This window comes from Rhinolophus hipposideros (genome assembly GCF_964194185.1).
Source record: "Rhinolophus hipposideros genome assembly, chromosome: 5".
NCBI classification, from domain to species: Eukaryota; Metazoa; Chordata; class Mammalia; order Chiroptera; family Rhinolophidae; genus Rhinolophus; species Rhinolophus hipposideros.
The window spans coordinates 83,244,590-83,316,678 of NC_138051.1; the positions used below are offsets into that span (position 1 = coordinate 83,244,590).

At 36.2% G+C, this 72,089-nt stretch overlaps 1 protein-coding gene across 1 annotated transcript; it reads right to left on the reverse strand.

The window, feature by feature from the left end:
- Positions 1–35,843: 35,843 nt before the first annotated feature.
- DIO2 (iodothyronine deiodinase 2) lies at positions 35,844–48,551 on the reverse strand. Its single transcript, XM_081049860.1, has 3 exons — positions 48,495–48,551; positions 47,683–48,011; positions 35,844–39,153 (listed from the first exon to the last, which is right to left on the reverse strand). Exons 2-3 carry the CDS (start codon positions 47,902–47,904, stop codon positions 38,575–38,577), a joined length of 801 nt encoding a protein of 266 aa, XP_080905986.1. The 5' UTR covers positions 47,905–48,011; positions 48,495–48,551; the 3' UTR covers positions 35,844–38,574.
- Between the last annotated feature and the right edge of the window lie 23,538 nt (positions 48,552–72,089).

Sequence of the window (72,089 nt, forward strand, 5' to 3'; positions counted from 1 at the left end):
GTCCTGCAGTTGAGAAGTATATAATTTTTTTAAAGGAAATTTCTATACCAAAATTAGGCTTTTGCCTCCTTCTTATCTTTTTTTTCTTCCCATTGCAAAAATGCGATATGTTACTTGTAGAACTTTAAATATAGATAGTTTAAGGGGAAAAAATTTACCTGCAATCCTCTTAATATTTCTGATAGTGTTTTTTTCTTTGGTCTTTTAAATTTCCCATATACTTTGAAAATTCTTTTCTGTGTAAGATGTGAAAAAAAATGTTATTTTTGGAGATTTGTTCCATTTTAAAAACCAAACAAAAATTCTAAAACACACCCTATGTCTTTACAAGATCTGATTTTAAATTGTGACTGTACTTTTTGTGGGAAAATATATATAAATGGTGAACATATGCTAAATTCTCTCCAAAATTCCATTAATTTAGCTAGCTTAAATAGAAAACAAACTTGTGTTGTATTATGCTATTTTTAGTCATTGTTTTATAATTAACTCTGCAATGATAGCATTATGTTTTATAGTGGAATGGAAGATAAAATTGGCTGAAAACATTTTCTTTTTTAAATGGAAAGCAAGTTTTACTTTTTAAAGTTAATTTTAAAAGTAATATATGGTCATCATTAAAATTTAAATAGTCAGAAAGATATAATAGGATTGTATTATTCAAGACATAATATAATAGCTTCTTGGTATCCTTCCAAATTTTTCTATTCATTTATAAACTTTCTTAATCAAACAATTTTGTGTTATTATAAATTATCTGCAACTTATTCTTTTCATATAACAGACTGTTTTAACCACATCTGCGTGTTGGCATATATACAGAGGATGCCCAAAAAATGTATACACATTTTAAGAAAGGAAAACTGTATTAAATTTGTAATACTCAATATACACCGATAACAAAAAAATGAATACAAGTCACATTTGACTTCTGCGATTACAAGAGATGCTCAAAGTCATTATCATCAGTGTCCAGATACTTCTGATTACGGCGAACTACTGCTTGAGCAACGTTGACCAAAGTGTCCACTTGTATACGTTTTTTTGGCATACCTATATATAGGTATGCCTATATATATACCTATATATAGGTATATATATATGAAGTAGAAAGTCCTGCAGTTGCGAAGTGTGTATATATAATATATATATATTAGATGGATGGATGGATGGATGGATAGGTGGGTGGATGGATGGATGGATGGATGAAAGAATGGAAGATGATAGATATCTGTCTTCTTTTTAACCACTGTAAGAGTAGTCTGCGGTATGGTTGGGCTGAAATATGTTTAAGTAGCCTCCAACTAATTGACATGTAGGATGTTTTGGGGTTTTTATATTTTAACCATATGGATTATTTGATTGTTTTTGTTGTAGTTCATTTTAAATCCAAACTGCAAATCTTTTTTTCTTTTAAAAAGATAATTTTATTTTATTATAGTCATTATTATAACAGGAAAGTTGGGTTCTAAAACCATTTTTGTTATATGTATTTTTAAAATTTCTTTGTTTTCTACACATTGTTATGTGGTACTTTATCTACCTTGTTTCTGTTTTTATTCTTCCTTATGGTAGTTTTCTTAGTGATTGTATCTATAATTTAATATTGAGTATTAAAGCTCTGTTTCTTTACTTTCTTCCACTTTAGGCAATATTTATGCTATGTAATATCTCCAGATATGAAATATGACAGCATTTCCCCACCTACACTCTTCCCCCCTCTCCTTTCCTATACTGTCATGTATCTATGCACCAAATTTTGATTTTACATTGTCAAGGTTTTCAACATTTACATTCAGTCTGTCATCGTATTTCTACTGTTGTTCAAACCATATTTAAATTGATTCTATGTTCTTTGACAATGCTTTCAGGCACAGCTTCTTTTTTTCTGAATTCTTTATTTGATGTATCTCTTGGGAGGCTGAATTTATTCATCAAGGAAATTTTTGCATTTGTGTTTTTGTTTTTTCTTCTATCCAAGGGTTCATGAGTGCTATATTTTGTGATTCATTTCTTGCTTGAAAATGCCATTCTGTGGCATTTATGCTAAACCAGTATCTTGGATAGGTATAGAATTTTGTATGTATATTTAGTCTTAGAACTCTGCAGTGCCAATGGGGAAGCTCTGAGACCACATGACACTTAAAGGTGAACTGCTTCTTCTGTCTCTATGTCTGTAGAGCTCATCTCCCACCCTGACATCCTAGAAATTCTTGTTTCCTTTATTTATGGAGATTTTTCTTCTATTTTATCTTTGAATATACTTCCATTTCTATGTGTTCTATACCTCACATACACTAATTATATGATTGCTCAGTCTCCTTTTTCTTTCATATCTATCAGCTCTCTAATTATATTTTCTTTCGTGACATCTTCAAGCTGGAATGTCATGTCACCGACATGATACTTTTGAAGTTCAAAATGTTTTGAAGAATACCCATCCCATTTTTTGCTGCTGTTTTTAATATAGTTTCTATTTATGCAACGGTGTTATTTATTCTTTAACCTCTTTACCGAGATTTGCCAGAGCCCCTTCTATCTCCTAATATTGTTTTATCAATATTTTTTTAAATTAAAAGAATTTAGTGAGATAAAAGTGATTAAAACATGAGTCTCTTAATCACTTTATCTAATTAATTTTTTTTCCCAAAATATCTCTTTGTGTCTCTAATTCTCTGAGAGTATAGAGAAGTATTTGGCTGAAATTCATAAGGAAGAGAATTTAAACCATGTGTAATTACCCTATAATCTGCATATTTCACTTATTATAAGATGGACATTTTCTAACATTTTAACATCTCCAAAATGGGATAATGCCTCACAATTGGTGGCGTGTCATCATTTAGTGAGCAGCATATTTTATTTCTTAGTGGTGTATGAAATGATGGTTCATCATAGTTTTGATACCATCTTAGATTTAATGAAATATAGTATGCTATATTTTCTTCCAGATAGATATATGTACTATTTTAAACCACAATTGGATCATGTTTATATAATTCTGTGGCCAACATTAAATGAAATGCAACCATACGAACTCCTTGCAGAATAAAATAAATATCATGTTCCCTTAAATATGTTGCACAATTTTATAAACGGATGATCTAAACACCTACATAACTTAGAATAAAGAGAAGAAAGGTATCTGTGTCAAAATCCACATGCCACTCAACTTCTCTAACTCTCACTTTTGCTTCCCTATGAAATAAACTTATTAATAATACCTGCCACCTAGGGAAACCAGGATAATTCAATGAAGTGCTGGCTTCAATGCAGCATGTTAAATACTCAGGAAATGTGAGCCATCAGCATTGCTGTTACTACTTGCAGTATCCTTAGTGATGATCCTTCAGAAAATGGTCCCTTTGCATTTACTTCAAAAGACAGATGGCTATTTCCATTCTATTAACTCGGCCTGCTTGTCTCATGCCAGACACTAGCTAGGCACTGGGGACTACAAGGACGGCCACAATGCTTGCCCACGACCCACTGGGAACCAGATTACTTTCAGGATCTCATTCATTTATTTTAGTTGAATAGACTGATTTTCTCTGAACATTCACTGTTCTTCACCGAGCACAGGTCAGGTCTCTTTCATGCACTCTATACTCTCATGTAATACTTGCTATTCTCTTCAAACACCCTTTGTCACCCTGCAAGTCTTTTATAGTTTCTTCTTCATCTGTAGTGCTCTTCCCCTTTTCTATCTCTCCTAACCCAAAGGTTATTTTAGAGTTAAGAAAGAGGTTCCTTATCATTTACATTCTGTTCAAATGAAAAAAAAAAAAAAGAGGAACAAGAACTGGAAAAGAAACCTGTTCATACAGGGTATTGGGCAATGCCATTCACATGCAACTCTCCTCGCATCCTTCCCAAAACCAGCTACTCTGACGTCACTGCTCCTTCCTCTATACTCCCCAGGGCATTATTTGCAATGCTTCTTATCACATTTTGCATCATAGTATTTGTGTGCAAGTCTTAATGTGGCCTAGATTTTGAGGTCCTTGAGGGAAGAAATGTTATTTGTCTTTGTCTCCATAGGCACATGCTTAGTAACTGGTTTTTGAATTGAATTACTTTAGTCACCTGACTCTTAAGACCATTATCAGTGTTATTTATCCTTGAAGTAAATCACTCCACCCACTTATTTGAAAATAAAAACAATCAATGTCTGACATTTTCATATATACATTAATTATATGGACAGTTTTCCAAGGCTTTCAATAAAAAACAGCCATTTCTTTTGTGTTTCTTTCCAGGTCTCATTCTCAGAGGCAAACACCTGCAAACATTTCCACTTCCTTTAGCTGTTTCTTCCTACTATTTGCTTCTTCATATTTCACAGCATGTGTACAGTGTTCTTTCTTAACTTGTCCCATGTTAGTAGATGGAAGATTTTTACATGCCTTCCCTTCCTGCACACATATTTTGCCTCCTTCCAAACTCTCAATATAGTTCAATTTAATTCTTCTGTGGGTCCTTTCCTCTCTTGTTCCAGCCCAAACTGTCCATCTTCAGGTCTGTTTCACAGCTGCCATCCAGGGACCTTTCCTCATCATCATGTTCGCTATTCCTTTTAGTCCTCTTCTGTGTTGGTTTCCATGTTTCCTGGATTCCAGATTCTTATATTTTTTTATTTTATGCCTTATTTTAGTGCATCATACCTTCTAGAGTTTTTCAAGAAATACTTTATCAGAAATACTATTGACTCTTTTGGGGAAAAGTGATTGGAAGTTTGACTTAGAGTAGAATTCTAGATTAGAAATGATTATCCTTCAAAATTTGGAAAGCGTCGCCTCCCTTAAGAGAACTTGATAAATGCAGGGAAAAGGTCTCTAGCATTATGTGAAAGGTGAAATATCACTTGTCTGTGAGATGCAAGACACAAAATCAGAGAAGGTAATTGGTGAGGAGAGATTACAATGGGCGGGAGGGGGGAACGGGGCTAAATCGAAAGCCAGGCAGATTTTCCAAATCATTGATTCAAACATGACAGAACACAGTAGGAAAGCCTGCTGAGAGCAAAAGGATTGAAAGTAGAGACTGTTATGTGGAGCCAGACAAAACGTCCTGGGACAACAAAAAAATGAAAATAAAAAATATACTATCTGCAGCCACTCCTGACTTGGTGCCAGCAGCTAGCTGAGAGGGAGCCTCCACAGGGGCTGACCAAAATCTTGACAGCTGGACACTCTCCTACCCCAATTTCATTTTCTTAGATGAGGATTGCTGAGCTCTCATGAATTCCTATATGACCCTGAAACATGCAATCACAACAGGGAGCAAAGCCATTCGCGTTTGCTTACAATTGAGGATCTTTTCAGTCCAACTCCCAAGGCCAAGAACAAAATGGTTCAAGTGCTCTTTCAAATGGTCCTGTTGAAGAGGGCCCTTTAGTTCTCCATCATTAGGCAGCTGTTATCTCTGAAATGGGAATGTTAGGGATGTTGGCCAGGCCAGCAGCAAACTAGCTGACTACTGAGAAGCCTGAACAGCCACAAAATTCAGAATTCTGTGAGGACACAAAATTCCATCGGAAGTAACACCAGCAGGTGAGTGTACAGTGATGCCGAGTCTTCCCCTGTGCACTGCCCCAAGCTGCTGGAAAGTTTCTCTTCGGTGTTTGTGCTAATGCACTTCTTGGGCTTTCATGGTAGCCGTGATAGACCTTCAAGGTCATTCCCTAAATGGTGCCTTAATATGTCCTTCCCATACACCACGTAACAGTGTTTCCTAGTCATGGACACCAGATAATATTAACAGGCGAAGACTACCACCTATTGCTATTAAGTAAAGCATATGCGGATTTCTTGCTTCTTTTAAAACAGATGCGCTACCTATCTGTTCTGAGAAATGAAAACTCTTCTCACATGCAAATCCCTCACTTACAGCTTTTTCTTAGAAATAATACCTATTTGAGCTTTGGCTATTTATGATGCTCAAAAAGCATTGAGGAAAGAAATGCATCCTTTTGTATCTCAAGCAAGGTAAAGGAAAACCTAGAGAAAGGTCATAAAAGGGAAGAGAACACTCTCCTTCCACCCCACCCCTCCCTTCACTCCCCCTTTGCTAAAAAAGGGACAGGTTTCTCCTACACACTTTGATTTACAAAGTGTGATCCACTTGGCAGCAGCTGGCAGATCGTTGGAGATCTCACTAGACATTCAGAATCTCAGGCCCCATCCCTCCTCAACCGGCATCTTCATGTTTAACAAGATCCCTACGTGGTTCACATAAACACTAACACTTCAGAAGCACTGCCTAGAAGGACATTGCATACTATTAGGAGGGACAGTCTGTTGATGTTTTATTACTGGCGATGTTACCTTTAATCATTTGGATAAGGTGTTGTCTGCTGGGTTTTTCCACTATAATGTTACTTATTTTCCCTTTGGAGTTAATAAGCGTTTCATCCTGAGATATTTTGAAACTACATTACATGTTCTATTTCTCTTCATATTTTTGCCCACTAATTTTAACATCCACTGACAATGCTTGACTGTAACAATTACTACTATGGTATCTACCAAATGATGATTTAAAAAAAATGTTAATAGACTATTTTTGAACAAATTTAAAACACACATATATTGTACACCTAGTCTCCCTTATTGCTAACATCTTACATTAATATATTTGTTGTAGTTAATCAGCCAATATGTGTCCCTTATTAGCTAAAGTCCAAAGTTTATTCAGATTTCTTTAGTTGTACCTGCTGTCCTTTTCTATTCCAGACTCCCACCCAGATGTCCCATTACATTCAGTTGCCATGTCTCCCTAGGCTTCTCTTGGTTTGACAGCTTCTCAGACATTTATTTTCCACCACGCCTTCCTCACTTATTCATTAGAATTCAACCTAAAGACCTGTCTTCTTTCTACCACTTAATTATTTATGTCTGTATGGACTCGTGGATATTATGTTATGCTGTGTATTTCAAGCCATTATTATCATTATCTATTTGATTACATAGATTGTCTTAGATATATCATTTAGAATTCCTTTAAGTTGACTCCTTGACATGCTCCCATCAGCTATTGGTCACTTCCTTACATGCCAGCTTCATAAAATATTCTAGGCTCACCATGAATGTTCCTGACCCCAGTCCTTGAATTAGACATTTCTCTGAGGAATCTGGATCCTGTAACTGGTGAATGGTATTAAGAAACCAAATTCTTGGACATGAGTGTTTTTTGCTACTGGGTTGTCATTACCTTTAAGCACTCTCAGTGGCAGAACTGGAAATATATGGATATATTCTAACCCATCGATACATAAACACCAATATCTATTTCCATGTCTATTAAAACCAGGAGCTCATACTGATACCTCTGATTCCAGTTCAATGATACAGCATTCTCTCTGGCCTTCCCCTTTCACTTATTTGCAAGTTCTTTTTTCTGACAATAAGAAACCTGGCTTTCATTATCATGCCATTATATTCAGTCCTAGAATACAAATAAAAAAGTTGCAGTGGAGGGTCTTGTCTTGTTGGGGGTCCACACCACTTAATGAACTGTGTGGATGTCTGACCACTGTGCTGTACACCTGAAGCTGAAGCTGAATAGTATGGAATGTCAACTATAATTAAATGTGTATATATGTGGTCACAGAGGTGGAGTGCTGCGTGGGGAGTAGAGCCTGTAGAATTGTGGCAGCTATGTACGGTGTTGGAAGGGCGGTAGATTGGGGGAAGGGGGTTGTCTCTTTGTGCAGGGTGTAGATATCTAGCTGTTGCATTGTTTTGTGCATCTGAAACTAATGAAAAAAGAAGTTGCAGAATTGCTAATCCATATCTCTTTGAACAACAAATTCACCAACTAAGGCACAGATTTGTTTACAGTTCTTTCTATGTCTAACTTTACAGTATTCAGTTGCAATACTGTTTACCAAGATTTTACTTAGCTCTTTCCTTCCCCATCCTCTTTCTTGTATGTGGCTCATTTGTAAGACACTGAGATTCATTTGTTTTTGTTTATCTTCCATTTTGGGTCCTTGAGCAATGGAAATGTTTTGACTATTGTAGTTGCCTGTCATCAACAAAGAGTTAAAAGCGGAGCAGGTAATAGTTCAGTATTCATTGACGTAAAATATTTCGTAGAGAACAAGGGATATTAAACTCTTTGATCAGTATATGATTATCAATATTTTAAAATACCCATCTCAATAGAATCCAAAGAAACAAAATATGATCTAGTCCAGGAAAAAAGAGGCATTCCTGATTTAGGCGTGCTCTAAAACAATGGTGTACCTTCTTTCTAAAATTTAACAGAATTTTAAACCAGAATTCATAAATCCAAATAAAACTTGTGGGTGGGGGGAGGAAGACATGAAAAATCAGTAGTCATTGATGAGAAAACATTAGCTACTTGTTAAAATAAGACCATGGAGTCAAAAACAGTGTGATAGAAAATCCTCAAGCTGCTTATTATTCTATATAGCAGCCAACGTACAAATAAGTAAAATGTTAATAATTTATAAGAGTAAAATACACATCTCTTTGGTCTGAATATCTAAGTCGCTGTAATATTCTGCATTTTTTAGCAGATTCAAGGCAGAGATTCAGGATTCTAAGCCTTATCAAAGTATTAATAGACTTGTCTTCCTTTCCCCTCAGGGAAGATAGAAAAACCATCCTTAACTCAGGGGTCCAATAGACAAAGCACCAAACTTCAGTATGACCCCCTTGGGTCTTATCCAATGCCTTTCTCTATCCTTTCCTACTTGCTCCTAAATCCCAAATAAATCTCTCTCCCCTGAGAAAAAATATGGCACCTGGTCTCTCTCACTTCCCATGGACTGGGAGAAGATGGTTAAATAATGCTCTTTAAAAAAATTAAACAAACATTTGTAAAGACTTTTTTTTTTTTGTAAAGACATTTTAATGTTGATTTTAGTTGTTTCTGAAGGAGCCCAATTGCTTAACAGCCCTTATCACAACTTGGTTTGTCCTTTTTCAATTTCTATTATGTGAGCTAACCCAGCATATTCAATGGTTAATACCATTCCAAAATTTTAATGGCTTAAAACAATATATTTTTTTTATTTCACTCACAGGTTCCGTAGTTGTTGTGTCGCTCCATTAGATGGCTTTTGTTTGAGCAGCAGTGACTCAGGGACTCAGGTATCTTTCATCTCACTCACCACTTCTCTTTTGTGCTTGGAGCTTTCACCACAAAGAGATACAACGCGAAAAGAAAATGGAGTATTGCAGAGGGGACGGATACATGGGTCAGGTCTGGAAGTGGTATATATCACTTCTGCCCACATTTAATTGGAAGAACCCAGTCACATGGTCATGGCCAGCAGTAGGGAAGATGGGAAATGAGTGCAGCTGCATACCCATAAGAGAGGAGCAATGGTTTGTTAACAGCCAACCTGCCTCTACCATAGCAAATAAACTCCCATCTAATAGATTCCCATTTTTGCTCGAACTCATTTGATTTGACATGTTAGCACTTGCAACCCAGGGTACAGACTAATATAGATATTAGGTGTAATAATATAAGTTTGGACAAGAACAAGTCCTGAATCCCCCAGGTGAGCATTCAGGTAATTGCAATATAGATTTCATGGTTTGTTTTTGTTGTAAAAAACAAAAAAGAACAAAGACTCAGAACATAAAGTAAGAGATGAAAGAGATGGTAAACATGCTTTGAAAAGGGTCACAATATCTAGCAACATATTAAGGAACTGTCATTTTGTTAAGAGTTAAACTTTTTCTCTAACCAGTGACACGCATTGTTGTCTTAAGGAGGGATTGATCTATCTCTTTCTAGCAAGGTCTAAACTTAGGAATTCCGCGATTTTATAAACTCTCCCTACTTATTCTCCACAGGTCTCTTCATAGACGGATGGTTCTTAGATTTGGCCATGCATCAAAATAGGATAGGTATCCAGGCCAAAACCTCAGGCATCATCAATCTAGGTTAGAGCCTGTATGTTTGCATTTATTTACTGCCACAGGTGATTCTGATTCACAACTAATTTGGAGGACCACTGTCACAGGGTATAGGAATAGACATGAATTTGATCTTAGTAACAACCATATATTTTCTGTAGTTCCCCAAGTTAAATTTGAAATTTAAATCATTACAATATTGAGTTATAAGGACCACATGGGAGATATCCAAACATCTGTACAAGAGTAATTTTCATAAAATAGATGGCAGGCACTTTGAATTTACGGATGTCCTTGGCTGTCATGGGCTATGCAAGTTTCATGGGGCAAAGTTGTTTGACATGGACCCTGGTGAGTATGTAGAATCTGATAAGAAGAAGGCAAGAGAAGCCATTTCAGACAGGTGGAAGTGGAAGAACATAGCCACAGCTGGGAAAGAAGCAGGCAGAGTTAAGTGATAATAAGCAGACCCAGTGTGGCTGGAGAGGAAACAACAAAGGGAAAATACAAAGCAGCATAGCTAAATGTTAAACTATGCACTCTGAGCTCAAAGTGCTATGGAAATTCCAAAAAAGAGTCATTTGAATAGAACAGCCAAAAAGACTTCATGAAGAAAGCAGAGCTTGAGCTGGGTCATGAAGGACAAGTAGGATTCTATTAATGAGAGGAAAGGGGAAAATTATTTTTTTGACGTTTCTGAAACCCAGATGATGAAATGAAATATCACATGACTGTTTATTCCATTTATCACTTAGATGTACTAAGGTCTCATGTATACAGTTTAACACTATTGCAAATTTTACTAGTTGTTTAAATGTCTATATACCACATAGGGCTTGAGTCAGCTTTCAGGAAATACATGCAATACAAAAATACAATATTTTTTAAAACTAAAATCAGGAAAAAAATACAAATAAAAACAGTCATTAAAGAAAGAGGGAAGAGCCAGACACAAATGTATAAGCACGTAAGCACACGCATATATATGTAATATGATTGATTTATGTTAGCCAAAATTTTTGTCTCAGAACTTTGTGGAAATTAAAACAGAAACATATTCAGTCACACAAGTCTCAATGTCCATAAAAACATTCAAGAAATACTAATTTTTCATAGGAAAGAAAATTCATCCTCTACCTAGCAGTGGAAGAAATGTGTTAACTGCATTTTACATTTTACATGTCCTCACCAAAGGAGTTTTATATGTGCTCTTTAGTGGAACCACAGAAGAGAAGCCAATCATAGAAGTTGCCCACTCGGTAGAACCATTACAGCCTCCTTGGTGAACTTTATGACACATCAATCGCCCACCCATGGAGAGCCAAAGCAAACTTGATTTTCAAACGATTTTCCCTATTGTAAGCCCTAAAATTCTAGAGGAACAAGAATTATCAAAATTGTGTGTTTCTAATGTGTCTGTACAAGGTTGGTTTAGCCGCTTTGATTTAATTAACAAATCAATTCAATCAATTAAAAATTTGATTCCATGAAAAACAGTCGATCAAAATTCAGGAATATGAAAATGAATGAGCCCACTAAGATCCTACATTTTTATCTATTCACACAGCTGTATGGGCCATGCAGACACAACAACTTTCTTTTCCTTTCTTCCTTCCTTCCTTCCTTCCTTCCTTCCTTCCTTCCTTCCTTCCTTCCTTCCTTCTTCCTTCCTTCCTTCCTTCCTTCCTTCCTTCCTCCTTCCTTTCTTCCTTCCTTCCTTCCTTCCTTCCTTCCTTCCTTCCTTCCTTCCTTCCTTCCTCCTTCCTTCCTTCCTTCCTTCCTTCCTTCCTTCCTTCCTTCCTCTCTCTCTCTCTCTCTCTCTCTCTCTCTCTCTCTCTCTCTCTCTCTTCCTTCCTCTCTCCCTTCCTCCCTTTCTTCATTTTTTCTTTCTTTCTTTTTTTGTTTTAATACAGGTCTGAGTATTCCTGGGAGGTGGATAATTATCTGATGATAATGATTTACATCTGCATAATGTTTTCAGAACTTCTTCACGAGTATAACCATCTTGTCAGGTTATATTTGCACTTATGAAACAGTAGGTTCAATGACTTGACCAAAGTCTAAAATCTAGTTATTAATAGAAGAGAGGAAGTATGGTGTGTTATACAAAGAGCTTTAGAGTCCTGGTAAACAAGCGTTTGTTATCCAAATTCTGCATTTACTAGTTAGGTGGTGTGGGGGTCCAGAACAAGCCACCCCAAGATGTGTCTCAGTGGCATGCAGATTACCTTGAGCTAAAGGCAAATTTAGCCACAGGCTCAAGAGAAACTTCTGCCCCTCCCTTTAACTACTTAGAAGAGTTTGAATTAGGGGCCTTGCCCATAAGAGATGTCTTCTTTTGACCTATTCTAGGAGTATACAGAAGGACAAAGTTCTATTTACTAAACATCTGTTCTTATCATCCTGCAATGACTCTTTGAAGCCCCCAAGGTATGTTACCTCACTACTAGCTCAAAATGTCTTATATACCTAGATCCCCCTTTCTCTGAATCTCTCCTGTATGTGGGGTCTCTGATTCTGTCATGTATGTGGGGTTCCCATATATATGTGGCTATTTTTCTCTTGCTAATCTGTCTCATGTCGACCAGCCAAAAGAATCTCGAGGGTTGAGGAAAGTTTGTTTCTCTTCAACAGTGGTAAATCTACCTGATTCCAAATTCTTGCCTCCACATTCCCAGATTTGGTCTCCAAATTTGGCCCCTCCAGATTTAGTGTTAATTTTCACTCTCATTTGAAATTTAGTCCTTGGTTCTATTCTTACTGTTTTTGACTGAGCCAATTCTTGTGGTCTCAGCATCTTTTGTTGTCTTGGATGAGAATCTTTGTCTAGCTGCAGCAATACAGAACTTAAGCACTAGCTGGCCTCTTGGCTAGGCCATCCCCAACTAGCCCCAAAGCATACACACACAACACAGGCAACTCCCACAGGCAGTAAGGACTACAATAGGACTGGTATCACACGGTAGCACATAGAGGAGGGCTTGGAGAACAAGGAGGATTAAGCTTCATATACATAATATACACTGATACACACCAAAGAAAATGCAGATCCTTTAACCTAGAATAACAATGTGTTTAGATGAGTTTCAAGTGAGATTCTAGAAGTAGAGTTCCATAAGCAAATACAATTGCAAAATCCTCTCCACTTTTGCTTACTTCTTCAAATTATTAATAAACAAATCATTTTTCGCCAGAGGAAGGTACATATTTAAAATCATGCTATCAATTGCCCTGCATAAATAGAACCATGTGGAATTCAGCCTCTTATTTCAGTATTGCAGTCCTACTTTTACCTTTCAATCCACAAACATCAGATTTAGGGTATCTGTAATTAAAGTGCTGTCAATGAATAAATAGGCTGAGTGCCACTGGATGGTAGCAGGGACAATTAAAACAAAGTTATTTGGTGTCCTATTTATCTGTCATATGGGCTAATTTATAAGCTTCTTACAAGAAGTAATTTAATGGCTTTTTAATAGAAGGAGGCTTGATAAAATACATGCAGATGGTATTGTGGGTAATGACCCAGGCTACACTGATTTTAATAATGACTTGTCTTATCTATTTACCTGTACTCAAATAAAGGCTGAAGTTGCATATATGCACATACTTGCAGACACATTTTCTTCTGGTGGACTAGGCCAACTAAAAGTCTTCAGTAGAAAGAATGTAAACACACTTAAATAATCAAGATATATAAGTCTCAAGAAGTGAGCAAAACTGTAGAAAACAGCAACAATAGTAATACTAATAATAGATGACGAGGAGGACACAACACAAACAAAAACTACTTAGTATTTCCATTCTGACTTGCCTTGGCTATCCATCAAGACATGTATGGCATTTTCCTGAGTACACGACTTGACTCCCCCTAGCACATTTCACAGAGATCCTGAGTTATCCACTGCCAAAGAGGATGCCTAGAAATAGCTTATATCCTTCAAATAGCCCTTGGCATCCATACACAACACACGCAACTCTCATAGGCAGTCAAGATAGCATGTGGCTTCCACTGATTATTTCTTGGTCCTTATTGTCTCAAATACAGATGTGGCTGCTCCAGTTGGATAGCTTCCCTTGACCTTGCGGGAATAAAAGTATAATTGGGAACTTTCCTTAGAGAAAAAGACCAGGTCAACTGCATCCTAAGCACTGTTTTAAGTATCGGTAGTGTACAAGGGACAGAAGTCTGGGGGCATGCCAGGGCGTCCGTCAGGAGCATAAGAGGGAAAATCCACCATGATTGGCTCCCGTGGCCATCCTAGTCTATGGGACCAAGGAGCTTCAAGGACCTCTTCTCTGTTAAGCCTCAGACAGAGCTGAGTCAGTTGTGGGCACCGTTTATGACTGGTCTCGATGACTGAAAATAGTAGCTCATTATGTCAGAAACGTTGAGCTCGCCTCTGACCTCTGCTCCTGGTGCCCCAGACAGTTCTACTTGCCTCTGGCCAGGATGAGATGGTCCATGAGCTCATTTTTGTGCAACGTTTCTATGGAACAGAGACAGAGTCCACTGGGGCTAATATGTGAAGGACATTTCAGGGACCTGTGTTTTTAAGAGAGCTGGAAAAAACATTAGTAAGCACTGAGAAGAATAACCTGTGGACTTTTTAAATAAAATTAAAAATGAGAATTTTCCCAGGAAAACTTGACTTGAACATACTTTCTACGGGTGGAGCAGCAGACACCGGCACTGACCTTGCTGGCTAGCTTTGAATAAAATCAGGAAACAAGCAAAGCTTGTCATCTGAACTCCTGCTAAGCACCCTTTCTCTGTAGTCTCATCCTCTCCCTTGTGACCCATTCTAAGTTTGCCCTCCTGGAGGGAAGACCACCCTGAAAATTACAAGCTGGTTTTCTAAGGTGTCCAATACAGGAGCCAGTAACCACATGTGTCTACTGAGCATTCAAAATGTAGTTAGCCTGAATTGAAATATGCTATAGAGTATAAAATACATAACAGATTCCAAGGATTTAGTACAAAAAGAGAATGTAAAACATCACCTATATGTGGTTATAGTGATTACATGCTGAAATGAAAATATTTTGGATATGTTAGGTTAAATAAAATATATTATTCAAATTATATTATTTCCCCTTACCCTTTTTTTTAAAATATATGGTTACTACAAATTATAAGATTACATTTGTGGCTCACATTATATTTCTATTGGACCACATTGCTTTCTATCCTTAGGGCTCTTATTTCTAAAATGATAAATTTACCCTTGACAATAACAAGGGTCAACTTTCTCAAATAACACGTTTGATTTTCATCAACAGGAGTTAGTGAAGAGAGGTATGTGGGAGAATAGGTAATTAGTTCTCTTATCCTGGGATGTGTTTCCTTTTTCTTCATTCTGGTAAACTTTTTTTCACCCATCATGATTCAGACAAAATGTCTCCTCTACCAGGAAGTTTTCCCTAACTTTCCCGGGCAGAGATAATCCCCTTTGTACTGTCTTAGTACTCCATGCAAAACACTCTAAATCATACCCTAACATTCTTTAATTTACATCTCTCTTTCTAAGCTGTGAACTCCTTCAAAGTAAGAACTAAATTTTATTAATTTTAATGATAATAATGCTGTAATAGTCATACTAAAAGTGTTTCTGATACCTTAATTTATTCATTTATAAGTTTTATAAATTTAACTCATCCTGAAATCAAGCCTTCTAAGCCATTCAAGCAGAAGAAGACAGCTGCCCACACCCCTTGTTCTTTCCCTAGCCCCTAATTATTTACCTTGCACTGAGTTTTTCCCTCATGAATTTCCAACCCAGCTACTTCCATAGACTTCACTTAGAAAGAACTATCTCCATGATATTTGAATACAGTTTTAACCATGTCCCTTGATGGCCTGTGTACATAAGTGTCCTGGGTTTACCTTCTTGTACAGTTACGTGTGATCCACCCTACGCCAGTTTTGTGCCCTGCTCTTGCACTGTTCCCTGCTCTCTTTCTAGTGCTGTTCTCAAGGTTGTGTCGTAAACCATCTCCTTCCCTCCGCCCTGGGAATATTCTCCTGCTTCTGAATGCAATGTCTATTACATTGGGTGTTGACTTCTCAAAGCCAGTGGAAAATGGGATTCATTAGGAAGATGATGAAACTATGCTCCAAAGACTTAATGATTTATCATGAATTATATCCTTTCTTCCTTTCTGACAACTACCTATCTGAGGGCTGGCAAAGTCAGCCTTCTAACACATCCAAACCAGGCTGTTAATTTGGTCCCGCCTGACTTTGTTAGTCCTTGCCATGGAGACAGGTGTCTTGTGTGTCGTGAAGAGTCAGGACTTGGCTTCACTGGTTGGAGGTATTGCCCTTCGGCATAAACACACCATGGAATACCCAGGAACAGGTCCTGCTCCTGCAGCCAGCTGCCCTCTTTCTAAAGGTTGCTGTGTAAGCAACCCATACCACTTGACTTTGAAAAAAGTAGGCACCAGCCTTTGTAAAGGGTGGCAACATCAGAGTTCTTGTGAAAGGGACACAGTCAAAATTCTATCTTCAATTATCATTGAGACAGTCAAAACAGATTGCCAAACAATTATCATTAAGTTCGTGAAAAAAATAAAAAGCCAGTTTGAAAAGTGTTAAGATTTCTTTGCTCTAAAGAAGATATTAAAAAGACACGTGATTCTCAAAGGAAAAAGTAAATCTACGTATGAGATTTAAGTATGAGATGACACAATTGTGGAAATTTAGTTCTTAGCTTCCTTGACTAATTTCTACTTTTTACGTACATTGGGAGAGTTTAGAGACAAACATTTGGTTGGCTTGGAATACTCCCAGTCCTCCACTTTGCCCAAATAATCGTTACCACTTCTCCCTTTCCTTTTCAGTTTGGACACCACCACTGCTCTGATCTCCCAAGATGGAGAGAGAGGTTCACTACTGTGTGTCTAGTTCTCAGCATACTGCCCAATCCATATAGGTACTCAAGCAACGTTTGTTGAGTAAAGGAATGAATGGGTGTGGGATACAGGCAAAAAAAAAAAAAAAAAACTTGACTTAGAGATCAAATACTAGCTCTGCCATTTATCAAAGTCATTAACTTTTCTGAGGCTTGTGTGCTCATCAGTAAAAAAAAGAGAGAGAGAGAGACAATAGTATCTCATTCATAGAGCTTCTGAGAGCAAGTAAGGTTATGTGTGTCAACGCATTTTATAAACTGAAATGTCTCATAAGATCTGAAGCTATAACTTCCTTTTCCCTTTTACCTACATATTTGCTATGAGGGTTGAAATATAATGCAACATCTCTGCATGTGAGCCAAAATTATCTGGGAAGCAGGTTGGAGAGAGCCTGCCAACCATATTCTCTGCTAAATGCAATTCCACAGTGGACTGTATAAAATCCATGGCAAATATACAGAGAATCCCTTCTGGGCAATTGAGGCAGCCCAGCTAAGAGCTTCCTAGAAATCAGAGAAGACGAACAAATCCTGGATAAAGAAGATGGTTCCATGTCTCTCATCACCTGTGACTGTCCACAGTAAGGATCCACTGAGTTTTGAGACCTGAGGTTAGTGGGGGAGCTCTGGTGTACTGTTCAAATGCCTAGTGTTTCAATAGTTTTACCAAATGATTTGTTTGAATATAAAGTTGAGTTATTATCTTGCCTTGCCAGGAAGCACTTTCTAGCAAAGCCAGAAAGGTGAAAGAGATGCAAACAGAAACTTTGCTCATAGGCCTCTTAATTCAGCATAACATTTAGAAATAGCTAAGAAGAAGGACTAAATGTAAAGAAAAGGAGAGAAAAAAATTAGTTAACCAGGAAAGATTAGATTTGCACATTATACCAAGGGGTGTGTAGCTATTTTTAATAATTTATTGATTGCATTTTAATTATCAGTATTTACGAAGTAGGACTGAGTTGTAGAACAGAACTTAGTATGAGGACAAAGAAAGAAAACCAAGTCAAGATTTCTCACCCAAATCTGGTATCAGTTTTCTGAGTGACCTTGACAAGCTGTTTAACCTCTCATGCCCCAATATTTTTATGAGAGATGAAAGGTCAACATGAGCAAATCCAGTAGAGTCAACTACTGAATCTTAAGAATAATGATTTAAGTTTTCCCAGGTATAGTTGACAAGTGTGTCTTTGTGATTCTTTGTTACAAGGAACAGACACTTAGCTAGTTTATAGAAAAGATTTGTACTATATGAAAGCACAAGTTTTACAAGCAGCTGAGAGAAGAAAAAGGAAAACAGGGCCACATAAGGACAAGAACTAGAACTGGGAAATCCAGGAGTGGGGCAACATTTTTGTTTCTCTTGGGCAGCATGGGCGTCTACATCTTGGCCTCTATCTCCTTTTTATCTTGATTGGCCTCCTGTGGTTGCTTATGGTCCAACATGGAATCTTAGGCAATGCATCATCACTGCTTTCTAATACCTACTATGGTTCCCCCAAAATAAGACCTAACCAGAAAATAAGCCCTAGCATGATTTTTCAGGATGACATCTCCTGAACATAAGCCCCAATGCATCTTTTGGAGCTAAAATTAATATAAGACACAGTCTCATTTTTGGGTAAACACGGTAGGAACATTGGCTCAGGTGCCATCCCTTTGATCCAATCAGCTGTGGTCATTAAATTCAGGGCCACATGATAAAAGAAGATAGTTGGGCTCTGTGTAAAAACAGAGTTTTTAAAAAGGGGATGGAGGTAGTTATACAAGTCATTTAAGTGGTTAAATTTTCTCTTTGAGAGAAGTTTGGGGCTTATGAATGGTGATAATGATATGGAAGGAAGCATGGATTGAAGAGAAGCATGAAGGAAATGGTCTTCTTTATTGAGGAATCAGACCAACATACAGAAAACCAGGGGAGACCAAAGTGTGATACATCTCTTTTCTTGTGTTTCTTTCAACAGGAAATAGTGATTTCAGTCTTCTGTGAGTCACAAAGGGAAAGGAAACTCTTCAAGTGGGCCTCTAATTGTGGTTTAGAAGAAATGTCATGTAAAAAGTCTGGGTCTAATTTTCCCCTTACCAGCCAGTATACTCAGTATGTTAGCACCAGGAGCCAAAATATTAATATCCTCCTAGATTTTGAGTGCCCTTTACCTGTCCTGCACATTGCTTCTGCTTGCCCTCTGCCAGGTATGTTGTGTGATTCATGGCAAAAGTACAAGTGAAGGTCCTATACTGTGGCCCACTCACCTTCCTTTCCACATCTGCTTCCATCTTTCACCACAAAGAGCCTTAGCCACAGGGAGTGGACACCCACCTCAATCCATATTCTTCCTCCAAAACAATCACCCCTTGGCCACCCCAAGTGGGTCAAGGGAAACACAGCAGCATAGCTCATTCTTGGGAGGACAGATTGGGGAAGAGAAGTGAGCAAGCCCAGAGAACATCTCAGGTTCCAGCAGCAGTATAAGAGTGAGGAGGGGAGGTTTAGTGTAGAGGAGCACCCTGCCCTGGGCTCTGCAGACTCCTCATACCCTAAGGGAGAGGCTGACCCTAAAAAGTGCCAAGTCCAGTGCACAGACCTTAATTGCCAGGGTCTAAGAGCTGTGCTAGATGTGAATACTAGGAATCAATTAGGGACTCTTTGACCTGGGTATTGTCTTTGATATTGGGGCTAGAGCTATGTTTCCACACTGAAGGCAGGGAAGGAAGCAGGCACTTATGTGTGTCATTGGCCACAGGGGGCTATCAGGGAAGGGAAAGATCGTTCATTCAATGAGACCTTTCGAACTCCACACTTCCTTTATGGAATGCAGCCACTATCTCATAAAACCTCAAAGACGTGATGTTGCTTCTGCAACAGAAATTTAACATATTTGAAATCAAATTCATCATCCTTTTTCCTAACCCTTTTCCTCTTCCTACTTCCCTTCATTATCCTAACCCTGCTAACAACATCAACGTTCTCCCAATAACTTTGACTCTGTATCCCGTTGGTTTCTGTCTTTTCCAAACTCTAACATTGAATGCTGTCACCACGTCCCCTTGACTCTTCCTCTCTATGATATCAAATGTCTCTCCTCTTTCCTAAGCATGCTGCAGAGATGTCATTCTGGCTCTAATTACTTCCTGTCTAGACCATTACAATAAATCCCAGTCAATTTTCCACTTGAATCCAATTTAAACAATAACAATACTTCTGTCTTAATCTTCTCCAAATACAAATCTGTTCACATCACTTCCATTCTTAAAAATCTTCAGTGGCTCCTCATTGACCAAGAATGCATCCAAACCCCTTAATCTGGAATTCAAATCCTCCACATTACAGCCCCAGCCAAGCTCTCAGTGGCATTTGTTTGTTTTTGTTATAAAAATAACCCTAGGTAATATTAGAAAACCTGTGCAAAAAAATATAAAAAATGACATAAACCTTAATCTTAATTTCACTATTCAAAGATATTTTGATCTAGCTACTACATATGTCCTTATTTACATGAGTGGAAACATCTTTTTTATTTTCATTTGATAGTACATCAGTAGCATTTTTCCATGGTTGAAAATAATTTTTAATTATTTTAATACTATTTGCTTCACTGACTCAAAAATATAAATTATCTCTTTCTATTATATAATTAATTTATGTTTGTTCTAAAATATAGACAAGCATAAAAGGTAAATAAGTAAATTTATTTCATTCTTAGGTAATATAGAACCAACAATTATTAACATTTTAGTATGTATAAATACTGTTTATTTTATTTAATTATAGCATCATGACATTTATCTGACATTATCTTTTCTCTAGTGATTTGGAAGGTTTACATGTTCTCTCCCTAGCAATGAAGAAAAGATTAACTTCTATTTTAAAAATATATTATAACCTAATTTCTCTAGTTATTAGTATCGATGATGATGGTATCCATTTATTTTCGTAGTGATAAAAAATGATTTTACTTTATCACTCTTTCATTTCTTCATCAGTTTCAAAGGTTTTATGTATGTAATCTGACTTTTTAGACCAAATTATTATTATTACTTTTCTTATCATGAATATTTTATTTAAAGATTGTTTTTATATTGCAAATATAATAATAATTATTATTAAAAGTTTCATTGCTTAAAACCAAATATGTATTTTTTTAACTATGACTTTCTTATTCTTGAGTTCATTATTTTGTTTTAACTGTCAGTTGTCTTCCCAGGACGTGTGTTTAAGTAATTTCTCTTTTTCAGGAGGGTACAGTGATGACATACTCTCCTAGCCCCTGAAAATGTGAGATATCTTTTTCAAACATATTAATGACAATTTTTCTGAGTATAGAATTCTTGCATAACAGTCTTTTGGAATCTAAAACCCTTTGTTCATTCTCCATTCTTACTGTCTTTAGTATTTTGGAGAAATATCATGCCAGCCCCATTTTAGTTCTTTTTTACCCAACCTATTTCAATGCTTTTAAGTTTATTTATTTTTTTAATCTTTTATTTTAAAAACTTCAACAAGTTACATATAGGTGTTGGTATATTTCCATTAAACTTACCCGATAATTGGTGAGTCCTCTCAATCAAAAACTTGAATCTTTTTCAGTTCAGAACAATTCCTCTTTTACTTCTTTACTTATTCTTTCTGTTCTTTCATTGTCTTCCTTACTGATTTCCATTCTACTATATGTAGACTTTCCTAAACCTGTGTTCGGTTTTCTTTTTTTTCTCTTAAGAATTCTATTTTTTTTTTAATCCCTTAGGTTCTTGGGGATATTTTCAAAGTTGCAAATATAATTTTTCAATTTTCAGTGTATTCAATCAACTTTTCACTGCTTTCTTTTAAATAAGCATTTTTAAAATTCCCATGAAATCTTTCACGATTTCAGAATATTTCTTTTCACAACTGCTTGCTCAATTTTCATAACTGTGAGTTCCTTAATCATGTTAATAATAAGAATGAGAACACTTCTAATTTCTTCTTCCACCCATGAAAAGGTGGTCTTATCCTTTTGATATAGCATCGTTTCTATGTGTTTGGTGAAAGTTCCTATTTACATGTCCTTCTAGATAAAGAAAAAACTTCGATTGTACTTGGCCTGTACTAGACAGGACAAGCCCAATGAATTTCCTTCATTTCTGTATAAGAAAAACTTTTGGTCCTCTAGTTTTTGCTTCCTGTGACTTCTTACCCCAGGCCTGCCACTTTTCTGAACTACAGACCCAAACTACAGTTACCCGAGTCTCTTCTAATCTCTACTTTCCCAAGCAGAGAACACTTACTCTTTATAGGAGAACATGTTTTAGGTCACTCTTCTATGCTTTATTTTATCTCTTTTTTTTTTTTTAACTTTATCTAGCTGAAATTTCTTGACATTTTTAGAAAGTGAGTTTCACAATTTCTCATTTTCCCACATGTTTGCAGGACCTTGGCCATTTCTTTTGGAATCTGGTGATGGGGGAGTTGAATACCTCTGCTAATGGTACCATCTGTCCAAAACCTGTTTCCAATATTTTCTCTCTTACATTCCTATTATATTTTCCATCAATGTTTTTACTATATGTCTTATGCTTTCTGGAAAATATGCTTTTCCTTATGATATTTCCTTCTCCTGAAAGGTCTTTGTTAGCATCTCTTCTCAATCCACCTCTTCCTACTGAGATAATTATGACTCAAGGAATGTTCAATGAGGAGTAAATAAAAATGTTCATTTAAGGAGCTCTTATACGTGCTCTCATGCTGTCTGTTAATATACATTAGAGTCTACCATAAGTGATAACCACATATGGTTATACTTTACTTCCCCAATTAGAGTATTCAATACTTGAGAGCTGCAGTATCACTTTGTTTCTTCTACAGGGCACAAATGGAAACTTTCACATAGGAGGTGCTTTAAAAGAAGTATGCTAAAGTTAGTTTAAGTTTGGCTATTTATTATACACTCCATATCAGTACATGTGTTATTTGTATTCCCCACAACAAGCATCAGAGGTAAGCATTATTTTCCCTTTTTGCAGAAGAAGTATTTGAGGCACAGATAAGATTAATAACTTTAAGGTCATATAATTAGTGACTAAAATTGGTTCACACCCAAGTCTGACTCCAATCTCCCTGTGATTTTCTGCCACACCATTGTGATTTGATTAAATTTGAATTAAGTTTAGATGACTCACCATGCATGAAACTCGTAGAAGAAATGTAATTGGATCAGATGTGAAACATTTCTCCCTTTGCTCAAAAATACAAACTAGACTCCCAGGTTTCTACTAAATTGATGGCTGTAGTACTTTTGAAGTCCTTTGTAGACCTCTTTTTTCTTCTCCCGAATAATGTGACAGTTCTCTGATTAGGACCTATAAGTAGCCACAGCATACCTTGGAGATCTGAAGTGAAATTTGACCAAAATAAAGTTTTTCCTTATGTCATAACTACAGTATCATCGGAGAACACTAAACCAACACATATAATTATCCAACTCTACTGGACTAGATCTATTCTTTGTGGAGGCAGCAGAAAATAATATGCAGCAACTATATTTCACTGACAAGAAAACTACTTATTGAAAATGGTAAGGACAGAAAAAAATGCTCTAAAGCATAAATTGGTAGCCCATGGGCCAAACCCAAAGAGCTTTTATGTTTAGTTTGGATCAAACAGTGTTTTAAAACTTGGACTTTTTGGCCAATATTTAAAAGTATGAAATTTTACATAAAAATTCAGATTCCTGCTTTCTTTTTTTAAAATAGGAAAGTCAGATCACACCAGACTTGCATCCCTGCATGAAAACAACCTTCTCAGGCTGAGTAACAGCAGGGATGACTTGTGCCTCCAATTGTGGACCAGTAAGTTGGGAACATATAACACATGTGGAATAAGTATAAAATATAGAATTTTAGAGCTGGAAAGGACCTTAACAAAATTAAGCAGCCTCTTAGTGTATAATAATGAAACTGAACCATGAAAGTGATTATCATATGAGGTGATTATCATGCAAAGCTGGTCAGATACAAGAAGAAGCTAGGTATTCTGACCAGTCAGGCCACCAGCCTATATGTTGACAAACTTCATAATGCAGTAAGGACCTCTGATTAAATTACATTATTTGGTACTTAAAAAGTCAGGTGTGTTTTCAAACACCTATCTGTTGCTCCCATGTTCCCTTGGCCCCTCCTCTCTTCTCTGTTTGCAGTAACATATTTCCTTATCGAGTGATAAATAAATCCTTTGAGAAAAGGATGCCAATTTATTTGAATGAAAACATATCAACATAGTTCTGAAAATAGGACACTGTGTAAGGTGCAGCTTCTGTAAACAAAACTGTGGTCCTATATTACCTTACTATAAATATACATTATTTTGTTCATTTATTCAAGAAATATTTATTGAGCACCTACCATGTTCAAGACTGTATTGGGGATAAAAAAAATAAACAGGACATGATCTCTGGCTTCCTAGTTATCAATTAGCAGTGCCATCTGCAACAGAATCCCCAACAGTAAATAATCCAAATATGTGTTTCTCCAAATCCAAAACCAGAATTTCTTTCTACTAGTTCATGGAGACAGTTCAGCACACATAACACACAAAATCCATGATTTTTAAAGCTCAATATTATTAGTGGAAAATTAGAATCAGAGGCTCAAATAAAGACTGTAAATTAATGAATCACATGATAAAACAATTTTCTGAAACTAGGCAAAAATACTAATTTTTAATTATCCATATTTCTAACCAATAATTTGATTTCTTTGTTTGAAGTGGAATTTTAAGGCATAGCTATGATGCAAGAATATTTACATTGGGTGAAAAAGTTCCTGATCACCCATCGAGTCACAGAGTATTTGCTGTCTAAATATGAATCAGAGACTTCACTGCTCAGGTGATGGCAAATGAGGGAGGAATGAACAATTCCCCCCCCCCCAGGAAATAGTCCTCTCTCTACAAGATTTAGTCCAATAACCATGTATTGAAGACTAACTATGAATCAGGCATTATATGTATCACTAGGAGGACTGAAAGATGACCACATGATGTTTACATTCCTATATTAAACTTTCACTAAAAACAAGATTAAGTAAAATAGAAAATAGTTAATGCTTAGCTATGTGTTGTTTTATTGTTTTGTTCAAGAACAACAAAGAGTAAATGTAATAGGTATCCCAAAATCAAAGAAAACAATGAGTTAGAAGATCCCAGTCACACTTCAAGGGGACAATGAGTCTTGAGGAATAGGTAGTAACTACAGAGTCAAGAAGGAGGGAGGAATCTTAGGGCACTGAAAGATAAAAACCTCACTCAGGGTGAATAACCAGGATTCGTTTTATTACAGAAATTAACCCCCAACTGGACGCCTACAGGGAAATGAAGGCTGGCCTAGAACAAAATAAAGATTTGTTTTTAAACAGTGAAAGAGAGGTTAGCAAAAAGAAGCCAAAGAAAAATTTTTAAAGGGAAGAGGGCAATTTATTGACTTATTTAGCTAGGCTATGTTTAAGTATAGCTAGATGTAGTTACTGAAATGATGTCATCAGTAAATCATCTCTCTCAGCTCTGTTTTTCTTTATGTTGTGCTTGTTGTCATTCCCTAACTCTAGCAAACAGTGTAAACTCTTCTTTCTTATTGAAATCACTTTTTTCTTGCTCTTACCCATACATGTATTACCTGGTCCAGTCAATTAAGCAATTAATTATATTTAGCCAATACTTAATTAAATAATAATATGTATGAATTTAGTAGATTACCTCTTCTTTATTAGTAGTTTGAAATGAAGACTCTTAAGGAAAGGGGCAATTAACATGGCTTTTGTATCATTTGTAGCAGCCTGCATACTACCTTTCACAAAGCAGATGATCAATATTTACTAGCTGCATTGAAATTATATCAAATTAATCTTAAGTGAGGTGGTTAGATCTTGCATTCTAGGTAGGAATTAGGAGTGATAATTTATAATATAGATATTGGGGCAAAAAGAGGGGAGAGTGATAGGTTGCATGAAAAAATATGAAGGTACAGTAATCATTTCTAGTACTTTCAAGATTTATTGGCTAAAAGCTAGGAATAATGTTGAATTGTTAAAACAACAAAATAGTAGCATTAGAAGATAAATTCCACTTTAGACACCTTGAGCTTTAACAGCTGATGAAATGTTCAAGTTTAGTTCAATATTAACAAATAATCATGGGAAATACAAAGCAGTTGAAAGTTTACATTTGTAGACATAGATATTGGATTCGTGGTAGTTAGCATAGAATTAATGATAATAATCATTGGAATGGATAACATTCCCAAGGAATAAATAGCATCAAGTTCTGCTGTCCCCAATAGGATTAGTTATCTATTCCAGAAAAACCTTCTCCTGCAGACCATGGCTACAAACTCTGGATAAATCAGATAGACTTTAAAATGCATAGATCACCAGCAAAGAAATAAGAAAAATTCACAGGTTAAAAAAAAAAAAAAAAAAGAAAAAGTAAAAAAGGAAGAAGAAGAAGCCCAAGAGAGTTGGAAACTGAGTATAAACAAGTGTTGTCACAAACTGCCCAGGGGCATCTCCGAACTGCAGGAATCCAGATGCTCAGGTTTTAATGGTCAAGACCTCAGTCTGGGTCACAGTTATAACTAAAAACTGAAACTCTTGCAGAGAGTCAGGTTATTTGAAGGGATATTCTCACAATAAAAATCTAAGGGAGAAAATATTTCATCCACTGGGAAAGAAAGCAACAGAGGAACCAGTTTGCTTTAGAAAGGAAAAATGAGTTTTCCATTGAAATTTATAATGACAAGGCTGTCCTCAAAAGGGTTAAGTACTTGAACACTTGTTACCTTTGCATTCTAGTAAACTGCAAGCAAAATTAACTTTTAAGGGCTTCCAGGTTATTAGTGGCCCGGGACACCTGACAAAAGAAAACACAGATCATGTCTAGAAAAACAATTCTCTTAACCTAAATTCCTCAGAATCTCCATAAACTAATATCATCCAAAAGGAAGAATATAAAATTATCAAAGCACAAGTAAACAATGCACTAATAACAAGAGTCAAGAGAAAAACACCCCAGGGTCTTTAGATGTTGGAATAATAAGATACAAATTATCTTAAAATATGTTTTAAAAGTTTGGGGGAAGAAAAGAGATTTAAAAATAGAACCATAGAATATGGTACTTTCAAGAAATAACCAGGAACATTTGGAAAAATCTCAAAAGAACATTCATAAGTTAATAATATACACTTTAAAATTCAGTGAACTTTAAAATTCAGTTAATTGGTTAATGACAGATTAGACACAGCTAAAGATAGAACTGAAAAACTCATAAGAGAGATCTGAAGAAACAAAAAATAATGCAGCACACTAAATTTTTTTTTTAGGATAAAAGACTTGGAAATAGAAGGATACATATACATCTATCTGGAGTTAACAGAAAAAATAAAGAAATGGGGAAGTATCAACATTAAAATAATTAATGGTTTTGAATTTTTCAGACTCCCTGAAAGTCATGTATCTTCAATTCAGGAATCACAATACCAATAAGAGTAAATAAAAGGAAATCTCCATTTCAGTAAAGAGTAGTGAAATTTCAAAACCCTAATGACAAAGACAAAACTAAGAGGCAGTCAGAGAGAGAAGAAAAAACAATACATATAAATTGGTAACAGACTGACAACAGATTCTCAACAGCAACCTTGGGGAAAAAAACAGTAAAATAATATCTCCTAAAGGTTATTTATAATTATATCTCTGCCTAAACTTTAATTCAAGAACAAGAGTGAAAACATATATTTGTAAATAAAAAAGAAAAAGAAAAGAAAGAGATAAAGTTTACTATCAACACACTTTCATTAAAAGAAATGTACTTAGGATAAAAGAAACGCATCTCATGAGGTAGACCTGGTGTTCAAGGACTAGTAAGCAAATAAATTGCTTACTATAATAATAAATAAATAAATTGATCAATATGTAAGTATATATAAATAAACAATGTCTGTGTATAAAATGATAGCAATTTAAAAGAACTAAAATATTGCACCAAAATAACATATCAGAATATGAGATATTTATTGATACAATTACAAAACTTCATTGAAAACCATTAAAGAATAGTTAAATAAATGGAAGATATACCTTCTTCATGGACAGAAAGAGCCAATACAATATAGATGTCAATTATCCCACAAAATAACTTATATTCAACAAAATTCCAATTAAAGTGCTAAAAATGTTTTTTTCTTGAAACTTGGAAAACTGATTCTAAAATTATATGAAAAATCAAAGTGCCAAAAATAACCTAGATGTTCCTTAGGAATAAAAGTATGTATGAGGAAACTGTAAGGGAGGAATTTGTAATAATAACAAAGCTTATTATGAAACTATAGTATTAGTTTTGAATCACATAAAATTGACATTTTTATAGGCTAAAAACAAATATTGGTAACTTCTCAGGGTTCAATCTAATAATAAGATGTAGAATGGTATTGGTTTGGAGAGAGAAAAATAAACAAGGAAAATCTAGAATAGAGAGCATAGGGATAGACCTATACATATATATGAAAACTTGTCAGAACTGGCATTATAGATCATTGGGAGAAAAGGAATAAAGAATGCCACAATAATTAGCTCTCTGATTGGAAAGTAGAGTCAAATTAGATTTCTTACATAGTGCCATAAACAAAATTATCTCCAGGTGGATTAAACACATACTTACAAAAAGCAAATATTAAAACTGCTAGGAGAAAATAAAGGACAATATCTTTAGACATATGTTTTCCCCTTCTCCTACAGTAATAGAGTTTCCAGGTGAGCACACGGCTGTCCATAATAAAGACTACATTTTCTAACCTTCTTTGCAGGTAGGGTTATCTTATGACAAAACTTCTGGCCAATGAAATATAAATGGAAATGTCAATAAAGCAGCTTCTATGAATCTCCTTATAAGACAGCTGGTAGCCACATACTTTGCCCCTTTCTTTCTTTTTTTATTTCTACCCTTCTGCCTGAGATATGGATATATGGGCTGTGATTGAAAAACATACGGTGAATGTTAAAATAAAAAAATTATTATAGTTAAAGATACGTTGCCATTAACCTTCCTCAAAACACTACCCCTTGCTTTGAACACACTTATCACATAGTTCTTGCCACTTTCTGAAGCAGTTCTGGAATTACCTCTTTTGTGAGTGTCTTTACTTCATCCTCCACCATGACAATGTGCCATGTCACACATCACTTCTGGTATAGCAATTTCTGTCAAATAAAAACATTATGGTGTGTCCTCATCCACCTTATTCACCAGATCTGGCACTGTACAACTTCTGGCTCCTCCCCAAAGTCAAAATGACCATGAAAGGTAAATGTTTTGAATCAGTTCAAGACATCAAAGAAGCCACAACAGCACAACTAAAGACACTCATGACAGAGGACTTCCAGAGCTGCTTCAGAAAGTGGCAAGAATAATGGTATAAGTGTATTTGAAGTGAGGGGGAGTATTTTGAGGGGGATTAATAGCAATGTTTCTTCTACTGTAACCATTTTTTTTATTTAAACATTCACCATATGTTTTTATCACATCTTTTATAAGAACTATGAGGCATCACGAGGGTGGAGCAGAAAGTTAGAAGGAGCCTAGATCTCTAAGGACATAACGAGACAGAGCTTCTCTACCTGCTTCAGATTGCCAACCTCAGGCCTTTCACATGAGAGAGAAAAACACGTTTCTGTCTTGTTCAAGTCATTATCATTTAGGTCTCTGCTCCTCACAGGCAAACTTAGTGCTTACTATAACTAATGGACTCTGCAATGAGATTTCTTTGCACCTTATTTCAGAAAGACTACAAGAGAGAAAAACAATACGTCGGAATAATCCTATAGCAACATCCACTTTTAACAGACTAAATGGGAAGAAGGCGCAGTAAAAGAGAGAGAAGCTGTGTTACAAGTGCCAAATGCTGTGACATACAGAGAACGAAGGCCGAAAACAATTACCTCTGGACTTGTCTAGATTAGAAGGAGGTCACTGGTGACTTTAGAGGACTGTTTTCAAAGAGTGACTAAGAAGCCAGTGAAGCAACATAGTACTCAAGGGATTATTGCCACTTGCACGTTACTTGGAGGCCGTCCAACCCCACACAAAACCAGCATACAAACACGTTTGGTGTTTCTGGGCTATGGGTGGAACTAGATGTACCTGAATCATTAAGAAACAGAAATAGCCCCTACCTTGAGTAATGTCTTGATGTCTTCTCCATAATCATGGCACACCCAGGAGGAATATGCCTGATCTATTCTGCCTGGTCTCTAGGATGGTGACTGTCAATTCAATTCAAATATCTCTCTCCTTAATTATACGAAAGGGATTCTTTTTTCTCTAGGGTTTACAAGGTAATCATTTTATGCCATGGAATGAACTACATAGATTGCCATTAATAATATATTTATAGATGCGTTGACCTGTAATAGAAAATGACAAATCTTTTAAAGGTATAACTAAAATGTGGACCTGATATCACTCGCCAATCTGTATGGAAGCCCTGAGCACCAGAACAAAGGAAGGAATGGATATAGGCCAGAACTTTGAACTTTGTAAAATACGAGTAGGCATTCCTTGATGTATCCACAGGAGGTGCTTTTAAGAACTGTGCACAACTGAAAACACATATGCCAAAAGAAATTTTTCCATAAGAAATAGTGGTAAAAAATGAATTTAAGGGATTTCAGTCATTATAATATATAATAGTCTATATTTATACAACCTTAAAGTATAATAGGGAGCACACTTAAATGGATAGTCACTAGTGGAGTTGACAAAAAGAAATAATTAGTGTTGGGTTTAAGGAAGGAAAATGAAGCAATTACAAAAGCAGAGGAGGTTTGACTCTACAGGATGATGACTGTTGGAAATGGGGCATTAGATTCCCCTAGTACCATCAGAGGGTGGGAGTTTTTAAAATTTCCCTTAGGATTTTCTTTACTTTAAAGAAACTTTACTATGTCAAATATTTACACAATTTCTCCCGTTAGAATTGGTACAGCACCTAAACCCCAAACAGTTAAAATAACAAATGTAACCTTTGTAGCATAGGTGAGCAGAAACATAAAAGACAATGAAAACTTGGTGGCTGAAGCAGATAAATAACTATCCTGCAACATTAAAGTGGAGATGTCATCTCCTATGGCAGTGGCCTATGAGGCTATTTAGGCCTGTGTTTTGTACACATTTTAATAAATTACCTAAATTGCTTCACATGTGTTGTCTAAAATGTATAAATCTTAGGGTCCTTCCTTTCTCTGAACTTCTTATTGGTTGGAATATCCAATACTTACTGAGATGCTCTTGGATTCTTATTTATCTTTTATTATTAGGGAAGTTAAAAATAATGGCCACTCAGAGGATTTCAATAGAAATTTTTCCAAGGAAGACATACAGATGGCCAAGAGGCATACAAAAAGATGTCCAAGGTCACTAATTATTAGGAAAATACAAATCAAAACCATGAAGGTATATCACCTCATACCTGTTAAAGTGGCTATTATCAAAAAGACAAGAAATAACAAGTGTTGAAGAGGATGTGGAAAAAAGGGAACCCTTATGTACTGTTGGTTGGATTATAAATTGATGTGGCCACCAAGGAGACTCATTAAAAAGTTAAGAACATAACTATCATATGATCCAGCAACTCCCCTTCTGGATATTTGTTGAAAGAATATAAAAACACTAATTCAAAAAGATATATGTATCCCTATGTTCATTGCAGCATTATTTACAATAGCCAAGATATGAAAACAACCTGTGTCCATTGATGTATGAATGGATAAAAAAGAAGATGTGGTACACACATACATAGCCCCCATACACACAATGGAATACTACTCAGCCATAAAAAAGATTAAATATTGACATTTGCAACAACATGGATGGATCTTGAGCATATTATGCTAAGTGAAATAAGTCAGACAGAAAAGGACAAAAAAATATGATTTTACGAATATGTAGAATATAAAATTAAAAAGTAACAAATGAGCTAACAAAACAAAACAAATAAATTTATAAATACAGACCACGGTACGGTGGTTACCAGAGAGGAAGGTGGTTGGAGGAGGGAGAATTGGGTAAAGAGGGGTCAAATATATGCTAACGAAAGGAATGTAGACTTTTGGTGGTAAGCACCCAATAGTTTATACAGATGTCGAATTATGTTGTACACCTGAAATTTATATAATGTTATTAAGCAACGTTACCTCAATAAAAAAAAACAGTAATGCTCACCGAGTTAACTTCTCATACCTGTGTATATTCCCAGCACTTCTTGCTTTCCTTCTTCTGGTAACAGACCCTAGTCCCATGACAACAGAGCGTGGGTGTAACAAAAACTGGTCCAGTTTAAGCCCTTCCCTGCAGGCAGGGTCAAGCTCTATCTCAGCCATTTTAGAATGCAAGTGAGGAGCTTCCCCCAGCCAGGTTGCCCACCATAAGAACAAAGTGGTCTGAACTAAAAAGCTGACACCCAAAAATGAGAAGAGACAAAAGACCTAGCAAGCACTGAAGGTTTCTGTTTCCCTGGATCTCGCCGTCCCTGAGGCAAGTTTCATCCCAATCTTTGCCAGAGCTTGGTTATATTAGCCAATAAATTCGGTTTTGTTTTGTAGACTAATTTGAGTTTGTTACTTGTAGAGTCTTGATGAATCCATGACAGTTTCCTTGAGGAAGTCATGTTTTTGTGAGTTTAATTTTACTGCTTTTGCACATCCCATTGCACCTAGCACAATGTGCATCCTACAAAGAATAGAAACTCAATCAATAGTTGTCAAAGTAATGATTCTTTAAATTTCCATTAAAATCTGGAATATTCTATAAGACACGAAAAATATTCACGAAATGATCATGTGTAAGAAATCATGAGCAACAGTCTCAAGAGATATTAATACTTCGGTTCAGTCACCTGTTTTCAGGAACAAAATGTATGTATTTAACCATGTTGCAAACATATTCCTTGTTATTAATAGGCCACCGCCTCTGTAATCCATTCATATCCTTAATACCTTCTCACAGTGGAAAGTGTTTGATTTGAATGTGTTCAGAGGTTGATTTTTTTCATCCCATGTTATTGCACTGACAATCATATAACAAATTGTATACTTATACACACATACATACATGCATACACACAATGTGTGTGTAAATATGTGTATATACGTATTGCTTTAACCAACTTCCTGCAAAGTTTATTTACTGCACTTGAAAAACCGGGGTATAAATACAACAAACTAAAAGTTTGCTTCACAGTCTCTTTAACAGGCCCCTTTCCATGAATTCTGTGTGCAACTTGTTCATGAATATGGAAAGTATCTGAAGATTTTCTTTTAACTTGTCTTGATTTCCTTGAAGACTCTGGCACACAGCATGAGATTAAAATAACCTGGCATGGCTGGCAACTTTGCCCACAAATACCAAGGAATAAATATTAGAATGATGGATTCTCTTTCCCTTGTCAAGCATGAATGTGTCCCAGCCAGGGGCAAGGTCTAGAGAGTAATTCTAAAATAAACAAATAGAACCAAAGAGTAACTTTATTCTTTTATTCAAAGTTTACTAAAATACAAGAACAAATTGTAAAAGCACACATACCACTCAGCACCAATATAATAACACTCGTTCTACTGATAATCTCCAAAGCATTTCTGTTTCTGCGACTGAGAAACAGAGATAGACACATGTGCATTCTCATCACATTTACCCAGTGCTCATAGCATCGTGCCCCGAATAGTCTCCTTGCTAGGAAGACAAAGATGGCCAGAGGCAAACTAATGTGACTACATCCAACCACTGACTGAGTGGATGACTCTTTCATCAGTAGTTATCATTCGCACACTGGTAACCTCGGCACATCCCAATCTCCCTCTTCGGGGGTCGATTACTTGGGCTAGTGATGGAGTCTGGTGAAAATGTGATGCATAACTAACCAAAACTGGCCAACATTCCCTCCCCAATATCTTCTAATTGCTTTGGTTATGAAGTACTGGATACTCATGTTTTCACATCCTCCAACTCTAACATACATAAAAACCACACTGACCAGTGACATGGTCTGGAGAAGTCTCGAGAGAGTTTTATTTATTTCCCACCCCCTTCTGTGGGCTTCTTTCATTCACGTGTTTACCTGTTTGCTTTTCAGGGGTCGCAGGGGGGCAGATAGGGGGAGCTTTGAGCCAAAATAGTGACTTCATTAAACATCTCCTAGGTCTTCGAAGTCTCTTCAGTAAATATTAAATAAACTCCCTGGAGCTCTGGTGCTGCTGCCCAAGACGGGCAACAAGACCCGACTTGCGTGAGCAGTCTTGTTTGGATATTTGTACATGTTTGCTTTCCATTGGTTCAGACTCACCGTGGAACAGAGCTGGGTCTCTTACTTCTGAGACCTTGCTTCTGGTGCTATCCAGAATGTAAGGCATTAGGAAGTGGCCCAATATTTGGCTCCCCCTAAAGTCACTCAGTGACATTCAGCCCTCCTTCAATAGTGAGAAGTTTCTTTCTGAATCTTCCCAAATCAGTAGACCAAGCCGTCAGAGCCCAGTTCTTCCCAGTTAGCAACTTCCTGACCCTCCCAGGTCCTGTCCCCTTCTTTGACAGAGGATCTCAGGACACTACCAAGAGAATGCTGATCACCAAGTGAGGTTGTATTTACGCTCCATTCTGGACTTATAAATGAAGGTTGGGTTTAGCGTCTATTTTTAAGATGAAGGAAGGAGAAGTAGGGAGGTTATAATATATCAAAAAACACTTTAGCTCTGATTTTTGGCAATATCTCTTTTTTAAGCTCCTAGAATTAAAAGTCTCATTGTTAATCTCCACTGCTGAGAGATGACATTGGGCATGTCATCTGAAAAGCTTGAAATGCTGGCAAAGATTTTCATTAATCTTTCAGTGGGACAGAAGTCAATGTCTACATTTTCCCCTTTACAATAGCCATGTGATTTTAATTAAGTTTATTTTCTAAACCATCAGTCAGAGGTCAGGTGGAATAAATATCCAGTTTTATCTTCTTAGGATTTACAGAATGGGAAGTCCTATACATCAGTGCATTCTTCTTGCTATGGACATAGCTCATAGGACATGCTGAGGATACCTTGTATCCAGCTGGGAATTTTCCCAAAGGCCTAGGTATTGTCTCTAACCTGCCCCTCTGGTATTTTAGGCAGCAAGGCAGAACCCATGCATGACCTCACCAGATGTCATAATTTTTATTCAAGAGCCCAAATAGTGAAACACACTCAGGCAAAATGAAAGACAGCAGTCTTCTTTTTTCCCTCCTTGATCATAGAAGAGGCATTACCTTGTTAATGGCAGAATTTAATTAAATCAATAGGCCTTTTAGAAGTTGATATTACCAAAAATCAGGGGATACATTCTATAAACAAGGTGAAGACATAGGACCAGATATCTAAAACATAAATATAAAACATCATATAAGTTAAATGACTGTCACTTTAGCTATACAAAGCAAAAACTGAGTAACTAATCTGCTTCTAAAGAGGTCAGTTAGGTTTTAATATCTGTATCAAACACGTCTACACTACTGTGCAGGCATTTCGTTCATGTCCATTTAAGAAAATAATTGTTGATTCCACTAATATTTTCTCTAAGCAATAAAATAAAGTAAGCTTTGAATAGTTCCAAGACAAGCCTTTCAAACATTACATGTTTGGGAGAACCCAGATGTTATGATACTATCTAAAATTGCTTGGAGAGTATTTCAATAATAGACAAGGTAATTCAGTTTAAAAAGCTAAACTGTAGCTCCATGTAAACACAGAGGGAAAAGATGCTTAAGCACTAACAACTCAAAATTTTGTGTATAAAATTTAAATATATACATATATATAAACTGTTTTTCTTGTGAAAATAAGAACTACAATTCATCAAAGGAACATACTTTATAAAAGACAGGATAGGGTGGGTGGGTAGTGACAATCTAATAATTACTCTGAGAATATCAGCTAAGCATCGATTCCCCTCTATCTGAAATAATGAGTTTTGTTAAGTTCATAAAAGATACATCACAGGAAATCATAAAAGTTTATGTTGAGATAAATAGGTTACATAATTACAGGCTTATCATAATTCTGATAACACCAAGCCATGCTAAATATTATAGGATTCCTGAGCTTTGTCAATTCACTTTCTCCATTGGCCCCCCACAGCCTTTCTTCCAGTGATTCTTCTATGTTCAGTTGAACATCTTTTTCCCTGATATTCAGCCTATGCCTTTGTATGTCTACTTCCACTGCTTCGTTTCTCCATTGGACTATCCTCAGGGAGAGCAATTGCACGTACACAACTCTCTCCTTCTTTAAAAATATATCACAACTGGGTGATTTTTCACCATCCTTTTCCCCAGACGACTAGTACTGACTGCCTTAGCCAAATCTCATCCCCCCACCAGCTTCTCTAACATTCTGTTCCATCATTGTACATGTAGAACAAAGGGGAAGTGTAAGGACAACAGTGTGAGTGTACGGCAACCGATTGTTCACTTGTGTACCACATAAATCTCAACACCATTTTGAAGATAAAAATCAGTGGGGCCCACTGATAAGCCTCGAGTTATAGAGTTTAACAATTGAGGACTCTGAAATAATCTATTCTCAATGTGATTTTCCAGAAATTCGTTAGATAATGCCACATTGTTAAAATCTGCCTTGTTTTTTTTGTGGGTGTGTTTTGTAGGATTTAAGATATTGAGAAGCTTAAATGTTGCTATAAAAAAAATCCAGTTAAAATGGTGTTTTAAAACTCTAAATACTAGACTAACTAGTGACATGACTATGTTGCTCCAGTTTTTTAAAAAAATAGACTTTTGGTTCTTACACACTCAGTTCCCACTTTTTTTTTTTCATTTCAGGCAACTAGTTCAGGAAGATATTTCCAACTTTAGATATCTTTTCCTATTAGTTATATTTTATGATTCAATTATTAGTGGAATGGTCATAAGAACCTTTGATTGTACATATAAATACAACCATATATTGTGAATTGATAGCATCCTTAAATTTACAATAAAAAATTTACGATATAAAATTAGTAGGTCTATTCTTTTAGAGGTTATGATATTTAGATATTACTTATATTATTTACAGGTAAAACTATAATGTCTTCATTTTAAAGAGAAATATGGCATATATATATACATATATTAAAATAACATTATATTAATGTTCTATAGAGGCCTTAGATTAATAGACCTCAGTTAATAGGAACAAAGGAAGACCCAAAGTCCAAATTCAAATGTCAATGGGAATTCCATTTTACCAAATTCCATACTATTGAGGGATTGCCTTATATCAAGGTCTCCAAAATTACTGATGGGAATTCTCTCAAACTAACTTTCTCTTCCTCTATTTTGCAACTGAAGAAACCTTATTTGTTTGCACTAATCATTCATTATAGTTTACTTTGGGAAGAAAACTGCTACAGCTGAATGCTTAAGGTACCTACTTCCCACAGCATCTGAAAATGAATGTGTGTGTGTGTGTGTGTGTGTGTGTGTGTGTGTGTGAGAGAGAGAGAGAGAGAGAGAGAGAGAGAGAGAGAGAGAGAGAGAGAGAGAGAGAGAGAGAGAGAGAGAGAGAGAGAACTTCTACAGAGATTGGGACCAAGAATAACTGGGGCCATATCTTAATTGTAGGGATGGAGAGGGACAGAGAAGCACTAATGGATCCACTGGTTTTACCTTTAGTTGGTATCATGGGGTATAATTCACCCACTGAAAATATACACACCACAAGCATGTTTCAAAAAGTAATTATTCCACAAAAAAAAACCCTCATAAATACAAATATTGAAGAGTGTTTTTTTGCCTTTCAATCCCCCTTTCTCCCTCAATCTAGGAGTATTGATAAGTACATTGATTTCCTATATGTATATTCTTTATGCTACATTTAGTTGAGCTTCTCATTTCTCTGGCCTTGTGAATGTTTCTATGGCTAACAAATTCGTCCCATTCTTTATCACTTCAAGGTGAAATTCTATGAAGCCTCCTAATCTTTCTGACTCCTTTTCCTAGCTTGTCAACTTGATTTTCCTCTAGTGCTTTCCTTACCTGCCTAGAGAGTAACTCTCAAATTTCAGATGACCATTCTAACACTCCAGGTGGGAATCATTCTTGATATCTAAAAATACACCTGTGAGTTCTGGGATATTTAGAATAGTATACAGCACTACCAGACTAGAAACCAGCACATTAGGAACGACTCTAACATGTTAAACACCAAGGTCCTCACCACATGGCCTGGGTTCAAGTCCTCACTATAAAAAAATATTTGGGAATTTTCTAGTTGGACTCTATCCATGCTGAATAAAGCCTATGCAATACCCCTTGTATAACAAAGACAGTAGTTTCCCTAACATAGTAGTGATTCAGGTAAGTCTTTTCTCCAGATTGCAAAGCATGCATCAGGTGTATCAAAGAGGGTTTCTTCCACTTCATCTTGGGATCTTTTCAGTCAGGACTTTTAAATTCTTTTTTTCTTTCTTTCTTTCTTTTTTTTTTTTTTTTTTTAAGTAGAAGTAATGGGGCTGCTATTTAGCCAAATGCCATTTGAGTGGTGAAAGAAGTATTGAGATATTAGAGGTTTATATTCTTCTGACATGGAAATTCCTGTCTTTCAGTAAGGCAACAAGACAGTTGAAATAGTGGAGTCAGTTCTTAGTTTCCCTTCCTTTATATGTATTTAGAGGGGGAAAAAAGAGCTCTATTACAATCATACCTTTAAACAGCTAATCTAGATTTCATCTCTTGTTGAAATTCTTCTCCAGCCAACGCCGGACTTCTTGAAGGTTGTAGTAGAAGGGGCCCTTTCCTCCCAGATAAGCAATTTTCTGTCTCTGCACAATACACACACGTTCAAAGGCTACCCCATAAGCTACATTGGCATTATTGTCCATGCGGTCAGCCACAACTCGGCACTGGGGCGGCAAGGAGAAACGCTCCAGAAGCTGATGGGCTGCTGTACATCGGTCTTCCTGGTTCCGGTGCTTCCTCACCTCAAAAGACAAAGAAGATGAATCCCCAGGCACTGCCCAACCATCTGAAGGATGAGCCTCATCGATGTAGACCAACAGGAAGTCAGCCACTGATGAGAACTCTTCTACCAGTTTGCTGAAGGCTGGCAGCTGGTTAGTGAAAGGAGGTCAAGTGGCTGAGCCGAAGTTGACCACCAGTGGGCGCTCAGGGCTGGCAAAGTCAAGAAGGTGGCACTCAGTTCCATCAATTGTTTTCTCCTGGGCACCATTTTCACTGTTGTCACCTCCTTCAGGATTGGAGACATGCACCACGCTGGAATTGGGGGCATCTTCACCCAATTTCACCTGGTGGTGAACAAAAGAAAGAGGGAGAGAATACTACATTAAACATTGTCACTTTAATTCACTCTATATAAAAACAATGGGCTCTAATAAAATGTAGTATTTCCTTCAGAGACTGCGGTAAACATATTGATTTGAGTAAAGAGGCATCATGGCAGGTAATGTAAAGAATGGCCCTAAAGAGAATCAAAGTCTGTTTCATTCTGTATAGTCACTGAAGGTAATTATTTTTATCATTGAAGGCATTGCAGTTAACGCTCTTCATAATTAAGTTGCGGCTGGTGTTCTTCACTATCCTTACTTTGCTGTCAAAGCTTAGCACACATTATATAACAAATGATTAATTGACTTCATTTTAAAAGTTAAATGGTCTACTTAAAGACAAATTATCAGAGTCCTGGGACATAGTACCTCTTTCTGAATTCCCACTTCATAATTCTAAAATACTCAGGGAAGACCTTTATTTTTCTGCATGATGCTAAGTCATTTAATCTCAATTGATGCAGTGATACCAATGAGCTCTGTTCTTGGCCACAGCGAGAAAACTTGGGGTTCACCATTTATAAAAAGAGCTAGTCCCACTTCACCTCTTCAGCACTTCAGCTTTCCCATTTGTAAAATGGTGACAGTAATGCCTGTCGTCTTCATATGGTTATAGGAAGATAATATAAAAAAATAGCTTTTTGTCCATGATTAATCACTGCATGGGTGTAGGTTGCCATTATTAGTTGACACCCAAACATGTAAAAGAGAATGACATCTTTCCTGGGCAATTCTATGTTTAAAAATAAAAATTCTCCTTAGAAGTGATTTGAACTCTCCTCAGTATGACATCCTTCCTGGAAGTTTCTACAGCTACTGCTTACTTTGGGTTCTTAGGACTAGAACCTCATCATTTCCATTAAACAAACAAACAAATGAACAAAAACATAAAATTATTCCAGAATTCTACTTTTACTTTCTCACTTCTCATGTGTTCTGTTTCTTTCCCATTTTCTATCTAGGATGTCACAAACCATTTACTTTTCTGTCATAGATTTTAGCAACAAGCTCCTCTGCATTATAAAATACTCAGACAGAAGAGGTATAGAAGAAAATTGTTCCCTATGCCCCCTTTACTCATGGTTTAAATAGTTGAACACAGACTGAAAGAAAGTTTGCTGGCCTTTGGATCTGTAAACTGATAATACAAAGCAGGCAACATGAAAGAGCCAATTACTTCAGTTTGAATTAACACAACTGGATCTTCCCCTAGAAAGGTTCCATCAAAGCCAATAACATCAGGGACAATTTACGGAAGTACAATTGATTTTTATACACTAACGTTAATATTACAAAACACTTCCAATTGTATCAACTTATTCCCTTCATATAAATACAGTCATATGGATAACATTGATGTTAACTGAAGTCCCTTAGATGTGAATTGTTAAGACTCAACAATCCAAACTGATATAAAACACTCAAGGGCTTTTATTCAGAAGCTTCTAACTGATGTTAATGCATAACTCATTTTTAACTGTAGAGAAAAAATTGAAGAAGTCCTTTCTTTCCCTTCTGAAAAATCCGAGCAGGGCAGGTTTAAAACAAGTACTATTAGTTTTCTAAAAGAAATCTTAGAATAACACTCTTCTTTCTTAGAAACAGAAGCTGTTGGTGTGATTTAAATAGGTACATTTATTTTCAGTCACTATCAGGCAAAAGGTTATTTTATTTATATTAATTTTCTTGGTTAATTGACAAGTAACACTAGATGAAGAAACCTAATAAGCCTCCTTGAGATGGATTATTTTATATAAGCCACATTCATGTCTAAGGTATTAAAATATACTTAAAGTGGAAATATATACATTTTAAAGATATAAACCTTTTAATCTATGGGTTCTTTTTGTATTTCTTTGTAGATTTAGGGGGTAGATAGCATTACCATCACTTTCCCACTAGATCTTTCCTATTTAAAATATCAGTAAATGTTCTAGGAAGGCTGCTTTTAATGATATTTTTGTGCTGTGTTCCTCAACATACTTTAACATAAAGATCTGAATGCATTCCAATCGGTCTGAATCCATTAGCTGTTCCACTTCTTGTTAAGTGAGCAACCCATACACAGGAGAAAAATCATCTCTGGACTATTAGACTTGTGGATTCTTGGTAGGTGAAAACATGCACCTGCCTTTTAGAGTCATTTTTAAGACCAACAAACAATTGTGGGGTCTTGTTAAATGGGCCTCTGATGCCGCTGGCTCTCACCCAAGCAGAATTGTTGATCTTTGCATTATTCCTGGTTATTCAACTGAATAATCTAATTTGATGCTTCAGTGACAGGTGACTCTCTTGTTACCTGTAGTTAATTTTCTTGGAAAGTTAAAGTACCTTCTTCTTCTTAGTGACAATGTATAATTCAGCCACATAATTCTTTCCAAAACACAGACATACTAGCTTACTTTAGAAAATTTAGAACAAGTATAATGCCTTCACTCTAAAATTCAAAATTAAGAAAGTTACCAAATACAAAATGCTCTTTGTGGGGGGGTGTTTGGCATTTTGTTAAGCTGGGATATATACATTACACACACACACACACACATACACACACAAATACACACATACATATACACACACACACATATATATATTAGTTTTATTGAATGAATTATTGAATGAATGCTAGTGGTTGTCATCATAGGGAGGGATCAGTGAAGAATTTTACACTTAATATTATAATAACCTTGACCTGCAATGAACATAATCATATTTGGGAGATGAATGAGCTCACTGAGACAGATAACTGAGAAATGTGAATCCTGGAAACCTACTGTAGAGTACCGCATAGTACTACAAAATCAGTACCTCATGCTGTTGATCTGTTCTGAATTATCTCAACCAGTTAGTGCATAAAATGAAATAGCCAATCTTCTGCGTTTTGTCGAGCATCCATGGGACCCTACTGCAGATTAGAAGGTCATAAACAGATATCTTATTCATGAGAATGACCAGGCAAGAGAAATGCATAGGTCAGACCAACGCCATTAATAATAGTATAGGGGATGCTGGATTTTGTCTAATGCTTTTCCTGTGTCTATTAATATGATCATATGATTTTTAGCTCTCATTTTGTTTATATGATATATCATGGTAATTGATTTGCAGATGGCCCTAGAGGTATTATGCTAAATGAAATAAGTCAGAGACAAATACCTTATGATCTCACTTATACGTGGAATCTAAAGAACAAAATAAATGAACAAATTAGAAACAGACTCATAGATATAGAGAATAAACTGATGGTTGCCACAGAGGAGAGTGGTTGGGAAGCTGGCTGAAAAAGGTGAAGGGATTAAGAAACACACATTGGTAGTTACAAAATAGTCACAGGGATGTAATGTACAGCACAGGGAATATAGTCAGTGATGTTGCAGCTGTGTATGGTGTCAGATGGGTACTAGACTAATAAGAGGGACCATTGCATAAATTATATAAATGTTTAACTGCTGTGCTGTACATCTGAAACTAACATAAAATAATATTGAATGTCAACTGTAACAGAAAAAAAATAAAGTAAATAATGCTAAAAAAATAATACTATGGGGGAAAAACACCCCCGCATGATTTATAAGTCCAAATATGAGTAGACCAGGAGTCTGTTTTTATAAGCATCACATACTAATTGTAAAATTTGTCCATCTTGGCTAAAACCTGCTGATGAAGGATAATTTAGTAATAATAAGGAAAAAAAATTAGAAATTTTAAAAATGAAAGTTTGCTTTAAACGAAAAAGAAAGTCTTTTAGAAGGACATTATTGTTCATTTCTCATTTTCACATTAGCTCACTATGAAAATGAAATTCCTATTATGACCAGAGTTTCAAATGCAGAATTTCTTGGTTTGCTTGGTTATGCACCCTGCAGAGATGGAACAGGAGAATCACCATTGCCTTCAATGATGGTAGATTCTTTGCTTCCCCCAGGAGTAAAGCTCCCCTTGACAAAGAGCCAAAATGACGAAAAAAAATAAAGTTGGTCTCATAATAATAACATTTAGGCTGCAGGAAAGAAGCTCAACAAAAACAAGTTATCCCCTGGTACTTCCAACTTTGTTTTAATTTCCCACAGTGGCACAGAAAGTCTCCTGGCCACAAGTTACCTATCATCTTAATTTCTCCTTCTTAGAGGGTTTGTGTTTGGTTTTTGTCCTTAATGAGACATATTTGCCAAAGAGCCATTCAAAAGGCATTTTTTACTCTTGCGGAAGAGTAATTAGGTCGGTACCTCTTTCCCTGCCAGCATTAGCTGCTCTAAAGAGAACCCTGCCTAGTATTTAGTGCCCAAACACAAGAAGCATCATTTCCACTAATTGGTCTTGAAGTTCCGATGTTCCCAGAGGGTCCCTTTATTTTGCAAAGATCAGAAAGGACATACGTAAAATGCAATATCGTCATCATTGACTTTTATCTCTCTCTCATCTGCACGATTACAGCTGTCCTTCCTTATGTTTTTGTAATCAACATCAATACAACACCAATAAGGAAGGTAAATAAAAGATTTGCATTTTTACAACAGTGGACATCTCTGGGCCAAGCTCAAATGTTGTAGTAGCAATATTTATAAATATGAACAAGTGTCAATATACGGCATACTTAAAAATTTGATTCCCTTGATGATGAGATTCCTTTTACTGACAGTGTTCAGTGCATAGGGAAAAGAATAATGCTGCTTTAGCATGTAGACTGTGAAATGCAGGGCAAGGGAATAAAAGAAAGGACCATTCATCAAGTAGAAGCTGAAAATAAAGCATATACTACTAACCTTGTTCCCCCCCCCCCCCCCGACCCCTTACTCCATAGCCTGATAAAGGCTTCTGGACAAAATATCACCTAATTTCATGATAGAAAGTAAAGCAAATGATAAAAATGGGGTGGGGGGAGGGTAGCAGAACAATATTTACACATCCTTCTTGCTATCCAAAGCCCTGGACTGCCTTTGTTCACTATCAGGAAATTTCAAATTCCTTGACATAATGACCAGTCTACATCAATGTCCTTACAAACTTAGCCAAACAATTATTAAGCAGTGTTAACCATTTACATTCAAATTGGGCAACTAAATTAGAGTTGGAGAATAAGCTACCTACTCTTTTCCTCTGGATTCAGTTCCCTTTTGACCATTCTCTTTTCGATTCCTACCTTAAAAATGTAACTCCAAGCTCTATCATTTCCCACTGTTTTATCCAAGTGATGGACAAGCTTGGCTGTGGCCTCTTTGTGTTCTTTGAGAATGTTTTTCTCTTAAAAGAGCCATTTTCCATTGTAGAAACTAGTGTCAAATGGTTTGAGGTGAATGAAGAGGAGGAGGAGAATGTTAAAGAGAACCTTTCAAAACCAAAATTATATGTTCAAATGAATATGTTTTCTGTGCCACTGCAATATTAACCATGCGGAAGCTAAATTGCTTGTCAGCATCTATACTGTGTGTTTACTTTTACACTTCATTTAGGTAGGAGCTAGGCTCCCAGACAGGGTCTTCTGCTTATTGGTTGCATTTCTGAGTCCTTAAGCACCAGCAGGAGGATGCAGTGTTAGATGTAATGACACTGATTAGGATAGCTTAAATAACAAATATTTATTATTCATCTCAATCAGCTTAAGTTTCTGGAGGCTTACATTTTCATCAAAACAGTGCATGGAACTCCCTCTAACCAATCCCAAATTATCTTTAAAAGCTTCCCTACAAAGTTAATTTTAAATCCCATTCAATATTTTGATGAAGTGTTTTGTTTTGTTTTGTTTTGATTTGTTCTACTTTAATTTCTTTGTTACCTCTTGTAGGAGACAAACACAGGGGTAACAGTTTTACGGCACTTTCTCCCAAGTATCTGACATTCAACAACAAGGAGAATTAGAGATAACATGCCTAATTGTACCACATATGCATATATCCCTCATCCTGGAAAACTCTGTTTCTCGGGGTGGCATCTTCAAAATAATGCAAGTCAGGATTGTGAAATGCAGTGATGCCATCTCAAACAGAACCTCCTCCAGTGTGTCTCTAGAAAGGGCTACACCTAGAGATGGTAGCACAGATGACAACAACATTCAGGGAAGTGATTCGACCTGTTTCAGAGTGACCCTCAAATGCCACCACAGCAACCACCACTCTTGCCATACTTGGAGACGGAAGAAAAACTGAATTCAGTGCCGTATTTGCAATGTTTCCGTTCATTACATACCCAGTCCAGTCTTGTCTCTGGACATGTGGGTTCTTGGGTTTCTTCTTCTCATGGTAGCTATTATATAAATCATTAAAAGAAAACTTAATAACATTGGTAGTGAACTTGGTCACTAATCAAATCAATAGACATAAACAGTACAGGAGAGGACGACATAAACCATATGTAGAAAAAAGAAAACAAATTGCTCATCCTTCTCAGTTTCTTGGAATAGGAAAAACAAAGTATTCATAATAAAGCAACATGTTGGAACCCTATACATTAGTGAAAGAGAAATAAATAACAATGTTTATTACAGAGGCATTTGTTTGTTTTTCCCTTTTAATTTCAATAAGCTGCTTAATGAGAGAAACAACCTCACTTTATATACGTGGGTAACATTGCAGTCCCTGTGTGTCAGGTGAATGATATTTATATAAATATGTATACATCTAAGTTAAATTTTCCCAAGTAGTGACTTTTCTTTATAGGCAAAAGTCAATTGTCTTTCAAAAAAGTAAGGGTTTCATATGCTGAGATCAAACCACTGACATTGCCATTCTATCTCCTGAGACCTACAAAATACAGATCTAGATGATGAATCTTCCTAATTAGTAATATGCCTGACATGCCTATGCTCTCCCCACCCTCCTCCAAATTCTCTGGTCCCAAAACAAAACAAAAATCTCACATTCAACGTATACATTTGTGGGAATGAAATGAGCATTTCAGTGTCTCTTTATCACATCTCCCATTGGCCCCACATACAGAAGTGAGTTTTACTGTTAGAACTTCGAGCATCATTTCATATTATTTTTCACTTACTATCATGAGCTGTAATAATTCTCCTGACTTTAGAAAAAAAAATGCAAACCTTCTACAGGTTACCCTCAATAACAAAGACATGCATTATAGTAAAACTTCCTTAATTCACAATTTTTCTGGAACACTTGTTTGCTTTCCATTGGAATAACCCTATTCTGGATTCCTCGTGACTAGAAGTGACTTCTTTTCCTTTCCTGATACATAGATTTAGTTTTCTAGTATTTATTTATGGAGGACGCATTGCCAACCCCCTCTTTATTCTGAGTTTCATTTCTGTTTCTGAGGTGTTGTCTCACTGTAGCATACCATTTCACTGGCTTCCATAATCTTCTCAAACTCCCCTTCCTGGCATTTTGGAAAAGGTTCCCCAGTACTGCTGCAGATAACCAAGATTGTCTGCTTTCGTAGCAACTTTTGCCAAATGAGTCAACTCTTCTTTCCCGGGGACCTTCAGGAGTCGTATGGGCATAGGGGGAGGGGGCAATTGACTAAGGACCAATGACGCAATATTCCACTTTGCCCCTTAAGATCTGAGTTTAGGACACTCCAAGCAGCAAAAAGGTTAGAATGCCAGCATTCTTCACTGAGAAACAAAGCTCCTATATCTGGTTTGGAGAGAACAGCCCTTGGGACACACCTTCCACAGGTAAGTGAGGCCACCGCTCCAGTGCTCAAGGCATGCCTTGTAACAGCTTTGAAATTGTAACAAACCATAGACCTAGCTGCTCTTTCTAAGACAACTTATTTTACTTTTGAGAAAGAAAGCAAATGTGGTTCTTACAAAGTCTGGATTTCTGACAGCCAGCTCTCAGATCTTTCTTGTGCAAACTGATATCTAGTAACTCGGGACTCGGTGCCTGATAACCACTTCAAAAGCATCCGTGTAAAGGATGACGCCGCACACAGTCTTGCTTACATTAACTCTTACCTCTACCGGAAATGGAGCGGGTATTATGCCAAATCACACCTGCTGGGACCATTTTGATAAGTTCTTGTCAACGCTCTAAGAGTTCTGAGTAGCATTTTCTTTTCTTTTTCCTCGCTTCTCAATGCCCACCCATTGAACTGTCTTTCCTAATGCACTTCACATAGCAGTTCATCAAGCAAAACATCAAAATCGCAGTTTATAACAAGAGCAGATTAAATGCAGCAGTCTCCCCTCTCCCAATATTTTCAGTCTTTTCCCAAACGTATTGTGTCAACACAAATACCCTCTACTCCAAAACGGCAGCAAGTCATTAATGCCCCTTCTTTAAAAAACAAAACAAACAAAAAAAACTCCTTATTAGATCGCACTTAGTCATGGCTGACTACCTGTCACCCCCAAATCTAACTTGTGTGACAGGTGGACAAAGTAAAGGCAGGAGTTCATCTGAGCATAAGCACTAGGCCCCCGGATGGGGTTCCACAGTTCTCACTCCAGTGCTCCCAGGGGCCTCCAGTCCCAAACATTCCAGCCCCTGCCCCTGCTGACCTAAGGAGAAGCCCCTCAGGGCAGCTCACCTGTTTGTAGGCATCGAGGAGGAAGCTCTTCCAGATGCAGCGCATTCCCTCTGAGGTCAGCATGCGCCTCCACTCCCCGCGAGTGGACTTGGAGCGGCTCAAGAGCAGCACCACGTGCTTGAGGAGAATGACCGAGTCATAGAGCGCCAGGAAGAGGCAGTTGGAGAAAAAAACTGGCAGAATTTGCAGTGTGATCAGCAAGTCTACGCTGAGGATGCCCATCTTCTCTGCCTCCTGAGTCAGTTCCCTTGTGCGCTGTGGTTCACCTTCACCCTCTTATTTAAAAGGGGGGTGGTAATACAGGGAGTGAGGGGAAGTAAAGGGGAAGGCTGGGGGGTGGGAGAGAAGGAGAAAAACTAAATTAAAAGGAAGCCCAAGCTGTCTCCTCTTTCAAAGAAGCAGAAATGGCAAGACCAAGTCCAGTCTCTCCAGCCCAGCAGTTGGATTGTGCCCATCAATTCATTCAATTCCGAGCTGCTGCCTTTTTTTTTTTTTTCAGGATTTAAGATGTTAAAAAAAACAAAACAAAAAACAACAACTGGCGTCCCCGTCCCTAATCCAGTTACCCCTCTCAGAGTCGGTTAAAGACAGGCAGTTCTGCTTTCATTTCCAAGCACCTATGAGGCTGTGGCAGAAACTGCAAAATTTTCTTTAGCTTTTCATTGTCTCTATGTTCAGAAACGTAGCCTGTTTCTTTCTTGAATTGCCAGAGTTTTTAAAATGTGCTTTTAGGGTAGTTTTTTTCTCCCCCTTCTTTACTCCGTTTGACACACACTTTCTGTTCTCCTTCTCCCAGCCTGTCTCACGCTCACCCTTCCCCAGGAGCGACTGACTCCTCTCCTTTTGCTCACTCCCTCTGGCTTTCCTTCGTGCTATCTGTGGTGCAAAGTGCTCTCTCTGCAGCCTAGTGAGTCTCCCTGAAGCCTTTTATACATTCCCTGGCTAATTGCTGCAATAGAGAAATGAAAGCCTAATCTTGGTAAAGATCTTGACGTCATTGAGAAAGAGGGCTTTACTTTGGCCAGGACTGCAGTGAATAGAAAAGCAAAACTCGACAACTTTTTTTTTTTTTAGAAGTGGGGGGGAGGGACAGTGGAATTTTGCTTTGTGATTTAAAGAGAGAGAGAGAAAAAAAATTAATACCTTTGACGGTTTTCAGGAAATGCTTCCAAACTTTGGGAAATGTAATTTAATATAATGTGTAGATTTGATAGGTTAACACTCTCTCCTCTGATTATTATTATTGTTATTATTATTCATTTATGATGAGGGGGTTTGAAAAGAAAAGATCCTGGAAGACAGGTAAAAAAGAGAAAGATCATCTATGCTCTAATTCTTACATTTGATCTTTATACCTAGATATTCTGGTCTCTCATCAAATTTGTGACCTAGGTTCCTTAAATATTTTTGAGTCACAATCTTACTTAAAAAAATTCAAAGTGAGTTGTGAGGTGAAAAACTTTTTAAACTCTTTGAGTATCATTATCATCATAGCATTTCTCTAAAGCTTGCAGAAAATTAATACAAGTATTCTTTTTCATTTTACCGAAGTTTCCAATGCAAACAAAGAAAAGAAAAAAAATCTTCCAGACATGAAAATAAGCCAGGTGACCAGACCTCCTTTTAGTTCCGTTTTGCCTATATGCAAATTAAATTAAAACTTTCCATCAAATAGCATTAAGATGGCATAAGATTGAGAAATAAATTCTTTATGGTAAGAGAGCTCTTTGCGTTCTGCACTTTCCCTGTTTCTGGTAGCATAACTCCTAGAAGACCCGACACTTTAGGGAATCTTCCTTTTTGCTTGAAAAAAATTTTTAATTAAATTTGTAGGTGGTTAGGAACAGACTTTGAATTGGTTCAAGACCCACACTGACCACTGCTCAATGTCCTATCTCTCACATTAGTCTCCAAGATGGACAGGTATTTAGGCACACAAGGCTTTGGCAGAATGCCATGACCCCACCTCATTTCAATTTTCCTTCCTCACTTACCTAACAGCTAATCTCTAGGAATTACGTTTTCTTGGAAGAAGGAGTGCCAAGTACAGACACTGGGTTGGGTAAATAGAATTTTAATTGAAAATTAATCAGCTGACTTTCTTATGTACACAGAGCTGTCACTAAGCATGAGCTAAACTAGTGGGCGCTAACCTGTGGTCAGTACATTTGTTTTTGTTTTTGTTTTTTTTTCTGGGCCTAAAACCTACAAGATCACAGAAATAATTTAAAAGACTAGAGCAGGGTCATTAATTGGTGGGCCCATGAGCCGAGTTCTGCATGCAGATGCATTTTATTTGGTTGGCATGGTGCTTTCTTTCTGCCTTTAAAAAAATAATTGAATGAAAATGCCTTTAGGTTCTGTCAGACCAGGTATTTCCTGTCTGCTTTCTCCATTGCAGTCTAACCAGCAGTTAGAATCATGCTTGGCACATAGCAAGTTCAAGAAGGATGTACTGAATGGATGAACGGGCAGGGCATCCATTGCTCCACACTAGGGGGCACCACTCACATACAATATGATATGACTGGAGTGCTCCAGAATTGTAAACCCTGGTGGACTTGGGTGTGTCCCTCCCCAGTAACACAACCCTCACCAGCCCCCATTGTCTGAAAAACCTGATTCTTTCACTTTTATCTTCAATTTAGTCCATGATGAGTTTTGGATTTGCATCCCATGGACTACATTTTTAGAGAAGACGTTCAGAGCTGAGAAAAATGAATATAAACCACATAGAAAAATACTTTTTCCTATGATTAGCAGACATTCTTAACAAAATAATACTATTTGTATTTATAATACACATTTACTCCATTCATTTTCTCAATCTTCTGATATCCTTATGGAAGAAAAGAAAGGATGAAAAGAGGGAAATGGTATTTTAACTGGTGCAGATGGGAAAGCTATAGTCTCAGCCAACAATGACAGAGGAAGGTGTGCACTCGGGAAATGATGCTTCCACTTACTTGCTTCCCCAAACCTTAAAATCTCACCCCTTCTCAGACATTCATTTTGTCCTATTTGAATTAAACCAGCACTTCTTTGAGGTAGAGACTTGGCGTCTATAAACCAATTCTTCCTCACTTGTCATTTGCTTTCAGGGATAGAGGTGTGTTTGTAAATGGTAAGCTAAGGAGGGGGCTTGGTAGAAAATCAGAAAAATGCTTTCTTTTTAAACGCAAAGTTCAAGGCACATCCAGACTATCAATTGTTATAAATCAAATTGTTTTTTGCTTTATATTTCTGAAATCAAAGTGTTTGAGTGTTGTTGTTTTTTTAAATAGAAGAACAAAAAGGCATCTAGCCAACCTGATTGTGTCATTTCTTAGATTTCTTTTATCATTTTTTATAAATGAATAAATAAATTAATCACAAAACGGAGAGTCATTCTTTTACCTGTTAGACAATCTGTCCTTTCTAGAAATTACATTTCTCCAAAGCTATTTCTCTTTTTACACTTGGTTCGGAGTTGCTTGTTCTAATTATTAATAATATTTAGTGCTTTGATCTTCAAGTAACTTTATATTTAAGTAACAAAAATAACCCATAAAGTGAAAGAGTATGATCTGTCCCATCATATAGATAAGAGAAAGTGGATTATCAAGATTGTAGAGTCAGAGCAGGTGCTGGGATATTTTTCCCCAACTCTAAACCTCACTTTTTCCCTACATGACTATTTTCTGGGTCCTGGTCATTTCTCTGCGACTCAAAACCCTCGCCCAAAGTGGTTGTGCTAAGTAATTTTACCTTCTAAATATCAAAGGATATCTGGGATTTCACATCTGTTTAATATTGCCCCAATACAAGCTCCTCATTTAGATTTTATAAGATCATTTGAAAGAAAGGCTTGGATATCTTCTTGGTCATGTAAGTGTTCCTAGCAATCAACATTGTAATGAGTTAAATACAAACCAATATGTGATGTGTTGGTGGAAGGTACCTGACAACGTTGTACACACATTTCAAATTCCAAAGACAGGCATCCTGGGGCACAATGCTTTGGACTTCTTAATAAGTGCTGAACCACTGTAAAAGTGTTTACAATTTTTCTCTTTACACAGTAAGAGAACATCATGTCCTGATATTGCCTCCTTCTGGTTGGAAAAATAACACGTATCTGAGTGATAAGTTTTCCGTTAGTCCACGTTTTGACTTTCAAATTGAGACTGAGAAAATGAAGTTGGATAATCTGAAAGTAGACTTAAACATTTCAAGGATGGAAACCACCACCACTGTTTCCTTATTGTTATCTGAAGGAGCCAAAAACCATTTAAAAAAAAAAATCGAAGTTAATAATTCATGCCATGGATTTTCAAGTAGTCTTAGTTTTGTAGAATTTTATTCCTTTTAATTCAAGTGATTTTTTAACTATAACGTAAAATGGAGTTTTATTTATACTTGATCGAAAACTTGTCAAATAAATACATTATAAATCCAAAAAAACGTCTGGTCAGGATAGGTGTATTGATTTGGGGTTTGGGAATATGATTGCCCTACATATCCCCCCAAAACATGCAGCTCTTATCAGAGAAAGGAATAACAAACTGTGTAACTTTCTGTCTCTAATAACTCCTGGTTGTGCCTGAAAGTGAGGTGTAATGAAGGGTTTATTACTACTGAATCACTCAAAATTCCCTGTGGGCCCGTCCATTCTACAAACACAGTCATGTGCCCTCCCTTGTGATGAAAGGGGAAGCCAATGGATAAAATAGACAACCAGAGTAAACTCTGACACACCTTGAGCAAAGCAACTTAGGGCTGGGGCAGAGAAGGCTGACGCCGTGGGAGGTATGCGCGTTTTATCCCCACAGCCTTGTTTTAGGTCTTTTGGCAAGCCCTGGCAGAGAGCACAGCCTGAGGTGTTAACACATTCTTCCCAAAGGAGCTGCTGCTACTCTTTCTTTCTTCAGGCCACCTACTGGTAAGACAGAGAAGGAAAAGAAAAGGGAAAAGACAGGAGGTGGAAAGCAGAAATGAAAAGAAGGAAGATGAGCAGGTTGGAGAGGAGAAAGAGGAAGGGAGCAAAGAGAAGATTCAATGAATTGTCTGCAGAGCCAATTAATGCCAATTGTGGCAATGCATGTCGTGAAGAAGACAGCTGTCCAGAAACTGGATGGAAGCCACAACCTCATTTCATAAAGGTCACTGAACAGCTGTTAGGAGACAACAGCCTTCATATGCTATTGACCTGATCTAGATCTAAGTTGATGGCCAGTCTCCACTCCCAGCTGCCCACGCCTCTCCAGGTGTCATGAGGCTGTCTAAGAGTTATTTAGGTTTGAGAATAGTTTATTAGCCTCCAGAAACACCCAAGGGTGGGGGGAAGGTAAGAGGATAGCGAAGAATACTCTGTAAAGTTACACATGGTGAATTCCTTCAGAAAAAAAAAACCCTCAAAATAAACAAACTGAACTCACCCTCTCTTTTCCTAAAATTTGACTCAATGTCTCCATTCTCCCTAAAGCCTTGACCCAATGCCATAGAAGAAAAGAAACAAAGGAAAATGGTCAAAAACAGTCATCATATTTGGAACAACCTTTCCTCTACTTTATTTCATTCCACAGCTCATAGGAAACCACCAGATGATATTAAGTTTTAAAAATAAAATAGGTCATTCTTTATAAATGGTTTTACAAGCACTTTTAAAAATATCACTTATACACTGCCTCACTCATATGCTGAGTACATGAACACTGCCTCACTCATATGCTGAGTACATGAACAGAGAGCATAACAAAATATGTTAAGATACATGCTGCTTCATGCCATTGCAGAGGTAATAGTCTAGTTTGTTCCCATCGAGAGCAAAGGGTGCCACACCTCCTCTCTCAACAATCAGTAGATACTAATGTACAGAGAAAGTAAGCTAGATATTCTATTCCATCTCTAGTGGAGATGGTAAAGCTAATAAGGGAGGTTATGAAAATTTTATCACTGGACCTATTTTCAAGGTAGGGAGGGAGGCTAATAAGATAATCTCTCGAAACCTTTCAAAGCCTGTGGTGCTATTTAAATTATAGTTTAGAATAAGTTAATACATAACACAAACATGAAAACATCTAACTGGGCTAATGGCAGAATACCATAATCACAAATTATGGCTCTGTTTCCATTTCAATTTTGAAGACTAATTTTTGTGTGTGTGATTAAATAAATCTGTATGCTTTCCAAATAGGCAATAGATAGGAAAGGATTAGCATGTCTTCCAAGCACAAAATATAAGGCATGAAATTCAAATCTATTTTTAAAATCCAGCCTCATATATCAGATGAACACTGGTAGTCTTCTATCAAGACACAGCCATATTGCTAAATGCTTATTTTAAAAATAGGTGCATACAAATTCCTGAATAGTCTTATTTTGTTTTCTCAGGGGAATTTTCTATCATGTATTAAAGATTGGAGATCCACCTTCCTAAAATAAAACCAATACACTTTATGATTTTTGTGTCAGTAATGAGCTAAATTATACACAAATCGAAGAATCTCAATCTCTCCAGAGCAAATGTCTCTATTGCTTCCTGATAAGTGTTAAATAATATTAGCTTACTCAGCAAATTGGCATTCAACTCTTATTCAATGATGTGTTCTGGCAGACTTCATTCATCAGACACAGAATCTATTTCTGGGGCCATACTGGCCCATACGACCAGAAGCAAACCTCTGACTTGATTTTTCTACCTGTAAAATGGAGCTAAAAATGTCTTTCCATATTTATCTCATGTTGGTGGCTAATGTATTCATGTTTTTAAGAAACTTGGTCTTGTTCTAAAAATACTACAAATGAAAAGCAATCGTGGCTAATAAGTTTATTTGGATCTGTCTAAGTCAATAGATTTCCTCTAATAAAACAGTCTTTTTTGCGGGGGGGGGGAGTTTCTGGCAGGCCAGATCTGATATTAGTATGAATTACCAACCTGTTCCACTTGACTTTAAGAAAACTTTGGTTACTTAGTGGAAAACAGGAAAGATTACCAGTAATTGGGAATATTAGGGAAGGGCAAACTTTGCCTAAAAAATAATAATCAACCTGACTCTTTGCCCAAACTCAACCCTGAATTGAACCAGTTTAAGAGCCCTCCAGAGGGGCATGTGCCTTAATTCTAAATTACTTACCATGTAACACTTCTGCATCTTCCATGATTCTAGGGAAAATAGAAAGAATAGCTACCCAAATACCCCTGGTGCTAGAAAAAAATTGTTCTCCTATGGTTTTTGGACCAGAATAGAGTAGAAAAATATTCCGTAACAAAAGAGAAAAAACCACTGATTTTAATGGGCAATGTGCTTGATAAATTGAAGCCTCAACACTATTCAGTGCCTGCCATACTTGTGGTACTATTTGTATCTTCTTTAAAAAATTGTTTTATTCATTCTACACAGAAACATTTTCCTACTACCCTGGAACCTCAGGACTCTGGGTCTCAAAAGAGCTATTAAAGTTTTTTGTTTGCTTGGGTCACAGAATGACTTTTCTAGAAGGAGTTAGTAGGCAATAGGGCAAAAAAAAAAGGCAGAGGGCAAAGCAAAAGCATAGAAGGCAGGGTAGGTTTTAGAAAAATGAATGTAATAAAGATTGGGGAGGCGGGCAGCGCTTACAAAGCATTTGCCTTGATCACAGTTGATGCTAAATAATCAGAAAATTGAGAATTACAAAGAATGGAGAAGTTAGTTCATGAAAGGACATGGAAGTGAAAGTCAGAAGGTAAAATACTTTTGTTTTCTGTATGTAGCCCCAGTGAAAGGATATGAGAAATGTGAGAAAAGGGATAGGAAAAAGCCAACGACATCTGCTTATATTAGAAAATTAGCTCTAAATTGCTCAAACGATTAGCTACCATAAGACATTTATTCAGTTACTCATCCACTTACAACATCTCCTGAAACCTACAAAGAGCCAGTCATTGTGCTGAAGACTGAAAAGGATTCCTGGTCTAAAACAAATTTAGAGTCCAGTAGAGGGAGACAGACATGTAAACTAAAGAAAGCAATGCAATGTTACAGGTGCTATAACAGAATTGCATTGTACAGTATTGTATAAAGGAAGGATTTGCCAATTCTATGTAAAAAGAGTCAAGAAAGGGTTAATGAAGAAAATACACAGGTCCCATTAAATATAGTACTGCAAAATCAAATACAGAAATCTGGTGCTTGATAACGGAATAGGTTTAAATCAATGGTTTTGTAGACATCCTATTAGAGAAACTTAAATTGTACTTTTTGACCTTGAAACATAAATTATTTAGGATTATTTCATCTTTCCTCAATACACAAAGTTGTTATAGTTATTGAAAATTTAAAAAATTCTGCTTAAAGCTTTGTTTTGACAGATGTTGTCAGTAACAGCAAGGAATAGGGACCTGGAGATATCTATATATATATCTATGTCTATATATCTATAGATAGATAGATAGATAGATAGATAGATAGATAGATAGATAGATAGATAGATAGAAATACAGAGGGTGCCAAAAAATGGATACACATTTTAAGAAAGAAAAAGCTATTAAAATTGTAATATATAATATATACCGATAAACAAAAGATGCATACAATCACGTTTGACTTCTGCAGTTACAAGAGGTGCTTAAAATGGTTACCATCAGCATCCAGACACTTCTGATTACGGCGAACTACTGCTTGAGCAACGTTGACCAAAGTGTCCACTTGTATACATTTTTTTGGCACCCCATATATATATTTGCATCTACTTCATATATACATAATGTACATTATATACATGTTATATAGATAAAATATATAATATATATGAGGTCTGACAATTAAGTTCATGAACTCATCCTAGAAAAATTGCTGCATACCTCATTGCTGAATATCACTATGGTCAGCTTTGAAGTACTCGCCTTGGGAAGCTATGCACGGACGCCAGTGCCTAGTCCACCCTTCAAAGCAATTTTGGAACTCTTTTTCTGGAATGGCCATCAGAGCTGTCATCATATTACCCTTGATGTCCTGACTGTCATCAAAATGTCTTCCTTTCAATATTTCCTTTAACTTCAGGTAAATAAAGAAGTCACTGGGGGTCAGATCAGGTGAGTAGGGAAGGTGTTCCCATATAGTAACTTGTTTACTGGGTAAAAACTCCCTCACAGACAGTGCCTTGTGAGCTGGTGCATTGTCGTGATGAAAGAGCCATGAATTGTTGGACAGAAGCTCAGGTGGTCTAATTTTTTCACCCAGCCTTTATAGCACTTTAAAATAGTAAACTTGGTTAACTGTTTGTCCAGTTGGCACAAATTCATAATGAATAATCCCTCTGATATCAAAAGGTTAGCAACATCATTGCAACAAGTTCGTGAACTTAATTGTCACACCCTGAGTGTGTGTGTGCATGTGTGGTGTGTGTGTAAGCAAAGAAGCATTTCTTGGCAAAGCTGTTCATTTCTAATTAAAGAATACATCAGTGGCAGGGATGGCAGTGACCAAATTAATTTTAGTTCTCCACGACCACACTTGTATAATTTCATTTTTGGGTTCTACAGGTACCTCATCAAGCAAGCTTATAAAGCACATTGAGATTACAACTTAGTGATTATCTAATATCGTAGCCTCTGGAACATTTATACTGCTACAAGAAAAAAAGTGGGTCTAGTTACTCAACATGACTTTACTCCAAATTTTCATTCTTCCAGTTCTCTTCAGTCTATACCTTAGGGAATCACTCTTATTTCTTTATTTGCAATTTTTGTTACCTTTGTCCTCTTATGACAAATCACCTGACAGTGTATATGAAAGTAGAGTTAGAGATGCTGAGAATGTTTACCTGTTAGGAAATTTTATGAGCTAGCTTCAGAAAGATGTGGATATTGGAAATATGTATGAAATACAGAACACATTGTATATACAACGAACATTCTTGTTTCCATGTTTAGAGTAAAAACTCCTGCTAGGAAACAGTTAAATCCTGGGATTAAAAAAAAAAAACAAACAAAACACAAAAAAGCTTTTTATTATGGAGAAATTCAAACACATGCAAAAGTAGAGTGGTAAGTATAAGAAACCCATGAAGCCATCAACCAGCTTCAGCAAATATAAACTCATAACCAATCTTGTTTCATCTCTACCACCCCACCTTCTTTCCCACTTCCCATGTAATTTTGAAGGAAGTTTTAGTCACGGTTTTTGATTCTCCAAAACATGTACAATGTTTTGTCTACAGAAAGCATCATATAAATTAGTTACCTAATTGATTTATTCTCATATCTTCCTTTTTTACTAACTCTTTGACTATCTGCCAAACCACTAAGAAAGAGACATTTTCTCGTATCACTTCTGAGCTTGAACCCAAACTTTTATTTGGTATCCTTGTGCTAAGGTGTTTTTAAAATGTACATAGATAGAAAATAAAACTGTAACATTCTTCATAAATTACTAAACCACAGTCATTTCCTTTTTTTCATTTATTTTTACTGGTATATAGTATACATGCTGACTCAGAGTGAGATTGCTTTTTAAATTATGAGATGGTCTCAGTTTACTCATTTACATCCATTCCAAAATGCAGTATACTACAAGATATGATATGAAATAGCCAACTAGGTCATAAGAATCTGACAATTCTGATAGAACAGAAGCTGATGAAAAGAATTCATGGAGGTGATCAATGACAAGCTAATGTGTTTCTCAATGTAAAATTTCTCATACTGAAACTTCACTTACACAAGAAAATCATGAAATTTACCAGAAAAGCAAATATCATATGAATGTAAAACTTAATTTCGTAGTAAAACCCATAATAACAGGCCTTTACGCCTATTCCCTAAAGTCTTTCTGCTCCCTTGAGTCATCAAACACTTCCCCAAAGGTAATAATCCCTCCATTAGAGAGCTGGCATCTTCTCAACTACTTACCATTCCAGAAAAAACCCCAACCCAAGAAGTGATAAATGGATGTTTTACAGGGTTTTATGGAAAATATAATACCTTTCCCAATATCACTGATCACTAAGGGAGAGGGTGGAAGGTGGGATGGGAGAAGTATATGCATTTATTTCATTTTCTTCATTTTCTCCAAAAGAAAGTATAAAATTTTACCCAATGCTACTCCAGAATAGTGTACTTGCATATGCATGTACATTAAATTTTGTAGGTGTGCTTTGCTATATTGGAAAACATATTCAAATAATAAATCTCAATAAATGAAAATGACTTTCTTTTCCTACAGTATATAAAAATGCCAGGGCAATCTGCTTTCCGTGTTCTGACACCAAAGAGCTAAACATTGAGTGATATCCAACTTTATGAGTCACATAAAAATGAAATAAAAATGGGTAAGAAGATAAACATTTAAAGAGATAAACACTGTCAAACAGAAATGATTACAAAGTTTGTAACAATCTGCATTTTTCATTGTTTTCTGTTTACCTAGCTTTTCCCACTGTGAATTTCTTTCACTCATTTCCGTTCTTTTAATGATGTATGTTCCCAAGATCATTAACATTAACGTAAAGGATGTGAAACAGGACTTAGTTTATATTTACTGGGAGAAATATAAATAACATGGAAATGCAAAAATTTCCTTATACGCTTAAATGTTTCATCTAGCTACATTCATTTAATAGCTCTGGAAAACTGAGCTCGTTTTTCATGGGCATACTGTCTGTTTACTTTGTACTATATGAAACACTACATTCAACCTTTATTGACCTACAAGAACAGCAATTTTATATTGTTTAACCTAACAGTATTTCAAATACCAAAAGGTTTACAGATTGCCATTGTACTTGAGTTACACATGGTTATTTCTTGATGAAATGCACAAAGAAAAATGGAAGTATCGTTTCCATTCGTGCACCCTTGTACATAATTAGTTGAAATTTCATTTTTTAAAAATCATATCATATTAATAATGAAAAACAAATTAATATTGTATTTTAGTCTGGTCTGTCAATGTCTCTGTCAATAGCCTAACGTTACCCTAAAATAAATGACATACCCTTCCAATTGGTGTGTGCAGTAAGCATACTAGCTCCTTCTTCAATGGATGACACCTAAAATGTATGTTAGAACACAGAATGTCAGTATTTATAAAACCCAGAAAAATTTTTGACTAGAAAAGTTTTTTGTAAACAAAGTATTGTTTTGTTATTAACAAACATGTGCTTAGCATACTACAACAGTGATGGGGGGGGTACAATTTATAGTTTTATAAGTAGAAAGGTCAACCTGAATGGGAGACACATTAAACAAGTCAAGTTATGGAAGGATTGTGCTCAATTTAGCAGGAAAAGACTTCTGTTAAATCTAAAAGTTTGAGATTTTACTTATGTCTATAAAAAGTTGAAAAGGTGATTCAGACATTCTTAGAGTATAGAATAATTTCTTTTCTGAGTGAATAGCATATCTCTGCTACTGCCGAGGCTATTATTCTTAATAGGAACTTTTGTAAAACTTGGTTTTTGAGTTCCTACTCAATTTTAGGGGTTAGCCTATGCTGTCCCTGTTGTAGACAAAGTTAAATAAACTCCACAAAGCAGATCAGATACATTCTTTAGACATCAAGTCACTACTTTAACTACTTCTGTAGTTAAATTTGTCAAACCAAAAATAACAGTAAAGAAATGTGGATTATATCATAGGCCATGAAGCAAGTACCCAATTACCTTTTCACACAATCCTCCTTTTATGTTAAGGATAATATCAACATAAACAGCACTAACAAGTAATGCCAGTTGACACTTATTGAGAAGTTCTTATGTATGAGCCACTCTTTTAAATTGTATTAAGTCATTTAGTCTTCATAACAATCTTCTGACCTAAATGCCATTATTTTGTAAGTGAGAAAACCAAGGTTTATGGAGGGGTTAAGCAAATTGCCCAAGGTCACAATCTTTGAATCACAGAATCCTAATACTGGAAGTGCCTATGAAGAACTCAACAATTTATCAGTCAATTTTTGTGGTAGGGTAAAAAAGTCCCCTCTTCCTCCAAAAAGATAGTAAATGCTAATCTCTGGAGGCCATAAACTTTCCCTTACTTGGAAAAAGTGTCTTTGCAAGTGTGATTATGTTAAGGATATTGAGATGGGGAGATTATCCTTGATTATTTCGGTGGGCCCTAAATTCCATCCCATGGGTTCTTATAAAATGAAGGCAGAGGGAGATTTTATTCACACACACAGAAAAAGGCAATGAGAAGACAGAGCAAAAAGATATTAGAAGATAAGAGATTAGACGATACTGGCCCAGAAGATTGGACTGATGTGGTCACAAGCCAAGGAATGCTGGCTGCAAGATGCAAGGAAAATATTCTTCCCTAGAGCCTCCAGAGGGACAGGAATCTACTGACACCTTGATTTTGGCCCAGTGATACTAATTTTAATTTCAGACTTCTGGCCTCCACAATGTAAGAGAATAAATTTCTGTTGGCTAAGGTCAATCAGTTTGTGGCAACCCATTATAGCAGCCACAGGAAAGTGACACCAGCTGCAATTCAAATTAAAAAAAAAGAAAAGAAAAAAGTTAACTGTTGAACATAAGTTAAATGTTTTTGTTTTTAAAAACTTCAAAGAAGAGACTCCAAATTGTTTTTCTTTCCATAATAATACACTACATTCAACCATCTCACTCTCAGAAAACAATCCTTTCTAATTTATAAATCATCAACTTCCTTTTGCTCTACCTTCTACAGGAACAGATATTAGCTTATTTTTGTCTTTCCTCATAGTCCTCCACACTCTAAGTGACTTCACTGTTAAATTCCATCGGGTGTATAATGCTCATTTGTCTCTTTATTACATGACTCATTTCTGGTGTTACAATTATCTTCTAGTTTTCTTCTGGTATCTCACTATAGTTGTAAAACCCAGACATGATTCCAAAATTCAAATAAACTAAAGTTTTTTAAAAAGATATAAGTATAATGGAGAGATATATGGAATGGGGTGTGTAATTATACTATTAAGTTCGCAAACTTGTTACAACGATGTTGCTCAACTTTTTTGATATCAGAGGGATTATTCGTCATGAATTTATGTCAACTGGACAAGTTTGCTTTTTGGAAGTGCTGAAAAGGTTGCGTGAAAAAGTCAGATGACCTGAACTTTTCGCCAACAATCTATGGCTCTTGCATCACGACAATGCACCAGCTCACATGACACTGTCTGTGAGGGAATTTTTAGCCAGTAAACAAATAACTATTGGAACACCCTCCCTACTCACCTGATCTGGCCACCAGTAACTTCTTTCTTTACCTAAAGATAAACGAAATATTGAAAAGATAAAGGAAATATTGAAAGGAAGACATTTTAATAATATTCAGGACATCAAGTGATGATGTCATAATACGAGGATAGCTTGGATGGCCATTACAGAAAAAGAGTTCCAAAATTGCTTAGAAGGGTGGACTAGGCGCTGCCATAGGTGCATAGCTTCCCAAGGGAAGTACTTTGAAAGTGACTGCAGTGATATTTTGAGCAGTGAAGTATGTAGCACTTTTTCTAGGATGAGTTCACGAACTTGTCATACCTCATATGATTTTCAAAATTGATAATGGGACTTTAATTTTAAAACATTTATATTAATTCCACCAAAATCCCTCAAACATTAATAGTGAATATACTATATTCCATATGCTTTCCTATCAATTCCACAAAATTGCTTTTAGTTATCCAAATAGACTATCAAGTAATTGTTAAATAATATCGTCTGTGACTTCTATACTTAGAAGTTAATCTTACCAGTAGTATAACAAATAGAAACAACAAATATTAACTGAGTAATAGTAGACAAAATTCTTGCATAACAACAATTACAAGAGACATCATGATCTCTTGTCTATTTATGAAAGTTATAAAACTTTCATAACTTTCAAAACTAGATTCTGGCAGGCTTTACCCCTACCTGAGTGATTACTCTGAAACAGCAACAAGATTACTCGACCACAACAGGGTAGCCAACAGAGGCGAAACTGTCCACTCCAACCCATTTCTCTTTTCTAGTGAAAATAAAAATAGGGTTCAACAATAAAAGCTGTTTTACTCAAGTCAGCTGATGAAGCCATAATTAATGATGACACAAGACACTTGGGAGCTCATGGCAGAAAGGATGCATTTTCAATTGCCTATAAAACTTTTTGAACATGTCATCATCGAAGTGACTTTACTCTTGGTACTTTACATGTATGATTTTAGAGCAGGATTCCTCAAACTCAGCACTATTGATATTTGGGGCCAGATAATTCTTTGTTATGGTGCTGCCCTGTAAATTCTATCATGTTTAGCAGCATCACTGGTCTCTATCTGCCTAGATGCTAGTTGTACCTTCCCACTTGATCCCCCAATCAAAAATGTCACCAGATGTCATCAAATGTCCCTTGGGGGAACAAAATCACCCCAAATAAAAACCACTGTTTTACAGCAAGCGTAAACACTCATTTGTATAACCGACTGGCTGAATTAGGATATGTTAAGAAACAAAGAGTTAAACTGATGCCTCTTTTACATTGGTCTTGCTTTAAAGGCAATCATAAAGCTGTAAGACAGGCCAACAAATATCTCCTTTAACATTAAAGATAGATTTCTTTAAAGGAGCTGTGGAGAGTTTATTTTTAATCAGCCAATTTTGTGACTGATCTCTAGGCCTAAGGACAGCGTGTTAAAGTCCCATATCTCTTCACCAATTCTTACCTTAGGTTTCTGGGAATGAGGATTGTAAAGTCAATGTTTGTTTTACATGGATTACACTGACATTCAGGGCAAGTGTGCCTCCACAGTAGTTCTATTCATATATGTATCTAGAGCATACGGAGCTGATGTTCCTGCATTACACATTAGCAGTTTCATTAATTTAAGTGGCCAACAGGCGTATTTTTGATTCCCTGGGTGATTTAGGAGTGAAGGTAAGGAGGAAAGGACTTAGGAAAAGGCCAACTGAGATGACTTCCCCGTTTTACTCCAAAAAGGGATCTCTGTTCTTTCTACAGTAGATAAAAATAAATTTAAGTGATTTTGCTCATGAGGTCCCAATAGTAGAATAGAAACTTATGGAAAAGACTCTCAGCCATTTATTTTCAAAATAATAGAATATATAAAGACACAGAAAAATTTTAACTCCATCAATAGGATAGATTTTTGTGAACGTAGAAATGATACTGTCTGAGATGCTAGAACTCTTAGAAGCTTCGACTTGCACTGTGATTTCTCTTTAAACCATGTAAATACTTGATATATTTAATAATACCAGTGGTTACATGATACTCTTTAGCTGTCGATCCCATTTCTCTAGAGTCAAAAGATTACACCTCTGCTTTCAGATCTAAATAATCCTCACAACCCCAAAAGATAGTTCATTACAGTCTTCGTCTTATTACCAAATGAGAGCAAAGCTTAATGGCTGGCTTTCATTTCTAATATCTTTAGCCAGTGATTCATTTCTGCCCATCCCACAAAGATAATGCAAGTACAAACAAATATCGGCATGTGTTTATTGTTATTCTTTTTAATCAGACATCACTTGTGAGAGTATATAGGCAAAGTTGTTTTAACCTTCCCGTTCCTGGCACCATAGCCACTCCCTTCCAAGGCAAAGGATGAAAGCCCAGCCCTAACTCTTGTACCAGCAAGTCAAAGGCTCCTGTTGAGGATCTCTTTCACAGTCATGCAAAAATGAGTTACAAGAAGCTCTGGAGACTGAACGTCAATAGGGCCAGTGCTGGTTGCCAGAGATATGCATTCCTGCCCCTCCTTCTGATTAAGTGTTTGGCTCTTTTGACTAAGGCAGTTTCTGTGGGTGAGGAAAGCTACCCTTGAATTGTCATCTCTTACAAGGAAGCTGACAGTGCTAACAGTTCAAGTACAGGTTGATTGATGAGACTCTCCCAGCCTGAGAGGCTTGCAAACTCTGTCATTGCCAGAATCAGGTAAGCAGTTTCACCTGCCAAAATTCTGTTTTCCCTCCCTCTATTCTTACCCCGCCCATAAAGAGAGAGGACAACTACTGTTCCTGAAAATGGAAGTCTCTGTGATTTGAGTTTGTTGATTTTGCAGATCCAAGGACTTTGCCTTGCAAACTGGAAGAGTTTTCCACGAGTTTTTCTTAATGAATAATGTAGCACAAAAGAGAACACAGGGGTAAACCAGATTTTCTGAAAACCTGAGGTTTCTAAAATTTGGGAGGACTCTCTTTAATAATAAAAATGCATAGTTATATATATACACAAGAATTAGGTACAAAGGTGAATAGCTATTCAGAATGCTGAAGAGACATCACAATAAATTACAAATTTTAAATTAACTACCTGATCTATTTCTTACATTTTGCAACTATAAACTCTTCGTTCACTTCTTTATAATACAATAATATTGTCATATAATTTTCTATGGAGAGACTAAAAAGGTAATAGTCTTTTCTATAAACCTGCAAATAGGAATAAAATTCCTTATTATTATTGATTATTTAGAAGATTTTTCTTTCAGCTTTACAACCCATTAAAGTCAATGTAAACTTTTAGGAGGGATGTCAAATTTTTCTTCCTGTGAGAGTTATAAGACAGAATTTTTCAGTGATGAACTTCTGATTTTATATATTTCCAACCATATTTTTCCTTCACAACCACATCTCTTAGTCCTCTGGTCCTTTACTTTGCTGTCACAATACCAGTTGAATTGTCATGGAGGGCAGTATTCCTAGAAGCGATCCCACAGCAGGATAGCTAGCAATAGCTTAACTGTGCATAAATGACTGCAAATAACATAAATGCATCCCATTAAACCTGAATTAAATGCATTCTACTAAAAAATGTCTGCTTCTCTCCAACCACTAAACACAAGATGTATGAAAAAAAGAATAATGTCAGGATATAAAGAGACAATTGTTTTAACCAATAGTTAAAATACTTCATTTGTGTAAATTTAGCAGAAATATATGACTATGGGAACACATTGCAAGTGAGAGGCCTGAAGCTGAGTTTCATTAGCATACCATAAATCTGCCTTGTGGAGAACTGTAAAGTCTGGACCCTCTGTCCACACATTCCCATTCCTTTCTTATTTTCCCCTATATATTTTGCAACACCTTATACCACCCAGTGACTGGCAAGAAAGTTATTTATGTAGTTTCTATCAGGGAAATTCCTAATCCTAGAAATACTATATTAATTGTAAAAAAAAGATACCATGAGGATTAAGAGGTTTCCCTCCCATTCTTCCACTTATGCTTCTAATGAGGATATGGTGAATATGGTTCTGGCAGCCATCTCAGACCCTGTGACAAACTCAAGGATGGAAAAACACATGAAAAGTCTGATCGAACAAAAATATAAAAATGTCCTGGGTTGCTAATGACCATGGAAATGCCAAATAAGCACTGGGTGAATCATTTCTGGACTTTTATAGTGTGAGAGAGATATATACCTCTCTCTTATTGAAGTCACTGGTTTGAGTTTGCTGTTATAAGCATCCAAACTTCAATTTAACTAACAAAATAGTTATGTAAAAATTGTGTTTGGTGATATTGCCAAAATAGGTATAGATGCTCCTCAACTTACGATAGGATTATATCCCAATAAACCCATCCTAAATTCAAAATATTGTAAGTTGAAAATATAGCATAGTATTTTCCTAACCTACCCAACATCATTACTTAGCTTAGCCTACCTTAGATGTGCTTCCTATAGTAACATTAGCCCACAGCTGGGCAAAATCATCTAACATAATGAACACACTACAGAGTGTCAGTTTTTCACCCTTCTGACTGTGTGGCTGATGGAGCTGCCGCTCACTGCCATTGCCCAGCATCACCAGAGAGTATCATACTGCATATCACTAGTCTGGAAATTATCTAAATTCAAACCTTGAAGAATGGTTTCTACTGAATGTGCTATCTCTTTCACAGCATTATAAAATTCAGAAATCATAAGTTGAACAATTGTAAGTTGGGGATGGTCTAAGTCAAGCACATCTTCTCATTGAAAATAAATAGAAAACTTAGAATATATATATATATATGACTTATCATATACATATATAAATCATATTATATATATAAATATATATAATATGATTTATTAAAGATATGAGACCTTAGGAGACAGTAAAAAATTACAGGGCAAAGATTTAGGAGAAAAGGACCCAAAGAGATGTGTCTGGCATCTGGGACCAATTTAATTGTTGAGTGTTTCTAGACTATAGAAAGACAGCTGAGAGACTAGGAACCTAAGTAGAGGTTTTGAAAAAATTTTAGGATAGAGAGATAAAAATTAAAATGCAAAACCTTGATGTTTTATATTAAGAACTCAAAAAGCTACACTAGAGTAAGAACAAATTTAAAAATATACAAACCCTTACAGGGAATAAAGATAATAATCTCAAACCCTGAAATTAGATTAAGGTTACCCCAGATTGTATGTGCCCCTAGCCACCTGTCACACAATTGTAAAGTCTTGCTGAGAAAAAGTAACATCATCCTGTTTACATATTGTTTCCACAATTATTTATATACAATATCTTATGTTCAATCAAAACTAAGTAGATACAAAAAATAGACAAAACTATGATGCCAGGGGTTGGAAATAATAGCCAATGGAAATAAAGCAATCAAATATCTAAGCAATAGAATTATCAAAAATAAATGCTGAATCAAACATCTAGATAATCAGCTTTAAAACTATGCTGTATATGTGCAAGAAAATAAAATTCAAATCTGAAATATTTCAAAAAGAATCCCACTAGAAATTGTAAAATAAGTGAATCAAATAAAACTACAATGATCAGAATTAAGAAAATGGATAAATTTGAGAAGAGCTAAGTGGCAATTAAAGAAAGAATTAGTGAATTTGAGGACAACTGGGTAGAAAGAGACTATTCAGAATAAAGCACACATTTTTAAAAGCATGAAAAATACAAAAAAAATTAAGAGAGTAAGATACTTAGGAGATACATTAAGAAGGTCTAAAGCAGGGGTGTCCACACTGCGGCTCGCGGGCCAACTGCTGCCAACAATCCATTTTTTATTGGCCCGCAGCAAATTCGAAAAATATATTTAGTTTACTTAAATAAAGCAGGTGAGGCAATATGTACTTCACTTCGAGTGAGTGGCCCGGCTGTTTGTGTATTTTACCACATATGGCCCTTGGTGAAAAACATTGAAAAAAGTTTGGACACCCCTGGTCTAAAGTAACTTCCGAACTACTAGCAGAGGAGAAACAAAATGCCAAAAACATTCCCAAACTGATGAAATTGTCATAGTTTATAAAGTTTATAATTTTTCTTTACATCATTTATCTTGCTTGGAGTTTTCTGTACTGCTTAAATCTCTGGGGTAATCTCTTTCACTTGTTTTGGAAAATTCTTGCCCATTATACCTTCAAATGTTGCTTAAGTCTCATTCTCTCTCTCCTTTTTTTCTGAGACTGCATACTCGTATATACATTAAACTGTTTGACAGTGTTCTTCAACTATCTTAAACTCTTCTTATTAATTCATTTTGATTTCTATTGACTTGCCTTTTAATTCACTAATCTTACCTAGTGTGTACAATCTAATAATAAGCCATTTTCAGTAAGTTCTTAATTTTGGATACTCTTTCTTTTCAGATCCATAACATACACTTGAAAAATTTTTTAGATTCTACTTATCTGTCAAAATTCTTCATCTTTTTTTTTATCAAGTTTGTCAGTTTTTTAATTCTATTTTTCATAATAAATTTTAATCGTCATTTAAAAGTCCTTGTTTTCTAATTCCAATATCTAAATCATCTGGGAGTCTGGAGATACGTATTTTTCTTTGATTATGGATCATGTTTTCTACCTTTTTCGCACATTATATAATTGTTTTTTGTATGCCAGGAAGGACAATAGAGACTTGGAATCAATGTAATTCACCCTCAGACAGGGCATGACTTTTCCTTTGTCAGGCAGACAGGGTGAATGGCTGACCATCTTGAACTAATTAGGAATTGAGCTGGGTGAGAGATGGGTTGCTGCCTTAGTTAGAATAAGTCACAAATGTGTGAACAGTTGTGTTCATTACAAACTTCTCCATCTTGCAGAACTTTGGCTTCTACTAAAATGTGGAAGTAGTTTTTAATGAAACTACAGAAGGGAACTAGTCTCCCTTCTGCAAAACCCTAGACAAGAGTCCTACGGAGAAATATGGTGGGGGAAAATCAGCTATGAATTTAGGACTCATCCAGATTCCAAGCAGCTATGCCATCCCTCTGGTGAAAGCTCCTCTGCTATCTCTTTCCCTCAGTAATATCTGCCTGTCTGTATTGGAACAAGAACCTATGCTTGGACTTGGTAAAAGCTGCCAGAGAGGAAATAGATGCCAACCTCTGCTCATCTAGAAGGTATCTTCAATCTCTGGAAATTAATTCCTCTAGGTCTCTACACAGTCACAATTTTCTGATTTTTGTAGGTTTAGAGATATAGATATAAATTGCATATTTTTAATTTATCCAGGTTTTCCAGTTGCTACAGAAGGCACAATTGTCTGTCATTACTTTATATCTTGTATGTCCTAAAGTAAAGTGGAAGCTTCTGTAACAATAAAATAATCTAATTCAATTACATTCAGAAAACTCATGCCCAGATGACTTCATAGATAAATTATACCAAACATTTAAGGAAGCAGTAATGCTAATTTTATGCAAACTCTTCAAGAGGATAGAAAAAGAAGAGACAATGTCCAACTCACTTTTTGAGTTAGCATAACTTTGATATCACAACTTATAAGGAAAATTACAGTGCAATCTCACTCATCATCACAATTGAAAAAAACAAAAAAATCTAAGTGAACTATTTGCAAACAAACACCAAAAGGATAATACATCACAATCAATTGAGCTTATTTCAGTAATGTGAGGTTTTTCATTTGAAAACTTAGTATAATTTCCCACATTAATTGAATAAAGAAGCAACATTATATGACTATCTAGATGTATGTAGAGAAAATATTTAATAAAATTCAACAGCCATTCATCATAAAAGCTCATTGAAAACTTCTTTAGTTATCTAAAAAAAAAAAGTTACAGCAAACATCCTACATAATAGTGATATGAATGTAGGATATCATCAGTAAATATTCCTCTGCTATCAGTAAAAAAACTCTCCCTCTGTTATCAGTAAAAACACAAGGATTTACATTATTACCAATTTCATAAAAATGTATAAGTACAAAACAAGAAATATAAATGGACAGGAATTTGTACATAGTAAATAAAAGAGAATCTATAGAGGGGTACAAAGTCAATAAATAAAAATCAATAGTATTTCTCCAAATATCAATGACCAGAAGATGAAATTTTAAATATCATCTACAACATACAAATACATTTCATTTCTAGAAATTAATTTAAGAAAATATTTAAAGCATTTTCACACAGAAAAATATAAAATATTATGGAAAGAAATAAGCAAATATCCAAATGAGGGGCCAGCAAATATTTTCCATAAAGGGTCAAATAATAAATATTTTAGCCTTCACAGACTAGATAGTCTCTGACAACTATCCAGCTCTACATTGCAATACCAATGCTGAAATAGACAATATGTAAACAAACAGGTGTGGCTGTCTGCCAATAAAACTTTACTTTTCTCATCGACACAGACAGTAATTTAGTGGTTACCAGAGGGTAAGGGGGTGGGGGTGGGTGATGAGGGTAAGGGGGTCAAATATATGGTGATGGAAGGAGAACTGACTCTGGGTGGTGAACACACAATGGGATTTATAGATGATATAATACAGAATTGTACACCTGAAATCTATGTAAATTTACTAACAATTGTCACCCCAATAAATCTAATTAAAAAGAAAAAAAAATTAAAAAACAAAAAACAAAAAACTTTACTTTCAAAAATTGTCAGAGGACTGTATTTACCATATGTCTCCGAAAACAAGAACGGGTCTTATATTAATTTTTGCTCCAAAAAATGCATTAGGGCTTATTTTCAGGGGATGTCTTATTTTTTTCATGTACAACAATCTACATTTATTCATTTATTCATGTAGAAAAATCTACATTTATTCAAATACAGTCATGTCAGCTTCTTTTGGAACATCATCATAACTCTCCAAACCCCGAATTCCAGCTTGAATTTCTTGCAACTCCATTTCCTGTAGAACCATTGGCCTCAAACTCTCATGTCCAGCAATAGAGTTCTCTTTAAATGAGCACTTCTTGTCCATGTAACCTGCTCGTAGCACATTGGCAACACAGTTGCCAGTGATTCTATCCCATGAATTCTTCGCCCAAGTCACAACTTCTTGCGGGCTAGGCTTCACAAAGTTTCCACGCTGATTTCTCTCCATTCTCTTTTCAATGTAGTCATTGATTTCCATGCGCAAATGGTCCTTGAATGGCTTGTTTATTGCAACATCAAGAGTCTGGAGCTAGGCAATCATTCCTGCGGGAATCATTATTTCTATTCTTCTCTCTGCAAGAAAGTTCTTCACGTCTTTAGCACCGTGAGTGCTGGCTGAATCCCAGACTAGCAGACCTCTTTGGCCACCTCACAAAACAAGTGGCAGCATTAAATCAACCCACTTCCTTATAACTTCTTGTGTGCACCAGGCTTTTTCGGTTTCCAGAACATAAATGCTTGAAACACATTCAACCTTATCTTTCTTGCCCTCAGTGATGATTACAGGTGGGGCTTTCTTTCCATCCAGGTGAATTGCCAAAATACAGGTAACACATGCACTTTCATAACCAATGGGGGAATATAGATTGACGAGACGTCCCTCTGATCAATTGTCATTTGAGATCCTTGGCCCATAAACACTGCAGTTTCATCCATAGCAATCATGTTGGAGAGTTGGTATTTAGAAAAGTCGGTGCCATCAACAAAGGAATTGAATGCAAGTGCACGTTTAATATCTTCAGTATCTTCCAGCTTGAACAGTGCTGTCAATCTTAGAGACAGTTCATATGACTGAAGGAAGCCATCCAGCTAGTGTTGTGATGCTTTGAATTCTTCTGGGGATATTTCTAACTGTGGTGCCATTGAAGGGCAAATGCTTGAATATCAGCCCTGCGCACAACCAAAGCCTTTGCTCTCCTGTCAGCAATCCATTCACAGATGATGTCTTCCAGCTCTGGAAATAATGGTTGCCAACCTGATCCACAGTTACGCTTCTTATCATTTCTTTCATCCATCTGCTGACTGAGGTTACTGTAATCTGCTCTCCATTTTCAGACCATTTGGATATCCAACTTCTCTTTGCAGAAAGCCACAAGATTCTTGCCCCCAGAGTCCTCCACGATTCCTTTCTTGTACTCAATAGAATAGCTCTTTCTTTCTGCACTCATTTTGTCTGGGGGGGTCAAAATATTATTCCCTTTAAATCTACCATTAAATCAAGTGTTAATTGAAGACTTACAAGACAGGAGTAGCAACAAAAATGATGACAGTTAAGAATGATGATTCACACAAAAGCGATGAACAATTGCAG